We start from the raw sequence: 59,393 nt of genomic DNA on the forward strand, positions 1-59,393 counted from the left end.
ATGTGCAGTGAAGAGGCCATTATGCCTAGTGGGCTGGGTGGGACGCGGTGGTGCTACGAGCAAAGCCTCAAATGCTCTTAAAGGGGTTATCCAGCGCTACAAAACATGGCCACTTCTTCCCCCCCCCCCCCCCCCCCCCCTACTGTTGTCTCAGTTTGGGTGGGGTTTTAAAACTTAGTTCCATTGAAGTAAATGGAGCTTAATTGCAAACCACACCTGAACTGGAGACAACAGTAGGGGGAAGTGGCCATATTTTTGTAGCACTTGATAACCCCTTTAAGCCATATATTTGCATAGGGGCAATTAAGAAATCAGGAATGCGGGGGGAGAAGAAAAACCATTAACAGCAATCTGCTCATAAGGTAAATAGCTTCTGTAGCATATCTGCAGGTTCTCTGGGCAGGACCTGCTGATAGTGCCAAGTGGCATTGTCATAAATTATGACATCTAGAACATTGATGAGGTCATGTTTGCAATTTACATTATAGTTCTGCTTTAAAAAAAACAAAAAACCCTATACTAAAGTAAAATCCAGTTCCAATCCTCCTCCTTGGTTGCAGGGAAAAGCCTGATTTAGTCCTGGAAAATTGGGAGAAGCTTCCCAGGATTGGATCCAGCTTTTCCCAGCACCCAGGGAGGAGCAGCAGTCAGTTATAAAGCAGCAGGCTGATGAGCCGATTGCAGAAATAAAGTGCTTCTTTTACTGTAAATTTGCTCATCTGCTCATCTCTACTTAAGACTTCCCCACATAGGGTTTTTTAATATTTGACATCCCTAAGTACCAGAAAGTGGATTTGTAAAATCTAAGTTAGCGCTGCCAATTACCTGGCATATCAAGTTTTGCTTGGTTAGGCTCTGTGTGTTCAGACTACAACTGATCACTAGCATGAGCTTGGAGAAGTGACCACCAAGCACGTTCTTTCTTGGCCCCCCCCCCCCCCCCCAGCTCTGTGCCACCCCAACCTGCAGTAAGTCTACAGGGGCTGCAGATTTTTCTGTAGAGCTGCAGGCAAACAGTACCCAGTGGCAAGTCCAGTTGGTGCAGATTTGTCACTGCAGAAATGCTGCAGAAGTACAGAACCTAAGGGTTTTGTCCTGCATATTTTGAAATTAACCCCATAACATTTAGTCTTTGAGTCTTCTTGGTGTAATAAGCCATTTTAATATACGAGAAGCATAGAAGGCCACATTTTAACATAAAACAGCTATGTAAAAAGTTACATTTTATTAAATTTAAAAACAGCAAGTACAGGTCTTCCTTCTGATACTAGTCATCATCACTCTCTTCTTCCTTTTTGCCACTTCTATCCTGCATCCTAAAGAAAAAAAAAAAAAAAAAAAAAAAAAAGTTTACACTGCATGTATGTCATATATTATATTTAGGGTGCAGGGTGCATTCTACAGGCAAGGTAATTTTATGGGTCTTAAAGTGTTGTCTGACGCACTCGAGTCCCATTACATTCAGGTCCTCAAAATGAAGTGGTGCCTGCTGCAGTATGGAGTGTAACACCCCCCCCCCCCCCCCCCCCAATTACCCTTTAAGATAGGTGTGAACATCATTGTAGCCGTGGTAGTGAGCCACATGAACGAGGATGCCAGTAGCGCAGCGACCATCCCGTTGGCGACAAAAACTACAGTTACAGATTCCTCTACATGGTGGGCAAGTCCAGTCCTAGAAAGATGAAAAATGTTATGGTACATACATTTTAAATGCTGAAGTGATAGAATTACACATCCAAATCCAAGTACTGAACATATTTAAAACCTGCTTTAGCAAGATACAGTCCCTCACTTAGTCTAATAGCCCTATAGCACGGAACGATTATCATTCCTAGACTAGCTCCAACGACTGCTCGTTTAACGAGCACTTTACGATTTTTTAAGCGAACAATAAACAAATACGTGAATAATATCTGTAGTGTAATTTTTTTGCGGTTGTTACATGGTCGTTTAAAACGTGGGGAAATGTAGGTAGACATTAAGGACTGAAAGATTTTTTTATTCAACGAAAAGATTAGCGAATTGTTGAAAAACCAACGATTTTTCTTCGACATGTTAAAAAAACTAGTGAACTCGACAATTTTGCTGTTGTCGTTTGCCCGTTAACAGCTATTCCACAGAACGAATATCGTTGACGAGCAGTCGTTTGAACGATTTTATGAACGATAATTGTTAAAAAGTTAGTGGAATAGGGCCTTTAATTATGGCTGAGATTTTACAATGTGTACCTAGCATACCTGTGGGTTAGGTTTTATCCTTGTGGAAAAACAGTCTGGGGCTGAAAACATACAAAGCACCTGTGAACAGCTGAGGTTCTCCCTTTGAAGTTTTGTTGCAGAGAAGACAATGGGATTTTCCTTTCGAGTGTTATTTGATGATTGCACCCCTCTGATGAGCATTTTTAATTCTGGCTTTGTTCTTATGGTAAACTATAACCCTCTGTAGGTCTTTTAAAAGTAGATTAGACTCCTACAGCCCCTACTGGTTGCACTGTATTCTGGGAATGATAGTGTGTCCATAGCCTGTAAGGCCATTATATGAAAACAAGGCACCCTTGATCTAACTTACAGTGTTGCTCTATATAATGCTATCAGAACTGGCTAATCCATGTTGGACTTGATTCTGCCTATATTTGGGAATTTTACACATTTGTCCATCTACTTACAGGATTTAGAAGAGCCTCCCGCACGTCTTCTCCATATCTGTTCCTGAGACACGGCCCACAGAACTGGCCTTGGATTCCACGACACTCTTTGTTGCGGCAGTTTGTCTTTGTATCTAGAGTTTTCTGTCGGCACTGATGACAAGTGGAACCCTATAAAGGGTAAAATGGCATGTACACATCAGAATAGGCAAGGGTAAAGGTTATATTTATACCCACACAATTACTTGAAATCCATTTAACTGGTTATTATAATACAGTAAGGTTTTAGGATACTATAACACTTCTATGTAAAAAACGCAAGCCATCTCTTCAGAAGCACTCAAGTGCTGTGCCCCTTAGAGCTGGGTTGGCTTTGCTCAGTCTATGGGAAAATTGTGTACAGTTATGCTATGTCACTGGAATGGCTCTCACCTGCACAGCGTTGTACACCTTATCGCTCACATTATCAGCAACATTATTCAGTTCATCTCCTGTAATATCCTCCACTGGTCGCACAACATGTGGAATGGCATGGATGCTGGGCCGAGCAGGTCGCCTTCTCCTCATCATTTGTTCTCTATTTTGCTCAAGATTTTTCTCCCTCTGCCATAATAAAAGCAAATCTAAGTGTGTTTTTGCCATAAGTTCTCACCTTTCCATAATTCATTGCGTGTGTTATTTCACCACAATGTGCATTTTGTCAGGTTGATGTTGCTGGTGCTGCCTGTGCATCCATAAGATCAGTGGCAAGAATTACACAACCCTGCACCTTCAGTTGTAGCATTTCTACCCTATAGACCACAGCATTGATGACACCATTTTGCACCACCATCTTACCCTACAGTTTTTTTTTTTTATTACTATACATACCCACCCTGCCAGGCCAACTTCAAACACCAGAAAATAGGCCAAAGTCATACTTTCCGGGATTCAATTTTCTTCTATACATGCAATTTACAATCTGCATAGCTTTCTGGCACCAGTTGATTTATAAACAAGAACCTCAACCTAATGTTGATAGCCCATTAAGACTATGCCATCAGTTTTAAAAATCTTGACAATCCCTGATTTATACTGTGTGGTATACATATTTCAAGGTAGACATGCATTTAGATTGATGCATCAGTTTCTTACTTCTTCCACAAATCGATCATTGACTCCAGGTTCACGTACTGGTGACCCCCCCACTGCATTAGCACGCATCAAGCGTCGAGGTCTAGAGGCTCTCTCTGGATTCCTCCTAGGTTGAACATTTGCAAGAGATTCACGCGGACGTCTTTTGTATCTCTAAATGAAGAGTCACCGTACAAGAGTTAGTACACAGAACAGTATTTAAGCTAAGGACTGAAGTTTATACAGAAGCATAGCTACTATGGGATACTCCTTTTCCAACAAGCCTCTTATACGCTGCTAAGGTGGGAAGTCCAAAGTAGAAACCCAGTGGCCTAAGGCCTGTTGCATGCAAGTGCGTTGTGAACGTGTGTAATACAAACAGTGGTACCTGTGTTCTCGAACTTATTGGCTAAGAAACCAATCCTCCAACCACAAACACACGGGTGTGAGGGCGCAGGTCCAACAAAATATTAAAAGCTGAAAAAAGTTAAAATTTAATACCCAATGAGTTTTGAACCGCTCGGTTCCTTTCTCAAGAGTCATGAAAGTAACTGGAGCGGTTCCGAAATGCATTGGGTCTAATAAATTTTTTCAGTTTTATTTTTATGTTCTTTTGTTGGACCTGTGCCCTCACACCTGTGTGTTTTGTGGTTGGAGGATTTGTTGCTTTATTGATCCCTGGAGGATATCGGCAGTGGCTGCGGTCTGTCTCATATGTGCGTCTGAGTGTTGTGCCTCCTAGCTAGCACAACTAAACCAGGTGAGTGTTACCTTTGTTTTTCCCCTTCCTTGGTTTTCTCTGGTTGATCCTCACCATGGAGCGCTGTCTCCTTTTTGTCTTAAATTGGTTAAGGAAGGCAGTTTGAGAACCAAGCAGTGTCTTCCCATAGGAAGTGTAAATGTTTAATTGGTTACTGTTTAGAATCCCCAGTACTGTAAAATATGGGAGGTGGTGGACTGATTGTACTACTGTATATGCACTCCTGCAGTCTTATACAGTATTGTATGAAGCCTCAGTGGTAAACTCAACAGGTACAATCCACATTTGCAAAAGTGTCCAGATACCGAGCAAAGTTTGAATTCTGAACCTTAAGTTTTCATTCAAATACAGCGGTAGTACTGTACTTCAAGACGGGGTTCCCGAGAAGTTTGAGAACCAACGCAAACTTTCCTTGAAAATACAGTTTGAGAACCAAGGTACCATTGTACACAGTTCAGGGATTATAGAAACCTTCGGGGCATTCTATGACCAAGATTTTTTCCACAGAGTCATATGACATTTCTTGTGAGGGGTGAATTTACACAGAGTTACAAGATCTGGAGGGGGTGGAGCATGACACAGGGTTCTTTAGTCTTCTTTGAATCACTTTACCAACCATGCTCAGCTGTGGCTGCACCATAGATGGGTTAGTAGTCTTACCTGAGCACTGGCACCCTGATCAGGCTCTGCCTTCAGTTGACCTGGGAGCTTCTCCAAGTCTGCCATAAGTCTTGCAAGCTGGAAAAAGCCAAGAATAGGAGATTAGACATTACGGTTGTCACTTCTAGGGAGCCCATCACCAGCATGATTAAACCACAGTGCTGTACAGCAATGCACCCCGAGCCCAGAAAAGGTGCTGGATTGTGGCACTAACTGCACAGTCTACCTCCACTCACTGAGAGGGGCCTGCAGCATCCTTGACTGTCACCCATTCCAGCAGTGGCTACAGGCCCACCCAGTAACTAGAGGTAGGCCATCTGGAAAGGGGCATGTATACAAGTTATAACTCAATAAGCAAAGACTAACCATAGCCTTGTTGTCCCTGATATTCTTGGCTCTCTTTTGTAAGAATTCATTCGGTGCCTCTTCCTCAGAATCACTTGGGGTTGCCATTGGCATAGGCTCCACTTCAGAGTCTGAAGAGGTGGAGCAGCTTTTACATTTTTCTTCTTCAGACTCACTTGTTTCAGACAGGTAGTCTGGCTTCTTCAGTGCCACCCTGAGGGAGTACCTTTGGCTTTTTTGAGGAACAGAGTCTTTAGATGACTTAGACATTTTGGCCTATAAAAAAAAAAAAAAAAAAAAAAAACACAATATATATATATCCACTGACAAGAGTCTTTACTCATGAAACCTGTGTTGGTAATGCATTATACCTGAGTACATGATCACTCACTCTCCCAGGTGATGCATGCCAACTCACATGTATAGTGCAGAGAAAATCAGAGTTAAACCCCCCCAGTTTACACATGGCACAGCCTTAGTACACCAACATGTGGTTATACAACACTGTTTCTAAGTTGATTGTTAACAGTATAGTGTTCTGGAATTAAAGGAGCTTTAAACATAAAACAGTCATAAAGTTTCATTGTAAAAACCATTGTTGCACATCAGTGTGGAGACCGTCCCATGTTTGGTGATGCCAATGCCTGTAGTTTCCTGCAAGTTCACCCTCAGACCAACACACACTACGGAATTAGCGCAGGATTTCAAGCAAGGTCGGCTTTGAGTTCCACCTGTCACATTGATTTAGTAGTACGTCTCATGCACACGCCACCATCTGCTATAATTCCATAGTGTGAATGGACCCTTACAGGATCAGACCAAAAAAAAAGAAAAAAATCTTAGGGGCCAGAACTGTACTCACTAACATTCTAAATCCATTTAATGACAGGTATACCTTCCTTCTGTAGGCTACACCCAAATCCAAAAATCATACAATCAAGCCTTGCAAAGTTACCATGAAACAAGGTTAGTGTGTAAATAAGCACAGTCTGTTCACACTGCATTTTTGTTGTCTAACAGAAAAACAGATACATCCTTTAGTAATTTTTCTATATATATGTAACAAACATTTAGCATAATCGGAAACAAAAATAAATAGTCAACCTCATGTGTATGCCAAGGAAAAATAAAATTAGTTTATGAAAAAATGTAGTGTGAACCCAGCCCTATAATTATATATTATAAGCAGTAGCCATTTGATAATGGCTAATAATCCCCTTAAAGGGGTTATCCAGTGCTACAAAAACAGGGCCACTTTCTTTCAGAGACAACACAACTCTGCTCCAGTTCAGCTGCGGTTTGCAATTAAGCTCCATTCAGTTCAATGGAACTGAGCAGCAAAACCCCGCCCAAGCTGGAGACAAGAGAGGGGCTGTCTCTGGAAGAAAGTGGCCATGTTTTTTGTAGCGCTGGATAACCCCTTTAACTCTAGACCACCAGGGATATCACTGTCTGCTAGATGACAAGACTGCATTTACATGATTAGATTTTACAGACCTTCGGACAGTTAAGACATGCAATGGTTTGTTTCCCCGCCAGGCATGATGTATCAATATCATGCCGGCAGTAGGTAAACTCTGAATCTCTGCAGTTCCATCATTAGGGTATGTTTACACTAAGTAAAACAGGCGCCTGTCTCAGTGTGGCATAGCCCATCTATGGGAGAGCACACACTCCTCCACAGCTTTCACTCTGCTCAAATTAGTGACGTGTCACTTCTGAGCAGAGGAGCGCGCTCCCTCTCATTCACATCGGGACACTGAGCACAGTGGGATTCCGTGGCGGAGAGGTCCGCTGTATTTGCTCAGTGTGAACATACCCTTACAGTGCCGCACAGATTCAAAGAGTTTCCCTGCTGCCAGGATGATATTGATACATCATGCCAGGCAGGGAAACAAACCATTGCATGTCTTCACTTAGGTCTGCAAAATCTACAGACATGTAAAGGCAGCCATAGGGTCATCAGTCTTTACCTTCATACATGAAAGATAACTATTCAGTGCAAATGCAGGACTGTGCTCATGATAGAGAGGTCCAAATTTTTTATTTAGATGGCATAAAAATCCAAGGGCTCTATTACACTAGACAATTATCAGACATACGTGGCCAATTATTTGGTGTAATAGGTTATGTTAACATGCACAGTGTCTGTTGCCAGATGTCTATCTGATTCATTACTATTGCAACATTTCTGCTCACATACCAATCCCCTACAAATGTGCAGGCGATCACTGTGTAACAAGGCATGGAACACCAACCCCACACTCCAGAATACCCCTTTCATACAATTCCTTACATCCAGGGCCATATTAACAGCTGCTGCCCTAGGCACTACACCTGCAGACACCCCATCTTCACCCAATTAGCATCATGATTTTCTAGTTTCTGATTAGTCATAGGCCACATGCCCACATTAACTGTACATCACCACATGCAGCCGAAACCAGACCCTCATGTGGTAACCAATAGCCGTATGGCCAATAATCCAGGCACATGACTACTGGGGAAGAGATGGGGAGTGTGGTCTCTAAACACTGAAATATTGTTTGAATCACATTTTTTATGTTTAGCTGCTTAAAATGTCCACATTAAGTGATTAGAGCCATCTGCATATTGTGACAGTTCTCACCACAGGATTGGTAGGTAATAGCTCCACCATATCAGACCTGAACAATACTGCCTAGTGCTAAATACAGCCATGCTTACATTTACTCCCTAAACTGCATAAGTTAGTAAAAGAATTTAAATGAGGTTTGCAATAGGAATTCTGCATTATTTACCTCAGAGCTCAAAAGAGGTTTCCTTACTCAGTTCAACAGAGCATATAAGGCACAGACTTTCAAAAAGCAACACTCCACATTCATTCTAGCTTTACCATAACTCATCTTTTACTAGATTATTATTATTATTATTACACACACACACACACACACACACACACACACCAGAGAATCCACATAGAAATAAGAAAAACATACAGTTATTATGACCCACTTGCTTCTGCTTGGCACAACTCCAGGCAAACTCCAGACATCATACTAGGGGCAGCCTGATCTTCTTATACACAAGGGCTGTCTCCTCTGGATTGCCTGCAGCTGGCTCACTAATCACCTTCTAACCAGGTGTGTGCATTTCCCACATAATACACTAGGTGGCACCATTCCCCACTTGGGAGAGAAAAATATTACTACATGCTATAGTACTCTTTTAATTATCTAAGCCTGAGTTCACACATTATTTTGGTCAGCATTTTTAACCAAAAACAGGAATAGATCTAAGACACAGAAAAGGTACAAGTCTGCTTTTATTATAGCTTTTATTTATAGTTCTATAGTTAGGAGTTGGTTCACTCCTGATTTTAGCTGGAAATACTGACCAAAAGAGTGCCCAAAGTACTACATGACCCAGTATACGTTATACCTGGTATACAACTACATTTGCAAATGATATAAAATGAAATAACAAAAAGAGTCAGCATCTCCAAGCACAATGTACAGGTGTGGGCTGCTGTCATTTGTGTGTCACTTGTTTGCATTGCATGTGGCTGGGTTCGCACTGTCCCTTCAATGTGTGTGTTAAAGGAATAAAATGGATGCAAAAACAGATAGTAAAAGCAGATGCCATACTGCACTGTATGCCATACTGCAGAATCCATTTTCCATTGACATACATTATAGAAAAAAAACGACAGATCGTTTGTTGTTTTTTTTTACATACACAAAAATGTACATTAAACGGAAACAGTTAAACAGATGGGAAAACGCAGTGTGTAGCCAGCCTTTTATAGGCATACAGTTGCATAGATCTTCGGAGATACAGGGTGGGGCACATGTTCTGTTCTGCTATTAGGGGTGTGCGCCTAGCATTAGGGTAGCTTAAAGTGTCACTGTCGTGAATTTTTTTTTGCAGAAATCAATAGTCCAGGCGATTTTAAGAAACTTTGTAATTGGGTTTATTATCCGAAAAATGCATTTTTATCATGAAAAAGCAGTTTGAAGCTCTCCCCCCTGTCTTCATTGTTCTCCTATGGAGAGAGCTAAAGAAAAGACCAAAACAGGACAACAAAGAGTTAATCTACAAATCCCTCACGGGATATCTCCTGTGACAGTCACTAGTGACCTGTCTGAGCTCAGATTACAGCTGTCACCCAGCTCCGTGCCTGTAATCCTCTGTTATCTGCTTTCTGCTGCCGGCTAACTCCCTCCTTCCTCCTCCCCCCTCCCCTCTCCCTAGAACAGACAGGGGACGTCTCCTGCAACAAGTCACAATTTTCAGATTTTTCAGAGTGGATGAAAAAGAGGAAGGAGGGGGGGACCTGGGAAAAGGCTTTTTACATGCAGATAATGGCACATTTGGCTAATAAACCCAATTACAAAGTTTCTTAAAATCGCCTGGACTATTGATTTCTGCAAAAAAAAAAAAATACGACAGTGACTCTTTAACACGTACCGGATCCACACTATGATTTCACACTGTGATTTTCAGCGAAATCCCGGATTTGCAGCGGATCCCCTTTAACCCGCCCATCCGCAGCCCCGGCCCTGAGCATACATTACCTGCTCATCCTGTATGGGACCCGACCCCTTTAACCCGCCGCCGCCTGCCCGCCCGCAGCTTCAAGCATACATTACCTGCTCGGCGCCGCAGCTGTGTAAAGCTGCCAGCTCCCCTCCTCTTCAGCCAATCAGTGCTGCCGTGCACTGATTGGCTGAAGAGGAGCGGGGGGAGTCGGGAGCCTCAAACAGCGGGCGGCGGTGGGGGGTTAAAGGGGATCCGCTGTGTGTATGGGACCCATTCAGCTTCACAGTACAGGATCCACAGTGGATTTTGCTGCAAATCGCAGCATTAAATCTGCTACGGATCCGATATGTGTGAAGCTACCCTTAAAAGGAATCTTCTCTGACATTTTTTTTATTGATGGTCTCACCTCAGGTGTTCGTTAGCACCACAGCGTCCACATACACAGAGAGCAGAGCCAGAAGCAGACAGTGCCATACATTGTGTATTGGCCATGGTGGGTAACTGAGTGCTCTTCTTTCTCAACCGGTCACGTACTAGGTTGTCCCTGGTGACGCCACTTCTGTGGTGGTTGGTCAGTGATATAGTACAACTCAGCTGGTGATGGTAGTGTTGGCTGGCTATACTGTTCCCCTGAAATGGTTGGCGACCTGCTGACTTGTGATGGGTCCCTTTGGCTCTTGTCACAGTGTACCGGAGTGGGAAGATGACCCACCTGGACTGTCGGTACCGCCACCCACAGAAAGGGGAGAATAACCCAAGGAATGTAGCCGCTATGTGTAGGTGCTGGGGCAATGATCACTAAGTCCCAGTGTAATAAATAAAATGGCTTTACTGTCTCTTGCAATACAGGATAGCTTCTCAATAGGTGATTTCTGTGATACAGACTTGAGCTCACTGAATCTGTACTAGGAGATGCTTTAAGTGCTGAGGTAGAATAGCAGTGCTGGTTTAATTTAGTGTTGAGGAGTGTAGAGGAGTTTGTCGGGAGAGCCCCAACCCAGTGTAGTAGTGTGCTTTGCCGGAACTTGAGGAGAGAGTACTGAAGAGAAGAAGACTTGAGAGAAGAATAATTATGCCCGTGTTTGACTAAACCCGTCCTAGGAGGGTGACACAAGCCCCAGACTATGTTACCTGGGCGAAGCTAAGTGTCTGAGCATGTCCCGGTTTCACCTGTGCTGTGAGATAGAGTACGTAGACCTTGGTTACAGTAGCTTTGCTCGAGCCGGGTCAGTTCTTATGCCTTAGGATACCACCCTGCACTTTTAAGAGAGGTTTACAGCGTGGGCTGGGGTGATCTCTGACTTGTCCTCCTTTAGGGGTTTAACACTGCATAGTGTCTGTGGTTATAGCTTGTAAGTGAAAAGGCTCTGGGTTCTCCATACACGTGTGTCTCTGTCCACTGTCCACAGCTGGTTTGTCCCAGACAGGGAACCTGGCAGAGCCAGGCCCTGGCTTAGTACAGCAGAGATGCCTGGTCTGTGTGTGTCCTACTCTTTGGAGAATCAGAAGGAAACTGACTGGCTGGCTGATGCTACACTAAGAGTCCCTATGAGTGGTGGAGAAGAGTGTGTGCAGAAAAGGAGAATAGGAATAGGTAGAGAAGAAGAAAGAAGCATCTCCACTGGTCCACAGAATAACATAACAAAAACTGTAACCCTATAATAACTACAGCTATCAGTAAGGGTATGAACAAAAAGTTTCTGCAACATGTCAAAAGTATTTTTTAATGACAGGGACACTGCAATGTTGGCTATGATAAAAGCAGACAGGCAGCATCATAGCTTGTGACATATGGGGTACTGTGTTATCACAATACAGAGTATACTACTGTATATCTTTTAGTATTTTCTTTATTCACACATGGAAGATAATATTAGCACAATATGTGTCTTATAATCATGGCTTGTCTCTATTCTTGTGCCCACTGACTGTAGGGTCCTTACCTCCTTCACAATGTTCCCAGAACAACACTCCTCCAGCATATCTCAATGGCCAAGATACGCCCCTTGTTTGGTATCCTTGAGAATTCTTTCCTCCCATCCAAGACCTGCTGGTTTTGAAAGGAGTGAAGTGAGGTTTATGTATGAATTTAATAAGAGAACAAGGATTAAGAGAATAGACACAATAGGGACAACTACCAATGATCTGGAATACAGAGGAACAGACATAGAACCTACATTACCTCTGCTGGTGATAGGAATGAATCACATGGAACTGAACTTTATTATACACTTGATCCTCTTCTTAGCTTTGCTCCAAGGTAAGGTCTGTGTATATGGTCAGGATCTGATGAGGATACAGGCTCAGATTCGGAGTTGAATTTTGGCAGCGCCACAAAAAATATGATTTGTGGAAGTTGTGTGCAGCCTTTTTCCACATATTGCAAAAGCAGAAGACCCAATGAATGGACATGGGGCTAATCATTCAGATCAATGGCACATCTGCAGCAGAAATCTGAGTATCAGAAGAATTTCTGCTACGAATCGTCTTATAAAATACAAGTCAGATTTGCCATAGGATCATTATAGGTTATAAAAAAATTATATATGTTAACTCTTTCATTTTTTCGTCTTCTCTATTTCTCTAGATGTCAATCTTAAAGGGATATCCTGTGCCATATTTGATAATTCGTCCTATTCTGTCGGGTTAAGGATAGCTCTATTTGGGGACATAACAGAACCAGGAAAGATACACTGCAATAAAAGCAACTGTTGTATGGGAATGTGGGAAATCAACAATGGAGAGATTCAGCTTGCTGTATTAGGTAAGAAGATGTAACAAGGTATGGGCTGGCAAGGGGAAATGAACCGTACATTACAAATGTAGTATCAGCTATTTATGTGTGAGAGAATACTTGTAAATATATAACATTATGTTAATATATGTATTGATCAGATTGATTTTTGAGTCATCTTTAACCCTATCAGTTGTATATCTACACAGTGGCCTGCTACTGGCCACCCATTGTAATGTACTCTACCAGTTTTTAAAGACTATGGGTATGTTCACACTGAGTAAATCAGAAGGAATTCTGAATCCCGCCTGTTTTAATGTGCCATAGCCTGTCTATGGGAGAGCACACGCTTCTGGGAGCGTGCGGTCTCCCAAAGAGAAGCTATGGCACACTGAGACAGGCCGGATTCCATGGCGGAAGGTTCCACCGCCTGTTTTGTTCAAAGTGAACATACCCTAAGGGGGAGATTTATCAAACTGGTGTAAAGTAGAATTGGTCCAGTTGCCCCTAGCAACCAATGAGATTCCACCTTTCATTTTCCAAAGAATCTGTAAGAAATGAAAAGTGGAATCTGCTTGGTTGCTAGGGGCAACTAAGACAATTCTACTTTACACCAGTTTGATAAATCCCCCCCTTAGTGATATAGTCAGTGTTTTGAGGAAAATAGCAACGATATAGCACTGGGCTGTATGAACGTTACTAACAGAATGCCACTAATTTCAGGGAACATGAATGAAGTAGAGGACAGACTGGTACAGAGGGAAGAGGACTCTGCTTACAATCTACATGGGGAGGGGAGGGAGGCAGTAGGGGAGGGGAGCAGCCATCCACAGTATGGTGCAGAGGTACCGTAGCAGAGTTATTGCAGGTAGCAGGCTTCAGAAGTGATGGGTTTTCAAGTTGCTTTTGATGGTTATAATGGTGGGTAAAGATGGCGATATACATTAGATATGTATTCAGTTGGGGACAGTCTCAAATGTCACAATTAACAGTTTAAATCCAACAATCTAAAAGGAAAACGGAACACAGATCTCCCCCCCCCCCCCCAAAAAAAAACGAAAAAAAATTACCCTGTTTTCTTTCATACGTGTCTACTAGAGACAAGCGAACCTGGAGCATGCTCGAGTCGTTCCGAACCCGAACTTTCGGCATTTGATTAGCGGTGGCTGCTGAACAGGGCCGGCGTCAGCACGTGGCGTACTCGGGCAAGTGCCGGGGCCCACAGCCTCTCAAGGGGCCCCCCGGCACTTGCCCGAGCAATGAGCCACTGGATATAGCCAGCAATGGGGCCCGCCGCATCCCCCGTACTCACTGTCGTGCCGACAGTGAGTACGGGGGATGCGGCGGGCCGCGTTGCTGGCGACATCCGGGGGGTGTGGCGTTGCTGGGCGGATGCGACGTCCTCAATGACGTCCTGGGCTGGGCCTTCCTCCGCAGCGCTTCAGGACGTGATCCCCTCAGCAGGCGCAGAGCGATGACGTCATCGCGCCTGCTAGCGGATCCGTCCCTGCTAGCAGAAGGGAGAAGCCAGGAAGAAGAGGACCGTCCCTTGGATTAGGTGAGTATGATTTTTTGTTTTGTGTTAAGGCAGAGCAGGGGGCATCTACTATGGGGCAGGGGCCATCTACTATGGGACAGGGTAGGGGTCATCTACTATGGGACAGGGTAGGGGTCATCTACTATGGGACAGGGCAGGGGTCATCTACTATGGGACAGGGCAGGGGTCATTTACTATGGGACAGGGCAGGGGAAATCTACTATGGGACAGGGTAGGGGTCATCTACTATGGGACAGGGCAGGGGTCATTTACTATGGGACAGGGCAGGGGTCATCTACTATGGGACAGGGTAGGGGTCATCTACTATGGGACAGGGCAGGGGTCATCTACTATGGGACAGGGCAGGGGTCATTTACTATGGGACAGGGCAGGGGAAATCTACTATGGGACAGGGCAGGGGACATCTACTATGGGACAGGGCAGGGGACATCTACTATGGGACAGGGTAGGGGTCATTTACTATGGGGCAGAGCAGGGGGCATTACTATGGGGACAGAGGGCATTATTACTATATGGGGGCACAGCATGGGGACACAAACCTTCTTACTTTACTGCACATGACACCAAGCAGCGGAGTTACTAATGTATAGGAGCCTATGGGCGGGGAAAAGGGAAGGAAGTTGCTGGAAATGTGCGGAGCCTAAGATGTTTGTCTCACAGGTTCTGAAGAGAAGAATTGTAGCTGGAAGAAATCATCATGGTGGTCTGGGCCGGATGGCGAGGAAACAGAGAGCGATCGCATCAGATCAAAGAAGACGTCACCTGTGAGTTACCGAATTATGTTTGTTGTTTTTTTTGTTATTTTGTCAAACTTTATTTGGTAGGTGTGCCCCGAGGTGAAAAAGGTAATCAGCAGTGTAGTATATACTTTTTATCCTTCTGTATGAGTGTGTATATATCTCTCCATTCTGTGTAGGTATACAGCAGTGTATTATATACTTATTATCCTCCTACTGTATGAGTGTGTGTATATATGTGCTCGAGAGATAGATATATACACACTCAAACAGGAGGGGGGGTAATAAGTATATAACACAGCTGATCCACTACACAGAATCAAGAGCTAGAGACCCTCTAACAATGATGCCATATAATTTGCTATTCAAAGGGGCCCGCCGAGGCTCTCTCGACCAAGGGCCCACAAAAACCTGGAGCCGGCCCTGCTGCTGAAGTTGGATAAAGCCCTAAGGCTATGTGGAAAACATGGATATAGTCATTGGTTGTATCCATGTTTTCCAGACAACCTTAGAGCTTTATCCAAGTTCAGCAGCCCCGGCTAATCAAATGCCGATCCTTCGGGTTCGGATTGACTCGAACTCGAACGCGGTTCGCTCATCTCTAGTGTCTACATATCTCAGCTCCCCATAATGTCTTTCTCAGACTACAGCTGAAACATCCTTAGTAGAGGGGGCTTTGGACATGAGATATTAAGACAAATCCCCCGCCAGCGCCTTTGCACACCTCTACATAAATCCTCATTTGCAGGAACCTCTTGCCACTCTATGCTGCCTGAGCCACCCTCACAGCATGATAAATCCCCCCCATGTATAATTGAGACATTTTAGCAACTTGCATAACAAAGGGGCCTAGCATAAACTAGACTAGACAGTTTAAAGATGCACTAAATTTTCAAATAGCCTGAGGCTATGTTCACACAGCGTAAAAGTACGGCCGTTGTTGCCATCGGCAACAAAGGCCGTACTTTGTACGGTGTGAAACACTGCCTAGTCTTCTATGGCATCCCGGCCGGAGCGTATACACATTGTATACGCTCCGGACAGGATCCCATGCAGCGCTGCAAAGAACTGACATGTCAGTCTTCTACGGCCGCAATTCAGTGAATTGCAGCAGAAAGACCTGTCAGTTCACACAATGAAGCGAGAGGTTCCAGCCGCTTGCTTAATTGTGTGCTATGGGGAGTGCTGATGCGGGCGCGCACTGATGTGCCCGCATCAAAACCCTGCAGCCAGAAAGATCATTCTGCCGGTACTGCAGTACCGGCCGGGATGATCTTTTCAGAGACCGGCCATTTCGTGATCCGGCCGAGTCACAGAGCGGCTGGTCTCATACGCCATGTGAACATAGCCTGAGTCACCGTTACAAATTTGGTGTATTCTTCAACTTTTTCATTTACATTTTTACAGATTTACACGTGTTTTTTTATTGTTACTTAGTATAGGTCTTTTTGACTGCCTAATACAGGGCAGTGTATGGACACAAACGAGCGCTGATCAGCGAAATTGGTGCAGGCTTGCACTGCCTTTACAAGGCATGATAAATCAAGTGACTAAGCCGCTAAAACAATTGCTGTATCATTTGGTTGCCTTGTGGATGGTCTGGCAGTGGTCTGAGCTATTCTTCTTACTTGTGTTGTATGTTTCATCACTGTTACTTTGCAGGCTGCTTTCCATCAAATGCTGTATGCAAATCTGACATCTGCGTTCCTGTCTACAAGCAAGGCAACTACCATTGTTTATGTTCCTCAGACATGTGTAATGCCAACATCAGCTTTTCTCGTCAACAGATTTCTTGTGAGTATATCACTGAATATTTACCAATGGCGGGGGATTTATTAGTCCCTTTGCCAGTACAGAGTGGCAACATTTACAAAGATGAGCTGTTTTTGTGCAAAAATCTTGCACAATTTGTCCACTCTGCACTGGGGTAGAGAATGATAAATGCCCCCCCAAAGTCATAGTAATATGCCAACTGGATTTATTTACTTTCACATTTATGTGTTGTTGTTGTTTTTTTTTTTTGCACAAAACCTAAAAAATCGGGTTTGACCCCTGAATCCCATCTACCATACACTCACTGTGCTCAATAAGGCTGTTATATAGGGGTGCTATTTGCATGGCCTTTGCACCAAAATCCTGGTTTAGGGATAACCATTGAATTTATTTCAGTAATTTGACACTGAAAACTGGTATCAGAAGTTTTATATAGTCAATGGTCCTGACTGTGGGGATGTTCACAGGCTGGCAAGACAGTATTCTTTTCCTCCTCAGGTGCCGTTCCACTAGGCCCTATCACTGACCGCCATCATATGCTCTTTTGTCATAACGTCATACCGTGTTTCATTTAGTCATAACATCATACCCTTTGTGTATACCACCGGGAGGGGAAGAAGAAACGGAAGCAAGGAGCAGTAAGTAAGCAGATCTTTCTGGTCTGCAGATTAGGTTTGGTCTGAGTCTGTTGTAAGACCAGAGTTTTGGGGGTCAGTTCTGAAGTTTGATGCCTCCCCTGCATTTATTTTTACTTTTGTGGGTTTGTTACTGTTGGTTGTATTTTTCCCACCCCTGTTCTAGATTTAAATACTGAATCTGCCCCTGGAAGCGGTACTTCACAAGAGATCCTGCAGGGGACGCCAGTGCGAACTGTGATACAGAGGGAGCCCAACAAGAGTGAGTACAGCTGACCCACATCTCTCCTTCCCTAACTCAATATCTTATTAGGGTGGGTTCATACTACGGAATTCTTGCGGATAAACTCTGTGGAATTCCGCCGGCTGTCCGTCAATTCTTTCGACGGGTAGCGGAATACGCCGGCCCATAGAATGGTGTCTATGGAGCCGGCCGAAAGGCGCGCGGATAGACAGCGGAATTCCGCGGACATTATCTGCGAGAATTCCTCAGTATGAACCCACCCTTAGACAAGAGGAGGAGGAGGATGGACTGTGACTGTCCAGTTGGACAGAGAGAGACTGGTAAACAGCTAGAGACTGGAGGAGTATATATATATATATATATATATATATATATATATATATATATGTATTTATCTTTGGTTTGCTCTTTGCCAGTGTAGTATATTTTTATGTGTTTATTCACTGCTCGTACAATACATATTTTTGTGTATGGTTTGTTGACTATTAGTATATATTTATCTATGGTTTGTTTACTGCTGGTCCAATATATGTTTTGTGGATACATGTGTATGGTTCATGCACTGGTGGCATACAGTATAATATATTAAAGGAGAGGTCAGGGGTCTGACTCTTTTTTTTTCAAAAGAGCCAAGGAGGAAGTGGCGGGGTCCGCTGGGTCATGGCGTTCTGGGCCTGCTCAGCCAGTCAGCATCCAAGGTGGGACCCCCGCTCAGACCAGAAAAGCGGTTTGGGGGCAGGGAACCCGAGCGAAGGACATCGAACCTGGGCTTGTCAGATCCTGGACTTTTCCTTTGAGCTTATCCCTTGTTACTGTATATTTATGAATTTAGCTAAATGTTTTTTTATGGTGTGCCAGGAGACTTCTATGAGTATATTTTCTGGGTATGGGCTGTGACCTATACAGAGATCATTGTGCAGAGTGGGGGGAGGAGGAAAGGGAGAGTGACCATCACCTATTGTGTATAGTGGAACCTGTGTTATCTATATCAAGCTATGTTCCCAAATAATGGCCCTTATTTTAAAATGACGGCCTTCATTTGTACAAGAAGTGCCCTTATTATGAAATAACAGTCGTTATTTGGCTTCAAGCGGACTTAAAGAGACTTGTGGGAACATAGCCTACAGGTGTCACACTTCATTGTAATCCTGGGTGTGATGATAGAGAAGACAATACTGAAAAGGTATAGAAAATACTGAATTCTGAACTACAGAAAAATTTAGCTTATAATTAGATTGAGGCTACACGTCAGTATTTACTTGTCAGTATGTTTTCCTGGATAAAAATCGGGATTTGCAAAAAAACATCCAATTTGCATCCGTATTGTGTTCCGTATTTTTAAAGTTTTTTGCGGATCTGCATAAAAAGGAAGAGTGAAGATAAAAGAGGGAATGGCAAAAATTATGTCATTTGCTGTCCCAACCCCCTCAAAAAAGGTCACCTGGTTGTCTGGGGGCCATTTTACAGTCATTTCTATCAGGCAGGATATTTATGGCAGGAGGAGCTTGGTGATGTCACAAAAAAACAGGTCCGTGATACGGATGGTTTTGCAGATGGTTTTGCGGATTGCAATGTACTCTCTGCAAATTTTGTGCTCTCCATAGACTTCTATTGGGGTATCCGTTCCGTAATTACGGACCGTATTACAGTGTCCTTTTTTTTTTTTTCACGGATTGCGGATTCACGAATTAACTGGATGTATTAATAGCACCATTGAAAATAATAGGTTTCTGTATTTCCTGGTCCGTAAAAACGGATGAAAAATACTGACATGTCAATGTAGCCTTAGTAGCCAGAATAAAATCTCTAAGATGAGTAATTAGGAAAAAAAAATCAACAAAAATCTAAAATTTAAACAATGGGTTATTTTGTGATGAGAAATTCTCTTTGAGGTTCACACACAAGGCTATGGGAGGCATTTATTAAGTCCGGCGTTTTTTACGCCGGACGTAAAAATGCCCCCGCAGCTCCGGCGCTACGGAGATTTATGTAGAGGCGGACTGCCTCTACATAAATCCCGTGCGCGCCGTTGCGCACCGCCGAAAACCTACGCCAGCTGAGGACTGGAGTAGGTTTTCGGCTTACATTTTGGCGGAACGGATGGTAAATCGCGCGGACTCTGAGTCCGCGCCCTCCGTTCCGCCCACTTTCCGCCCCTTCTCCGCCCCCTTTCCGCCCCCTGGCGTACTCGGCGGAAAGTGCCGATTTGCAAATATTTTATTCGCAAATCCGCCATTTTTGAATAAAAAAAGACGCAAATCGGCACTTTCCGCCGAAAATCATCCATTCGCCGGATGATACATGTGGCCCTATGTTTCCACTTCGGATCTTAGCGGGGGAAGGCAGCTGGCTCTTTATATAGACGGACGCTAATAAATGATCATTATCATGTAATCAATTACAACCGTTTTTTTTTACAGTGTGTGTACTGCCAGACAATTTCCCATTCGCTTTAGTGGAGTGCATTATTATATGGAAAATACTGTTGTATTTTTACCTGAAAATTATGGTCATATTTTACTGAGTTTCTTTTGGACAGGTATCATTTTCAGGCCAAATATTGACCAGTATTTCAAAACAGTGGATATTATTTGTCCAATAACAGCCGATATTTTGAAATAACAGCCGTTATATGACCTCAAAATGACAGCTGTAATGCCTTATTCACACGTCAGTATATTTTTCCAATCGGCAAATTTCAGTCAGTAACAATCGGCAAATTCAGCCCGTATTGCATCCGTAAAAAAATACGGACCCCATAGAGTTGTATTGGGTGTGTCAGTTACTGTCCGTACTAGGGCCTGTCCTTTTTTTTTTGCGGAACAGATTGCAGCCCAGTACACAACACGGATGTGTGTATGGGTCCATTGAAATACATTGGTCCTATTTTTCTGCGGGTCCGCAATTGCGGACAGGAACAGGTTGTGTGAATAGGGCGTAAAAGAAATAGCCAGTTAAATGGCTAAAGAAAAGATGTTGTGTGGTCACGGCTCCAAGGTGCAGCAACATTGTTCTGCTTTAGTATTTTACTATGTTTCCAGAAAAAAATAAGTGAATGTTTGATCAAAGCGATCAATAAGCAGTTTAGACTTTGACCTTTTCTAGCAAACTGTAAAGGAAGTAAAGAATAGCAGGCTTACAAATATGTGAAAATAAATAAACTAGAACAGAAATCACTAACTTCAGGAAGGGACATGTCACACAATAGAATCCTTCAGGGAGTCCAGATGAGCCTCCTGGAAAAATGATGGTGGCACCGGACATTACCATATACCCGCACTACACTGCACATTACCATATACCCGCACTACACTGCACATTACCATATACCCGCACTACACTGAACATTACCATATACCTGCACTACACTGCACATTACCATATACCCGCACTACACTGCACATTACCATATACCCGCACTACACTGCACATTACCATATACCTGCACTACACTGCACATTACCATATACCTGCACTACACTTTACATTACCATATACCCGCACTACACTGCACATTACCATGTACCCGCACTACACTGCACATGACCATATACCTGCACTACACTTTACATTACCATATACCCGCACTACACTGCACATTACCATATACCCGCACTACACTGCACATTACCATATACCCGCACTACACTGAACATTACCATATACCTGCACTACACTGCACATTACCATATACCCGCACTACACTGCACATTACCATATACCCGCACTACACTGCACATTACCATGTACCTGCACTACACTGCACATTACCATATACCTGCACTACACTGCACATGACCATATACCCGCACTACACTGCACATTACCATATACCTGCACTACACTGCACATTACCATATACCCGCACTACACTGCACATTACCATATACCCACACTACACTGCAGATTACCATATACCCGCACTACACTGCACATTGCCATATACCGGCATTACACTGCACATTACCATATACCGGCACTACACTGCACATTACCATATACCGGCACTACACTGCACATTACCATATACCTGCACTACACTGCACATTACCATATACCCGCACTACACTGCACATTACCATATACCTGCAATACACTGCACATGACCATATACCTGCACTACACTGCACATTACCATATACCTGAACTACACTGCACATTACCATATACCTGCACTACACTGCACATTACCATATACCCGCACTACACTGCACATTACCATATACCCGCACTACACTGAACATTACCATATACCTGCACTACACTGCACATTACCATATACCCGCACTACACTGCACATTACCATATACCCGCACTACACTGCACATTACCATGTACCTGCACTACACTGCACATTACCATATACCTGCACTACACTGCACATGACCATATACCCGCACTACACTGCACATGACCATATACCCGCACTACACTGCACATTACCATATACCTGCACTACACTGCACATTACCATATACCCGCACTACACTGCACATTACCATATACCCGCACTACACTGCACATTACCATATACCCACACTACACTGCAGATTACCATATACCCGCACTACACTGCACATTGCCATATACCGGCATTACACTGCACATTACCATATACCGGCACTACACTGCACATTACCATATACCGGCACTACACTGCACATTACCATATACCTGCACTACACTGCACATTACCATATACCCGCACTACACTGCACATTACCATATACCTGCAATACACTGCACATGACCATATACCTGCACTACACTGCACATTACCATATACCTGAACTACACTGCACATTACCATATACCCGCACTACACTGCACATTACCATATACCCGCACTACACTGCACATTACCATATACCTGCACTACACTGCACACTACCATATACCCGCACTACACTGCACATTACCATATACCTGCACTACACTGCACATTACCATATACCTGCACTACACTGCACATTACCATATACCCGCACTACACTGCACATTACCATATACCCGCACTACACTGCACATTACCATATACCTGCACTACACTGCACATTACCATATACCCGCACTACACTGCACATTACCATATACCCACACTACACTGCACATTACCATATACCGGCACTACACTGCACATGACCATATACCTGCACTACACTGCACATTACCATATACCCGCACTACACTGCACATTACCATATACCAGCACTACACTGCACATTACCATATACCCACCTGCACTGCACATTACCATATACCCGCACTACACTGCACATTACCATTTACCTGCACTACACTGCACATTACCATATACCTGCACTACACTGAACATTACCATATACCTGCACTACACTGCACATTACCATATACCCGCACTACACTGCACATTACCATATACCCGCACTACACTGCACATTACCATATACCCACACTACACTGCAGATTACCATATACCTGCACTACAATGCACATTACCATATACCTGCACTACACTGAACATTACCATATACCTGCACTACACTGCAAACTACCATATACCCGCACTACACTGCACATTACCATATACCTGCACTACACTGCACATTACCATATACCAGCACTACACTGCACATTACAGTATACCCGCACTACACTGCACATTACCATATACCCGCACTACACTGCACATTACTATATACCCGCACTACACTGCACATTACCATATACCAGCACTACACTGCACATTACCATATACCTGCACTATACTGCACATTACCATATACCTGCACTACACTGCACATTACCATATACCCGCACTACACTGCACATTACCATATACCTGCACTACACTGCACATTACCATATACCTGCACTACACTGCACATTACCATATACCCGCCTACACTGCACATTACCATATACTCGCACTACACTGGAAACTGCCATATACCTGCACTACACTGCTACTATATACCTGCACTACACTGCACAATACCATAATTTTTGAGTAAAGAACGGACGCTGATTGCAATGTAATCAGCGTCCATTCTTTACTCCAGGGGCGTCATTGCATTAAAATCAATGCAATACCGCCCGCTGTATTCACACATCATTATGTTAATGCCTGTTCTTTAGAACGGGCGTTAAAATAATGTACCTGCCTGTTATAATAGCTGTTCACACAATGTAAAGTGTGGCGGTGGCTGTACATTACATTGAAGTGAATGGCTGATTTGTGGGCACAACCAACGGTGCCCGCAAATTAATGGTAAAAAAAGGACGTTCCTGCAACCCATACAGAGTTATCGGCTGCAGGAACGTGCTGAATGCAGAGCGGCGGCCAACACTTTAACAGAGTCTGTTGCTATGCAATTGATGCTGTTAAACCAAGTGTGAACATAGCAACAAACAGATCCCTAAAGCAATCCTCTAGGGAACCATGAGTAATGATTTGTTGTCTTCAACGATAGACAATCATATGAAAAGATACATTTCTTCAAAACATCATAAATTTGATCATTCTGATATAGTTTCATGAAGTAGTATTGTCCTAAAGTGTACTCCCACTGATTCATGCAAACGACTGACCTCTGTTTACTCTGAACCATGGCTGAACAAACAAATGCTGCGTCCCTGCAAACAGTAATTGTTTGTCCGGCAGAATAATTGGACACCAGACTGTAACCGGGCATTGAAGTCAATGGGATCTCTAAGGTATCTGCCTGCATCAGTACGTGCAGGGGCACTTAAAGGGGTACTCCAGCGGGGGGGGGGGGCACTTTTTCACTGGTTCCAGCGGCGGGTCCCGCATCGTGTCGCTCCAGTGCCCGGTTCCCGGACGCCTCTGGGTGTCTGACGCGGGCCCGAGACGTGACGTCTCAGGTCCGCTCAGCCACTCAGTGACAGAGGCGGGATCTGAGCGGACTTGAAACGGATCCCGCCTCCTCCCGCGTCAGACACCAGGAAGCGGAACCGCGATGCGGGACCTGCCACTGGAACCAGGGAGGTGAGTGGACATCTTTTCCCTCAGCCACCTCCTCCTTGGTCCCAGCGAAAAAAGTGCCCCCCCCCTGCTGGAGTACCCCTTTAAGGGACAGGAATGGGTTTCATACAGGATTGGTAAATTATATCCACAAAGATCCTCTACTCTCTGCCACTTTATTGTATCATGACGCTGTTCATGTCTGTATATACATAATGTTGTATTACTCTAGTCTAGAGAGTTGTTTTCTCTGGCCCTGGTTATGATCACACAGCATGGGAAGCTTATCATTTGGGAAGCACAGGTGCTGATGGGGGAGGACATATGTTTCTCTGACTGGATCTCTTATCAGCTGAACCAGAGAGATGTGCACCCTAGAACGCCTCCTAGGACTGGACGAACCCTGCAAGGGAGAGACCGTGGAATGTAAACAGTCGGAATTAGGGAATGACCAGACTTTGATGTCCATCAAAGAAACATGTGACAAAAGGAGGGTTCATATACAGTCCATAACTTAGTGACTTATAACGGCAACATAATGTGCTAATAAGCATTCAGATGTCTGTCTAGTACCTTTATGGTATATGCTTGCTTTATATCATTGCTAAAGATATATAAGAACTGACAAAGATATAATGGAATAGCCATGACGTGAAGGTCCTGGGCCTCACTGAAAATGCATTCATTCTAAGGGTATAAACACACACACCGTATACGCAGTGTATTTACTGCTGCGATACGCAGCAAATACGCAGCAGATACGCAGCAGATTAGATCTAAATAACTGAACACAGCATCAAATCTGCTGCATATCTGCTGCGTATCTGCTGCATATACGGTGTGTGTGTTTGTACCCGGGTTAGGGTATAAACCCACATACCGTATACGCAGCGTGTTTACTGCAGCGATACGCAGCAAATACGCAACAAATGCGCAGCAGATTAGATCTAAATAACAACACAGCATCAAACTGCACCATCAAATCTGCTGCAGATCTGCTGAGTATTTGCTGCGTATCTGCTGCGTATACGGTGTGTGTGTGTTTGTACCCTTATGCTGCATTTACACGGAGCGATAATTTGCCCAATCGATCGTTTAACAATTTTGAAGCAACAATTAGTTTTTTTTAACGATCAGCGTTTAGACGAATAAATCTCTAGAAAAATCGTAAGAAAATTTGTAAGAAAAATCGTTAATGCGATTGTTTTTACGATCGCTTAAGCCCATCTTTCACATAGGTTGAATCTTTGAAAGACTGTTTAGACGAAGCGAGCAGCGAATTTTTAGCGAACGATGAACGACGATTTGAGAACATGTTGAAAGATCAAAATGAACGATTTTTCGTTGATCGTTTGCTGTGTTTACACGGAACGATTATCGCTCAAATGCGATCGTTATTGCGAAAATTCGAACGATAATCGTTCCGTGTAAACGCAGCATTAATGGTTTCCCTGCTGTGTTTTCTGTAAGGGCCGTACTACATGGCCCGATGTGCAGGGGAAGCGATTGACAACCTGGCACATCAGCACTTGGTTCCCCCTCTTTCCCGCTAGCTGCACTGTGTTATTACACACACAGATAGTGAGCGGGTAGCAGCGTGAGGGACGGCCCGTTGAAGTCAACGGCAGTTTGCTACCAGCACACTGGGCGATGTGTTGCAGACTGTTGCTGATGTTTCAACATGTTGAAAGATCACAATCAGTTGAAATGGTGCATGTTGGCTGATTGTTGCCTTTTTGGGTGTGTTTACACAGAGATTTATCTAACAGATTTTTGGCTTTGGCTTCAAAAATCTGTCAGATAAATCTCTGTGTAAACTCACCGTTAGGGCCCTTTTACACAGAAAGATTATCTGACAGATTATCTGTCAAAGATTTGAAGCCAAGGCCAGGACTGGATTTGAAAAGAGGAGAAATCTCAGGCTTTCCTGTATGAATTGATCTCTGTTTATAGTCTGTTCCTGGTTTTGGCTTCAAATCTTTGTCAGATAATCTTTCTGTGTAAAAGGGCCCTTAACATGGGCAATTAAGGCCAATAATCGCTTTGTGTAATGGGGCCTTTAAAGAGAAGTCCCATGAAATTCAAAACAGGCAGGCAGGCGCGGGTCTGTGCAGGAATTAAATAAACAAAGTATACTCACTCCATGACTCACTGACGGTTGCCGGATGTCGTTTTTGGCTGGAAATGTCCTGCCCCAGTCACTGACTGACTGAGCAAACAATCACTGGAAGAGCTGCAGAGAGCCAGCAGCTGTCAGCTGGATCCAGGAGCAGCTCAAAAGGGCATGAGGACTGGTAAGTATAGTTAGTTTATTATTTTCCCACACACCCCTGCCTTTCATTCTTTTTTCATTTCACGGGACTTAAAGGGATATGGTTCCCTGCAGCACAAGGAAGAAGTTTTATTATGCCGTGTAGTGTGGAGATGTTTGAAAGGCAGAGAGGCCTGTCTGCCTGTAAATCATCCCCACCCTGCGCTCAGACAGGCAGAGAGCTGTGACTAGTCACAGGCAGCTCCATGCCCATATGACTAGTTGCCGTCCCTCTCCCGGGACGGAATAATAGAACTTATTTTTCACCTTTAAAAGGCTACGGCTGCGGCCACGGCTGGTCTGCTCCACAAGCTGCAGGGAACCATATCAGCACAATCGTTCTGATTGGTTCCCTTTAAGCTCTCATATAAGTGGGGTTGCTCTCTATGAAACATATGTCCTTCCCCAACAGCATCTGTTTCCCAATGAATAGCCCCCTGTGCTATGTGATCAGATCCAAATCAAGACAAAATGACATTGACCATGAAACTGAAATGTGGCCTTGGAGCAGTATAACATTATGTATATGCAAATATTCAGCTACATTGTATACACTGTACTGCAGAACTACTGACACTCACTGCACATATGACTAAGAAAGATTATCTGATAGATTATCTGCCAAAGATTTGAAGCCAAAGCCAGGAATGGATTCGAAAAGAGGAGAAATCTGAGGCTTTCCTTTATGACCTGATCTCTGTTTATAGTCTGTTTCTGACTTTGGCTTCAAATCTTTGGCAGATAATCTGTCAAATAATCTTTCTGTGTAAATGGACCCTAATGCTGGGTTTACACAGAGCGATTATCGGGCGAATTTTCGTGATAATGATCGAATTCAAATGATAATCTTACATGTAAACGCGGCGAACGATTGAAAAATCGTTCATTTTGATCTTTTAACGGGTTCTTAAATCGTCGTTCATCGTTCGCAAAAAATTCGCCGATCGTTCACTGATTTTCCCTATGTGTGAGATAGGCTTAAGCGATCGCAAAACGAATTTTCTGTATGATATATCGTACCGTCTAAACGCTGATCATTATAAAAAAAAAATCGTTACTTCAAAATCGTTAATCGTACGATCGGGCGAATTATCGCTCCGTGTAAACCCAGCCTTAGATGCAGTTATAAAAGCATAATTAATTCTTGACATTCTTTCTTATGGTGCCTTTACACAGACAGATTATCTGACAGATTTTGGAAGCCAAAGCCAGGAACAGACTATGTACAGAGAACAGGTTATAAAGGAAAGACTGGGATCTCACCTCTTTCTAAATCCATTCCTGGCTTTGGCTTCAAAAATCTGTCAGATATATATCTCTGCCTTTTTGGGCGACCATCATTTTGAGGGCAAAAGATAACTGATGATTATAGTCACAAATAATATTCATGATCAGTATTTGTGCCTGTCTTCGACGGTGTGTGAACATGGCCTAAGGCTCTGTAAAATAAAATAAAAGCAAAGTAATAAAAGCAAAGTACAACAGTAAAAAGGATATAAAACGCGGCAGTATTTTGAATATAGTACTGTGCTACATTTAAGTCTATGGAAAATGTCAGTATATTCACACATTTGGGCTATGTTCACACTACGGATGAGACCGGCCGTTCCATGACTCAGCGCGCGCCCGCATCTAAGCTTCCCATAGCACACAGTGAAGAAAGCGACCGGAGCCACTCGCTTCACTGTGTGAACTGACAGGTCAGTTCTTTGCGGCGCCGTAAGTAAGGTTATGTTCCACCCCGCAAAACTACGGCCGTAGTTCTGCGGCGAGAACTAGGGCCGTAGTTTTACGTAGTGTGAACATAGCCTTAAAAAAATATTCATTTTTTTACAATGTATGCAGAGACAGCTGTTTTTCCATAGACTTTAATGTAGCACATCATTAGATTTAATATATGGCTGCATTTTATATCTATTTTCCTGTTATATCTTGCTTTTATTTTACTGTGTGTGAACATTTTTTTGAAAAGACTGAGGGCCACATGTATCATCCGGCGAATGGATGATTTTCGGCGGAAAGTGCCGATTTGCGTCTTTTTTTTAAGCAAAAATGGCGGATTTGCGAATAAAATATTAGCAAATCGGCACTTTCCGCCGAGTACGCCAGGGGGCGGAAAAGGGGCGGAGAGTGGGCGGAACGGAGGGCGCGGACTCAGAGTCCGCGCGATTTATCATCCGTTGCGCCAAAATGTACGCCGAAAACCTACTCCAGTCCTCAGCTGGCGTAGGTTTTCGGCGGTGCGCAACGGCGCACACAGGATTTATGTAGAGGCAGTCCGCCTCTACATAAATCTCCGTAGCGCCGGAGCTGCGGGGGCATTTTTACGTCCGGCGTAAAAAACGCCGGACTTAATAAATGCCTCCCTGAGTGCTTTTTTTTTTCTTTCTCTTCATATTGTACATTAGCTTATGGTATCATTCTCCAAATGGATTGTTATATATGTGTATATTGTTAACTCATCCTTACCTGTTTCAGATGTAAAAGTGGAATAAATATTAATGAACCAAATGTGATTTTCAGGGAACCGTGTGGCTGTATTTGTGGCTTCCATTACCATATTTTTATTACTCAGCATTCTGGGGTTCATTATAGGTAAGGTGAATGAGTAATTTGGTGTTATAAAATGCTTGTGTTCCCATCCATCCATTGTAATTCTACTGTTCCCATTAGTGTGGAAAGCAAAGAACTGTCTGCTGTTCAGAGGGGAGAGCTTGCTGGAAAACCAGGAGGTGCCTATACAGAGGAATAGCAGCCCTCCAACCCAGCCAGTGGAAGGACTCATCCTACTGCAGGTTTGTTCTGTCAGCATGCGCTAGGTTCACTCTGTGTAAAAACGCTGGACGTCTTTTTTAAGAACAGGCATCATATTTAAAAAATAACAGGTGTTATTTGCGCAATCACGGACATTCTTTTGCAAGACGGACAGCATTTTTACAGTGTGAACCTAGCCATAGAGTGACATTATGCTGCGTTGACACAGAGCAGTAATTCGCCCAATCGAACGATTAACGATTTCAATGTTTTTTTTTATTTTTATAACGATCAGCGTTTAGACGGAACGATAGCATTTGAAAAAATCGTTATTGCGATCGTTTTAAGATCGCTTAAGGGCCCTATTCCACAGGAATGATAATCGGCCAAATCGGCCCCATTCGGCTGATTATCGCTCGGTGGAATAGAGAGAACGATTAGCCGATGATCGTGTCATCGGCTGATCGTTCATTTAGGGCCAGACCTAAAATCATCGTTCCCCCACCGCGCATCGCTACGGTGTAATAGCGGTGCGCGGCGGGCCACTGACGATTTGAGAAGCACAATACATTACCTGGCAGGGCTTCTCCTCCGCTCTGTCTTGCTCCCCGGGTCCCGCGCGCTCTAGCTTCAGAATGGCCTGTCAGCTGACAGAGCCCTCAGCCCATCACAGGCCGGGACCGCCGCGGCCTGTGATGGGCTGAGTGGCCTGTCAGCTGACAGGCCATTCTGAAGCCAGAGTGCGCGGGACCCCGGGAAGGAAGATAGAGCGGAGGAGAAGCCCTGGTAGAGGTAATGTATGCTGCAAGGGCTGCAAGGACATCAGTAACGATGTCCCTGCAGCCCTCGCTCAACGATCATTGGGCCGTGGAATAGGCCCAGTAAACGAGCGGCGATCTAGCAGATCGGCGCTCGTTTACATCGTTGATCGGGCCCTAAGCCTATCTCACACATAGGGTAAATCAGTGAAAGACTGTTTACACGAAGCGATCTGAGAATTTTAAGTGAACGACCAACGACGATTTGAGAACAAGATCAAACTGAACGATTTCTCGCTCGTCACTTGATCGTTGGCTGTGTTTACACCAGCCGATTATCGCTCAAATGCGATCGTTATCTCAAAAATTCGAATGATAATCATTCCGTGTAAATGCACCCTGAGCTAGGTCAATCAAGGCTTGCTATTAATTGTCACACAGACAATTCAACCAGCGATTTTATACCCATGATTAACTCTCAATCAGATCTAATTGGACTGATAGGATTTCCCCAGACACAGAAAAAAACGCCAATTCTGAATTGTTTTCTAATAATTTGGCAATAGAGATCCTGGTGCATATTAGAACTTCTGCAGTTATACTACTATTCACTATTATTGGCACATCTCTGTGTTCCAGGCAATTCGAGAAGAGAGCCTGGCTGCAAACCAGTGGCTTGGAGCCCTCTATGGTAGGGGAGTGATCATAAAATGCTTCCCACCCCCACTGAAGAAGCTGTATAGCCAAGAATGGCGAATACTGAGCCTTCTGACCCCTCTACAGCATGAAAACATTGTCTGCCTCCTAGCGGCTGGATCTGGTACAAAGGGGGTCCTGGAGCATCACCAGCTTTTAGTCTTTCAACATTATCCCGAAGTGAGTGTTTAAAAGTCTGTTTTATAACATATTTCACATACACATTGTGTGACCTGCTTAATGCCAGTACCCCACCGGTCTACTAGACGGGACTTAGTTCACCATGAATATTAAGGTTGTACGTTTGAAACTGATCTTAAAGGGGTTGTCCAGCAAAAATCTTTTTCTTTCAAATCAACTGGTGTTAGAAAGTTATATAGATTTGTAGTTTACTTTTATTTTAAAATCTTCCTGTACTTCCAGTACTTATTAGCTACTGTATGTCCTGCAGGAAATGTTGTTTTATTTTCAGTCAGAGACAGTGCTCTCTGCTGCCATCTCTGGCCGAGACAGGAACTGTCCAGAGTAGTAGAGGTTTTTTATGGGAATTCCCATAGAAAACATGTCCTACGCTGGAGAGTTCCTGTCTCAGAGAATGTTACTGTCTCAAGTCAATGTTCTACTAAAAAAAAAAATGATTGGAACATGACTAGAGTAACCCATTTAGTTTGAAATATAATCCCCAGTCATGTTTCAAAGCTCTTTGTAAGTCGAACATTTGAAGGAAAAAGGTTGTACCTGAAATAGGCGGCCATGATGAACAAACTTTTTCCTTTTGGAGGAGACTTACTTAGCATTCTTTCTTTCCCATGAAGTATTGCTTGGTGCCACCCACAAGAAGACACACTACCCTTTCAGTTCCAGTTGTAATTATTTTCATAAGACTAAGATTGTTTGTGGTGTGAAACACTATTTATTAGATTGCAGTACACTAATTTTCACATAGATTTTGTCTGGGAACAACTTTTAACGTTAAAATGTCATTTAGTCAGAGTGTTCAGACCCCAAACAATCACTTTCTGGGTGACAGCGATCCCAATCCAGCTGCATTGGATGGGCTTTATAGACTTATACAATACAATACAGTTTTGTCTGACAAACACTAATGCAAAATACTGGCTAAAGTCTTGTTGTGTGAATGTGGCCATAATATATATTTATATATTTTTTTTTCATCAGGGCTCTTTAAGGAGCTACTTGACTGGTCGTACAGCTAGCTGGGACACAGCTTGTCAAATGGCTATTTCCTTAACCAGGGGTTTGGCTTTCCTCCATAGTGAAAAATGGAATGGCAGTGAGTAAAATTGCCTTTTTGTTAGGTTTATATTCTACTCTTTGGCAGTAAAGCATTGCAAGAGATGTAAAGTAAGGGTATGTTCACGCTTAGCATATAGGCTGTGGATTTTATGCAGTGTAAATACCATCCAAGGTAAGGCCAATATATAATATAAGGGGGGATTAAACCCTGAAGAAAAACATATTTTATTTATTGAAGATAGTTTAGAACCAGCATTAGGCAGAGCACATGCCTATAGATTATTTGATATGCAAAAGAACACTGCAGAGACACCATCACATGTCTTAACGTCAGTGAACTAGCCAGATCTTTCTCCGGGAAGAAACAACCAAGCCAAGAAATGTCTCCAATCAAGGAAACCACCCAAGCGAGGTATTTATACACAGACAGCTGTTTCGGGGTATTTGCCCCTCATCAGTGTGGAGTAGGATTTTGGCTTGTGGGAGCAAGCCTAGTAAGTGCATGCAAAAGGACGCTGATTGACCTCCGGGAGATCAACCAAAACCCCGCAGAGACATGACCACGTGTCTCGATGTCAGTGTATTCTAGAACATTGCCCCCTGGGAAATAACCTGTAGGTTATTTGAAGCTGAAATAAATGGCGGCTTTTTTATAATGTTACATAATTGCACTTTTACCGTACCGCCTGCCATCACTGATTAAAATCATGCAGGGCACGCTGGGGAGAAGGGGGGCATGTTACCGTTCTTTGGCACCGCCTTTTTGACTCTTAAATCCTACAGAAAAAGTGCAGTTTTATAACTTAATGAAGTGCCATCAGCAGAAACAAAAGTATAAATAACTTTAGCTTACTGTAATCTAACTGCGTTTGTATGCCGCTTTGTACAAAGCTTCTAAGATTCCCTTAAAATTTTGGTTCACTTATTAGAATTACAGAATGTTATATTGTTTATAGAAAACAGGTGGTACATGCAGCCATTTATCTTAGTTATACTATTTACTAGTACTCTTTCCATTGCCTCATTTTACCTTGCGAGGATAGAGACAGAGAGGATCAACTAAAGATACTTTATTTTTACCCAAGGCCAGGCTATATGACATGGCCCAGCTGTGAGGAAGTGTAGAGGAAACTTTAGATCTACATTTCATAGCAAATGTATGACAAGTGCTGACAGTGAAATCCTTCACCCACACTCTGTTTACTGTTAGATAAGTTGGATTTTTTTTTATAACTATGTACTTTCAATTAAAGGGGAATGTTTTTAAACACCCCTGGGTGAACAACAGCAAGCAAGAGCCCCTGTTAGAATGGCATATGGGCTTCTTGTGATGTCATAGCTTCTTGTGATCTCGCAATAACATTGCACAATGGCTTTCATAACTGGACTGAGACAGTTGTGATACCACAGATGTTACCTAATGCAATCCCATTTGTGGTGTCACAAGGCCAATGTTTCAGAGGAACTTGCCAGTTTAAAGTTGAATAAGGCGATGGGTCCAGATAGTGTCCATGCCAGGGATCTTAAAGAACTCAGATCTGTGATTGTTGTCCTCCTGATGAATCTGTATAACCAATCTCTCAGATGGCCGATGTTATACTTATCCACAAGAAGGGTAGTAGAGAAGAGCCCAGTAACTACAGGCCAGTTAGCGTAACATCCATAGTAGTAAAAACGATGGAAACTCTTCTAAAAAAAAGATAATGGATCTCCTAAAAATTTACAACTTGATGGATCACAATCAGCATGGCTTTACTGAGGGCCGATCATGTCAGACTAATCTAATTGATTTCTTTGATTATGCCACAAAAATTAGTTCCCCATAAAGAGCTGAAAGAGAAGTTAGAGAAAATTGGGCTTAATCCCTGGATAGTTCTGTGGATTTGTGGTTGGCTGAAGGATAGATATTAGAGGGTTGTTGTTAATGGTGTGTATTCCAAGTAGAGAGTTGTTACAAGTGGTGTGCCGCAAGAGTCTGTTCTGGTGATGATACAGATGATACAAAAGTGTGCAATAGGGTTGATATTCCTGGAGGTGTCAGTAATATGGAAAATGATTTAACTTTGCTAGATAAGTGGTCCAAACAGTGGAAACTGCAGTTCAATGTTTCCAAATGTAAAATAATGCACTTGGGGAGGAGGAATCCTCTATCCGAGTATCATATAGTTGGTTGTGTGTTGGCAAAGACTTCAGAACAAAAGGATTTAGGGGTAGTGATTTCTGACAGCCTTAAAATGAGTCACCAGTGCAACCAGGTGATGGGGAAAGCAAATTGTATGCTGGGGTGTATAGCTAGAGGTATAACCAGTAGGAAGAGAGAGATTGTGATCCCGCTGTATAGAGCTCTGGTGAAGGCCACATCTGGAATACTACACACAGGTTTGTGCCCTGGTTTTCTCTCTAGGCCATACATAGGCGTGCTTCCTTTTCTATCAAAGCTTAACAGCATTATTACCAGAGAATGTGCCACGCAAAGCAAAGGTGGTCTTGAGAGTTTTGTCTTATATGTCTTATATTGCAATTAAAAGTTAGAAAATAAATTTGTCCATATTTTATACCATAACTAGAGATGAGCAAACCTGGAGCATGATTGAGTCCATCCGAACCCGAACTTTCAGCATTTGATTAGCGGTGGCTGCTGAAGTTGGATAAAGCCCTAAGGCTATGTGGAAATCATGGATATAGTCATTGGCTGTATCCATGTTTTCCAGACAACCTTAGAGCTTTATCCAACTTCAGCAGCCCCAGCTAATCAAATGCCGATCGTTCTGGTTCGGATCGACTCGAACTTGAACCCGGTTCGCTCATCTCTAACCATAACCCTTTAATGTTATTAATTTGGAATCCATGTGGGTGTTTTGGTAGACCTAACCACTTTGTATAGTATTAATATAATATATTCTTAGTATTGTTAGATGAGGTAGCCTAGATGAAGATGTCTTAAAAATGCCTAAAAAGGATTTTGTTCTGTTGAAGACATATGCAAGCCAGCAATCGCTCACCGGGACTTGAGCAGTGACAACATCTTGGTGACAGCAGATTCTTCTTGTGTGATAACAGACTTTGGTTTATCTGTGGTGCTGGAGGAATGCCAAAAAAAGAAGCCCAAGGATCCAGCGATATTAAACATGGTATGTATGTATTACACAAGCAGCAGTAGCACAAAGAAAACCTTACTGATATTTATATCTAATATTTTTAATATCATTGTTTATATTATTTTATAACATATTGTCTAATAATGACTTGGAAATTCAATTCCCAGAATAGTTTCAGCCTACTGGACTGGGTAATACTACAGGATTATAGACATTGGTAGATATGGGTAGCTGGCTGATGGCACATTTAGAGAAATTGAGATGTTTGATAGACGGCATCAGAGATGGTAGGGCTGATGGAGTGTATAACCTGACCCTCTTATAAGAGCCCTGAATAATTTTAATACATGTTTGTTTGTCTCCCTCCCACCTAGTAAAATAATAACTTTATTTTAAATCTCAGTTAACACATAAATGGTGAGAAAATAGAATTAAAGCTGTGTGAATGGAAGTGTTATATGTGTTATAAGTGATACTTATCTGGAAGAAAAATATGTGCTGCATCTCTCCTGCAGAAGAGGCCGCTGAGGCCAGTAAATACCTGTGGAGTAATGTAACATCGGAGTAGGAGCAGCACTGGGGCAGCAGGGCATTTGGGAATGAGCAATGGGTTTTTTAGATAATGTTTTAGTCAGTTGCAACCTGCTGTAAATAAGGGTTGAGCACTGACTTAGGGTGGTATTACACGGGCCGACGGAGGCCCGATAATACCTCTAAATGAGCAGCGATCTGCTAGATTGTTGCTCGTTTACTGGACCCATTACATGGCCCGATAATCGTTAAACAAGGGCTGCAGGGACATCGTTACCGATGTCCTTGCAGCCTTGGCTTAAATATATACAATACCTATCTATGTTCCAGGGTTGCTCCTGCGGTCTTCTTCTCCACGGGTCCCGCACGCTCTAACTTCAGAGTGGCCTGTCAGCTGACAGGCCACTCAGCCAATCACAGGCCGGGACCGCCACGGCCTGTGATTGTGATTTACAGATCCGTAAAAATTGCGTAGGTTTTAATAGACTTCTATGGGACAATATGTGCCGTAATCACGGTCTGTAATAGAGCTTGTCAGTAATTTTTGTGGATCCATAAACCTACAGAAAGTTTGAACAGCCCTATTGAAATCAATGGGATCCTAAATTTGACTTTACTTACGAATCTGCGGTAGTGCTCTATGTATATGTATATGTAGCGCTCAATGTAGATGTAGCACTCTGTAAGATATATGTAGTGATACACAGATTGATCTTAGATTGCTAAGGGATTGTTCGCATGTTGCATAACCTTTCAAAGGTAAATTTGCTGAGCATAAAAAGACATTTCAACAGGGAGTTTAAAAAATGTCATGTGAACAGGCTCTTTGTTAATATATTTAAAGATTCAGTGCAATGTTACTGTCTATTCTTCCACTGACAGACAGGAACCTTACGCTATATGTCCCCAGAGATGTTGGATGGCTCCTTGAATCTTATGTCCTGGGAACAGGCCTTGACTCAGGCGGACGTATATTCACTTGGCCTCCTGCTGTGGGAAATATTTAGTCGTTGTAATGATTTATATGCAGGTAAGAGGCAGTAATTTATTTAACTAAAACTCTATGGGGGGTCCATATGGCACACCTATAGACCTATGGCCAAATATGCAAGAAAAGTATGCATAGTTGTCACTTGGAATTTTTCAGTTTTACCCTTGGATCACCTAGAATCTCCCCAAAATGCCTAACCTGCACTTCAATAGTCAGGCCTACCCCATTTTCCCAGCACTGTTGGCAATTTTGGGTATAATAATTCTTTAGGGTGCCTTCACACATACCGACTCGCAGCAAAAAACTTGCTGCGAGTTTCTGCTACAAGCCGAGGTCCTGGAAGGCCCCTATTACTACATACAAGCAGTGGTCTGAAAGACCACTGCGTGTATGTAATGCAGCCGCCCCCTTAACCCCTTCGGCTCCCGCACCGGTCCCACACCGCTGTCTCCATACATTACCTGGCTCTGGCTGCAAGGGGTCCCGGGGTCCTGCTCTGCCGCCCAGCCAATCAGTGTGTTGCCCAGCCGCAGCCACTGATTGGCTAGGCGGCAGAGCGGGACCCCGTGCAACCAATCAGTGGCTGCGGCTGGGCAACACACTGATTGGCTGGGCGGCAGAGCAGGACCCCGGGACCCCTTGCAGCCAGAGCCAGGTAATGTATGGAGACAGCGGTGCGGGACCGGTGCGGGAGCCGAAAGGGTTAAGGGGGCGGCTGCATTACATACACGCAGCGGTCTTTCAGACCACTGCTTGTATGTAGTGATAGGGGCCTTCCAGGACCTCGGCTCGTAGCAGAAACTCACAGCTAGATTTTTGCTGCGAGTCGGTATGTGTGAAGGCACCCTTAGAGGAAAAATCGAGGAACAGTATAACACAGGTTATAATATATACTCAGAGTATGAGATTATACAAAATCTTTAGTATTATACACAAATGCCTGTTCCTACTGGAGCCTAGAACATACTTATACTTTGAATTTGTATTGTGCACAAAGACTTTTATATTCAACAATTTTTGCATGTTACTGTGGTTGCTAACTGTCTCTGTGCATCAGATCAGCAGTGTCCTGAATTCGGTGTGGCCTTTTCGGATGAATTAGGACCAAACCCTACCTTAGATGAGTTACGGTCGTTTGTGGTAGAGAACAAGCGCCGTCCACAAGTACCCAGAAACTGGTGTAAGAATCTACAGGTAAAATGTCTCCTGAAAAATTGCAGCCTAAAAGAAAACATCTATCTGGTTATTCTATAGCTCTTAGGACTAACTAATACTTAACTTTTAATAATTCATTAAAAATTGTAGCAAAAAGGTCCACACTAACAACAAAAAGACATACACTAATGTGCTCTATATACAGTGAGGTAACCTACAGGGCAAATGTAGACATAGGGGAGATATCCCACGTTCCCAAAGGGATGCTAATACTTAGGGACGAATGGCCCGGTGTCAAAACACCTAGGATACAATTAAAGAGTCAGGGAGAAAAGGAGAGGAGAGTAGTGGTGCGCCCTGCTCTCTGCCCTAATAACCTCTTGCCCTGCCTTTTGGGGAACCCACCTCCTTAACAGGGTGGCCCCAACCACGGTGACAGTCCCTTCCTTATTGCACGTGCCCAGTAGGAAACAAGAAGCACAGAAGACAGAAAAGAGTGAAAAAACGGTGTATACTCAAAACCACCTTAAAAACAACCAGCAAGAAATATCATATTATATACACAGTACCTATTATATATAAGCTGTGCTTGTTCCTACACAGCGCCTATATCAAAAGCTGTGTTCGTTCCGACGCGTTTCAGCCATCCCAATTGTGGATGGATTCATCAGGGAACACATATAGCACTCCAAAAGGATGTGCTTAAACCAATTCCTGCTGTGAGGGATATCCTTTCATCATAACATGTTATGTTATGATGAAAGGATATCCCTCACAGCAGGAATTGGTTTAAGCACATCCTTTTGGAGTGCTATATGTGTTCCCTGATGAATCCATCCACAATTGGGATGGCTGAAACGCGTCGGAACGAACACAGCTTTTGATATAGGCGCTGTGTAGGAACAAGCACAGCTTATATATAATAGGTACTGTGTATATAATATGATATTTCTTGCTGGTTGTTTTTAAGGTGGTTTTGAGTATACACCGTTTTTTCACTCTTTTCTGTCTTCTGTGCTTCTTGTTTCCTACTGGGCACGTGCAATAAGGAAGGGACTGTCACCGTGGTTGGGGCCACCCTGTTAAGGAGGTGGGTTCCCCAAAAGGCAGGGCAAGAGGTTATTAGGGCAGAGAGCAGGGCGCACCACTACTCTCCTCTCCTTTTCTCCCTGACTCTTTAATTGTATCCTAGGTGTTTTGACACCGGGCCATTCGTCCCTAAGTATTAGCATCCCTTTGGGAACGTGGGATATCTCCCCTATGTCTACATTTGCCCTGTAGGTTACCTCACTGTATATAGAGCACATTAGTGTATGTCTTTTTGTTGTTAGTGTGGACCTTTTTGCTACAATTTTTAATGAATTATTAAAAGTTAAGTATTAGTTAGTCCTAAGTGGTCCCCATACGCCGGTGATTTTTCTAGTTTGTCTTGACCACTGGACCTTACGCTACTATGGTGTAACGGCACCTGTATTTCCGTTATTTGGATTTTCATATTCTATAGCTCTGTCTATAAATATTTGCCACAGATATAGTTAATAAATGTCACGGCCGCGGCGGCGTCCCGTGCTCCGGGCCGCCGCCGCGACCTCCCTCCATCTCATGCAGCTGCCGGGGTCCCTGTGCAGGGACCCGGCGCTGCTACACGTTCGGCCCCGGGGGGCGCCTCACCTCTCCACGCTCCTGTCTCTCGCTGTGCCGGCCGGCGCGCGCGTCCCCGCCTCCTAGGGCGCGCGCGCGCCGGCTGTCTCAGATTTAAAGGGGCAGTGCGCTCCTAATTGGTAGTTGCACCCAATCACTCCCCTATAAATCCCAGCATGCCCTGTCCCCTGTGTTGGAGCCTCTACATGCTTCCCATAGCGTTTGGCCCAGCTCCCTGTTGTTCCTGTGTCCTGTCCGTTACCTGGTCCCAAGTCCCTGTTCCTGAGTCCTGTCCGTTACCTGGTCCCAAGTCCCCGTTCCTGGTTCCTGTTCCCCTGTCACTCCACCTGTTCCCGTGTCCAGCCTGTCACGTGCGCTCTCATCTGCAGACTATTGCCTGTGCCATCTCCTGCCACGCCTCGCCTGCCGACACCAGCAACCAAGCCAGGGGTAGCGACCTGGGGGTCGCCTGCCGCAGCAAGTCCATCCCGCCTTGCGGCGGGCTCTGGTGAAAACCAGCGGCCCCTTAGACTCCGCTCCCTGGTGAGGTTTGTGCCATCGCTGGTGCCGGTCCAGTGGATCCACTACTCCGGGCGTTACAGTAGGCTCCAACCATGGATCCCGGCGAGGTGCCTGATATCCGCGAGGTAGCCCGAGTGGTCGCCCTACAGGCTCAACAGATTCAGCAACAGTCACAGCTGATTCAACAACTGACTGCAGCCGTTCAACAGCATACCACAGCTCAGCAGTCATCACCTCCGGCAGCCTCTTCAAAACTACGACTGGCTCTCCCAAGTAAATATGGAGGTGACCCCAAGTTGTGCAGAGGGTTCCTGACCCAATGCACTATGTACATCGAACTTTTAAGCAGTCAGTTTGCCACCGAGCGCTCTAAAGTGGCTTTCATTATCAGCCTATTGGAGGGAAGAGCTCTGGCCTGGGCCACGCCACTATGGGACCGTAATGATCCGGTTGCTGCCAATTTTCTAATCTTCCTGGACGAGTTCCGCTCTGTCTTTGAGGAACCTGCCCGTGCGTCTTCAGCTGAGACTGCTCTCCTCAATTTATCCCAAGGGACTTCCTCCGTTGGTGATTACGCCATCCAGTTCCGCACCCTGGCTGCGGAACTAGACTGGAATGAGGCCGCTCTGATTGCCACCTTTAAAAAGGGCCTGTCCAGCCAAGTGAAGGATGTGCTCGCTGCCCGGGATCTGCCTACCTCCTTGAACGATCTTTTTCTACTGGCTACCAGAGTCTACACCAGATTTTCCGAGAGAGAGGAGGAGGTCCGGCAAGGACGGCGTCTGAGTCTGCCCCGTCGCCATCCTCGGCTGGCACCGGTGTTCCAGAATCCTGTTGCTCCTATGTCCCAGTCGCTTCCAGAGGTTCCTATGCAGGTGGAACGTGTTCGCCTGACGACTGATGAGAGGAACCGTCGACTGGACCAGAATCTCTGCCTCTATTGCGGTGGCGCGGATCACTATCGACAGAGATGTCCCCAACGCCCTCAGCGTCCGGGAAACGCCCGCACCTAGGTCCGGTGGGAGAGGCCTCCCTAGGTGTGAATGCCACCTCTCCAAGGTTGACTATGCCCGTCTCCATCCAGACACCCTCTGGGCAAGTTTTCCAGACTACTGCCCTCATCGACTCTGGCTCTGCTGGCAGTTTCATCTCTACTTCGTTGGTCCAAAGATGGCGGCTACCCGTGATCCAGCTAGCCCAACCCCGGTCTATCTCTTCGGTTACGGGGGAGGTTCTTACCGAAGCGGTGTACAGCCAGACGGCACCCCTAGTCCTCCAGGTGGGAGCCTTACATCAGGAGAAGATCTCCTTCTATGTCTTGCGCCATTCCTCTTCCAACCTCCTGCTGGGTCTTCCTTGGCTGCAATTCCATACCCCTAGGCTGGACTGGAGAACTGGGGAGGTTCTCAGCTGGGGCCAGGACTGTCATAACCGGTGTCTGAGATCCCCTCAATCCAAGTGCTCTACAAGGTCACCTGCTAATGTCAAGCCTCTATCCGGGCTACCAGAGGACTACCAAGACTTTGTCGATGTTTTCTCGGCCAAGGAGGCGGACTCACTACCACCTCATCGAGCCTATGATTGCCCTATAGACCTTCTTCCAGGGGCTTCTCCTCCACGTGGTCGAGTATACCCTCTCTCTGTGCCCGAGACTGAAGCCATGTCCTCCTACATCCAGGAGAACTTACAAAAGGGCTTCATCCGTAAATCCACGTCTCCAGCTGGCGCCGGATTTTTCTTTGTCCAGAAGAAGGACGGTTCCCTCCGCCCATGCATAGACTATCGGGGCTTAAATAAGGTGACTGTTAAGAACCGCTATCCTCTTCCGCTTATTCCGGAACTATTCGACCGTCTTCGTGGAGCTAAGATCTTCTCCAAGCTGGATCTCAGGGGAGCGTATAACTTGGTCCGAATTCGTAAAGGAGACGAATGGAAGACCGCTTTCAACACCAGGGATGGGCACTACGAATATCTGGTCATGCCATTCGGCCTATGCAATGCCCCAGCGGTCTTCCAGGAATTCGTGAACGATATCTTCCGAGACCTCCTCTATGTCTGCGTCATTGTCTATTTGGATGACATTTTGGTCTTCTCCCCGGACCAGCAGACTCATGTGGCACAAGTGCGTCAGGTTCTACGAAGACTACGGGCCAATCATCTATACGCCAAGCTTGAGAAGTGTGTTTTCCATCAGCGCAGTCTTCCATTTCTTGGCTATATCGTCTCCGATCAGGGCCTACAAATGGATCCAGCCAAGCTCGCAGCTGTCCTTCAATGGCCACGCCCTGTGGGACTTAGAGCTATCCAACGTTTCCTGGGCTTAGCCAACTACTACCGGCAATTCATCCCTCACTTCTCTACCCTGGTCGCACCCATTGTGGCTCTCACTAAAAAGAAGGCGGACCCCAGACGTTGGCCTCCAGAGGCCGAACAAGCCTTCAATAGCCTCAAGTCTGCCTTTGCCTCTGCTCCTGCTCTAGTCCGCCCGGATGTCTCCAGGCCGTTTTCTCTCGAGGTCGATGCTTCTTCTGTGGGCGCAGGAGCCATTCTCTCGCAAAGGGACACATCAGGCAAGACCAGAACCTGCGGGTTCTTTTCCAAGACTTTCTCCCCTGCCGAGAGGAACTATACCATTGGGGACCGCGAACTCCTGGCCATTAAGTTGGCACTGGAGGAGTGGCGTCATCTACTAGAGGGGGCTAAACACCCTGTTAACATTTACACGGACCACAAGAACCTCCTCTACCTCCAATCGGCTCAACGCCTCAATCCCAGGCAGGCTCGGTGGTCCCTCTTCTTTTCTCGGTTCAACTATACCATCCACTTCCGTCCAGCCGAGAAGAACCTAAAGGCCGATGCATTATCCCGAGCATCCGATGTCATGGGGCAAGAGGAATCTCCTCGTCACATAATACCTCCCGACCGCCTAGTACCAGTTGCCACTTCTGCTCTGCAGAGACTGCCTCCCGGGAAGACTTATGTGCGCCCCGCACTCCGTAAACGCATCTTGAGGTGGGGGCATTCCTCCTTGGTAGCCGGGCATCCAGGAACCCAAAAGACCGGGCAATTGATCTCCCGTCACTACTGGTGGCCCAATCTCCTCCAGGATGTCAAGGATTTTGTGGCTTCCTGTGCAGTTTGTGCCAGGAATAAGTCTCCCCGTCAAAGACCTGCCGGCCTACTTTTGCCCTTGCCAGTCCCGGACCATCCCTGGCACCACATTGGGATGGATTTTATCACAGACCTACCTCCATCTGCGGGCAATACAGTCATTTGGGTGGTGACGGACCGCTTCTCCAAAATGGCTCACTTCGTGGCCCTTCCTGGTCTGCCCTCTGCTCCTCGTCTGGCTCAGTTGTTCTTCCGACACATCTTCCGCCTGCATGGACTTCCTCTTCACATTGTGTCCGACCGAGGCTCTCAATTTGTCTCTAAGTTTTGGCGTGCCCTCTGCTCGCAACTCCAAGTGAAGCTGGACTTCTCTTCGGCCTATCATCCTCAGACTAACGGGCAAGTGGAGAGAGTCAATCAGATTCTGGGTAACTACCTACGCCATTTTGTTTCCAGCCGCCAAGACAACTGGGCCGATCTACTCCCATGGGCAGAATTCTCATATAACCATCTGGACTCGACTTCCACAGGCAAGTCTCCTTTCTATGTGGTCTACGGGCATCATCCTCGTCCTCCTCTGCCTCTCTCTCCATCCTCCGAGGTCCCAGCCGTGGAGGAGTTGTTATCTGACCTGCAATCGATCTGGGAACAAACTCGACAGTCATTACTCAAAGCCTCTAAACGCATGAAGGATCAGGCTGATAAGAGGAGGAGACCTGCCACAAATTTTCTCCCAGGTGACAAAGTCTGGCTCTCGGCCAAATATGTCCGACTCAAGATTCCCAGCTACAAGTTGGGTCCTCGATTCCTCGGTCCTTTCTCGGTGCTAAGACGCATCAACCCTGTCACCTACAAACTCCGCCTACCCCCCACTATGCGGATTCCGAACTCCTTCCATGTTTCCCTCTTAAAACCTGTGGTTCTGAACCGGTTCTCTGATAAGTCTTCGTTCTCTGCTCCTCAAGCCGTCTCTGATGACGTCTACGCTGTTAAAGACATTCTGGCCATGAAGACTGTCAGAGGGAGAAGGTTCTTCCTGGTGGATTGGAAAGGATTTGGTCCTGAGGAGAGGTCCTGGGAACCCGAGGCTAACATCCTGGACCAGGATCTCATCAAGAGGTTCCTGCAGGTTAGAAAGAGGGGGAGGCCAAAGGGGGGGGGTACTGTCACGGCCGCGGCGGCGTCCCGTGCTCCGGGCCGCCGCCGCGACCTCCCTCCATCTCATGCAGCTGCCGGGGTCCCTGTGCAGGGACCCGGCGCTGCTACACGTTCGGCCCCGGGGGGCGCCTCACCTCTCCACGCTCCTGTCTCTCGCTGTGCCGGCCGGCGCGCGCGTCCCCTTCCCCTAGGGCGCGCGCGCGCCGGCTGTCTCAGATTTAAAGGGGCAGTGCGCTCCTAATTGGTAGTTGCACCCAATCACTCCCCTATAAATCCCAGCATGCCCTGTCCCCTGTGTTGGAGCCTCTACATGCTTCCCATAGCGTTTGGCCCAGCTCCCTGTTGTTCCTGTGTCCTGTCCGTTACCTGGTCCCAAGTCCCTGTTCCTGAGTCCTGTCCGTTACCTGGTCCCAAGTCCCCGTTCCTGGTTCCTGTTCCCCTGTCACTCCACCTGTTCCCGTGTCCAGCCTGTCACGTGCGCTCTCATCTGCAGACTATTGCCTGTGCCATCTCCTGCCACGCCTCGCCTGCCGACACCAGCAACCAAGCCAGGGGTAGCGACCTGGGGGTCGCCTGCCGCAGCAAGTCCATCCCGCCTTGCGGCGGGCTCTGGTGAAAACCAGCGGCCCCTTAGACTCCGCTCCCTGGTGAGGTTTGTGCCATCGCTGGTGCCGGTCCAGTGGATCCACTACTCCGGGCGTTACAATAAATTATTCTTAAAGGAGTTGCCCAGGAAAACCTTATAGTTTACTATGTGCCTCCCCATGCCATAAAAGTAAAACAATAAAAGCAATAAAAGTTTAAATACTTACCTCCCCTGCTCCCCCGGCTCTGGCATTCTCAGTTTCTTAGGTCATCACTCCTGTGCTGTTCCTGCTTCTTCCAATGATATTATGCTTAACCAATTGCAGACCAGAGCAGGGGAGCGGGATGACATTGGAAGAAGCAAGAATAACACAATAGCTGACAGATCTGAGAGCAGGGGAGGTAAGTATACAGGCTTTTATTGGTTTATGAAGGCACATATAAGGTTTTCCTAAGAAAAAAAATTTTAATATGTGAAAATACATGTTAAATACATGATAAGCGAATCCTTATACAACAACACTAATTATTATGCATTTTTAAGCTCTTCAAGACGTTATGGGAGACGTTAGAAGATTGCTGGGACCCTGACTCTGAGGCTCGTCTAACAGCCCAATGTGCAGAGCAAAGACTTCTTAACCTTCTCCTTGCACCCTTCAGCTTGCTGCCAGAGGACAGTATTGGCAGCAGTTGGAATGTCTAGATCTTTGTATGTCTGTATAAAGTAAAATAAACTGTACTGTTCCTTGCTCCTTTGTTGGGTCATCATTGGTGTGCAACTATTATATTCTAATTTTATGTCAATCAAAAGTCCAGTGGAATAAAAGTCCAGTGAGGGGACTTTTTTCGAAAAAAGGCAGGGGCAGGGGGGGACATAAAAAACAAGCTTAACTCACCTGTCTCCATGCCTCTTCAGAGTTGGATCGCTGCTCCAGGACCCTCGCCGGACTCCGGGCTCTTCTCCCAGCTGACGTCATGACCCGGTTAACATAATAAAGTAAGCTTACTTCCTGGCTCTAGCACTGCTGCAATCTTGCCACTGTTCAGCCATTTCTGGGTACGTTATGGAACATTTCAGCCCACCCAGCCAATCAGCAGCTGCAGCGGAGTCCTGCCTCCTTGGCTGGGTGGGCCTGCAACGTCACAGCCCCAGCACCCGGAAACGGCTGAACAGGGAACTGAGTGGCAGGATTGTGGTGGCGACTGTGGCAGCGGCACTGGAACCAGGGAGGTAAGTTTACTTTATTATGTTAAAACAGCCCATGCCCAGCCATAAAGTAAAATAACACTCCTTGCTCGGAGTACCTCTTTAATGATTTTGGAGGGCTTTATGGTAATCAGTCTCCATGTATGTGCAGTGTCCTCGTAGAGTTCCATAGCATTCCCTCTTCTCTATTTTGTGGACAACATCTGTACATTAGAAGTGCCGGCATTGAATTTTTGGAACATGGAAGATTTAGGGCATTGATAAATACACGGTATTCATGTCTAGTTCACACAGGTAATGACCCATATTACACCTGTATGAACCGGCCTAAGTCTGTGGCATTCTGTATTTGTTTGCTAACAGACTGAAATGTGGTTTGTGCGTCTATTTTCCATTTTTCTTTTCTCATGTTTCATTTCTTATCATTTTAGCTATTCAGAGGACATGACTTTCAATTTTAAAATACAATTGAGGTCAATAAAGTACATAGAGAAATCTCAGACCATTAACAGCTATAACAATAGCAACCCTCTGCCCACAGCTTCCCTTTGCCCAATTGAAGTATATGGAAAAATGACATCATAAACCAGGAACTGACCTTTTTGTGCTTTAAAGGGGTATTCCACATGATTCATATGTTGCTGCCCATGGTGAGACTTACAATTCCTTCCATACTTGTTATTATCTATTCAATCTCACACTAGGATAATCACACTGACTTCATTAGCAACTTGACTTCATAATAACCCTTCCGGCATTACAGGGAAGCTACAATGTTGCAGATAAAGCCTGCCAGGGACTTGGTTACATCAGCTGTCTCAGAAGGTAGATGGAAGGAGGGGAAGACAGAACAGAGCTCATGCGCAGATTTTGTGTTTTCAGCAGAAAGCAGCAGCTCAGAACTAGAGGAAAGAGACTGAAAAGATAATAACATATGGAAGTAATTGTTAGTCTCACTATGGGCAGCAACATATGAAAAGTTATGTTTGCGTTGTAATACCTAAGGAAACACTATACAGCCCTGTTTACTTTTCTATAACATCTAGGAAGTGTTCTTAAAGCCTTCAGTAAACAGAATGCTCAAAAACACCACATTTTCACCACACCACACCAACTTGATATGTTTCACATAGTTATGCCTTCAATATTGAAGGGGTTCCAGTAAATAATGGTTATTAACCCCTTAACGACATCGGGCGTAAGTATACGCCCCCGCAGGGTGGGCTTTAAAGCAAACTGGCGTATACTTACGCTCGATGTTTCCCCGATCGCTGTGTGTTCACACACAGCGGTCGGGGAAGATGGCCTGCTATAATGTATAGCAGGCCATCTCTGCTCGTCGGCACGGGGGGTGATTAACCCCTCCCGTGCCGACGATCGCTGCTATATGCTGATCACTACAGATCAGCATATAGCAGCTAAAAACAGCTTTCCGTGTCATCGGTGACCCGGTGACCCGGAAAGCAATGCCGATTGGTGCTGTCCGAGATAGCACCAATCGCCATTAGTGTACTGGGGAAAGATGGCGCCGATGCCACCCCCACGATCGCCGTGATAGGCCGGCCAGTACCGGCCGGCCCATCATGGCGATCAAACTGTAAAAAAACAGTTTTGTCGGATTCTGCACCCAGAACCCTGCAGAACAAGTGTGTGTGGTGCAGGTGTACTACTCACCTGATCTGGGCGTCCGAAGCGAAGATCTGCGGTCCGCGCCGTCCTTGCGTCTTCTTCGGGTCACTTCCGGGTTCGGTCGTCCAGCGTCGGAAATCTTCGGAAACGCTCGGGTCCTCGGCTTCGGCGGGTCTCAGCAATCTACGGCAGCGTCGCTCTACAGCCCCCTAGTGGCTGATCAGTGAATATCATTCACTGATCAGTTGCTTTGGGTTAAAAAGATATATATATTTTTTTTCTTCCCAATTTTTTTTCTTCTTTATTTGCGCCCTAACGCCGCTGAGTGCTGATCAGCATCGCATGTAAGTGCGCCGCTGATCAGCAACTCCTCCTTTTTGGCGTAGGGGCGTTTTTTCCCCCCTATATCCTACCGCCACTGTCTGCTGATAAGTGCCGCACATAAGTGCGGCATTTATCAGCAGCTCCTTTCTTGGCGTAGGGATATTTTTTCTTACTGTCAAAAAAACACGTAAAAAACACTACACTACACCACACTACATGGAATAAAGTTTTACACTACACTACACCACTACACATTTACATACCCCATATACTAATCCCCGTATAAAGATGGCCCCCAGGGTGTTTTCGGCGTCGGACGCATACGTTATTATTGCCTCCGACACCGAAACAGCCAGTGAGGATGAATGGGGGGATCCTTCTTTCCTCCATTCATCCTCATCCTCCTCATCATCCAGTGATGTGTCTGGGGGTAGCGTAGCGTACGCTGCCCCCCAGACACGTCTTTTCCGCAGTACCGTCCCAATAAGAGATCACGGTATGGCGTGAAATTCTACAAACTCTTTGAGCGTACCTCAGGGTACACTTACAGATTTAGGGTACAAGCACACTGCGGAAGGGCGAAGGATAACCCTTTGTGCATTCCGCAGCTGGCACCCGCCGGTGGACTGATGGAGGCGCGCGTCTCCACCCGTGTTAAAGACTCCATTCTATGCACGGGCAGATTCCGTCGTCCGTCCAAAGAATGAACACGTTCATTCTTTGGACAGAGGGCAGAATCCTCCCGTGCATATAATGGAGTGTGACACGAGCGGAGACGCGCGCCTCCATCAGTCCACCGGCGGGTGCCAGCTGCGGAATGCACAAAGGGTTATCCTTCGCCATTCCGCAGTGTGCACGTACCCTTAGAGTGTATGAAGGAAGGGACACCCGAATCCAGCCCCCAGATGCCCCCCCCCCATCCTCCGAGTTAGTGAAGAGATCGTTCGGGAACTGATCTTCCCACTGCTGGATAAAGGTCACCACCCGTACGGGGATAACTTTTATACCAGCACCCCCTCTTCCGGTCCCTTGCTGCCCGAGCTACTGTAGCTCGCGGCACGATCCGAAAATGTCAGAAGCAGTAAGAGAGCCCTAATATTTAGCAGCCATAGAGCGGACCCAGCACTTCTGGATATGAAGGACCCCATATCGCACCAGGGCAACATTTTCCAGGTGACGTCCCCCACACTGGAGAAAGGGAGACCCCAGAAGAAGTGCAGAGTGTGGCGTAACAGGGGGATCAGGAAGGACACCATTTTCCAGTGTGACACCTGTCCTGATCCCCCCGGCCTCTGCATACAGGATCGCTTTAAGGCGTACCACACCTCATTGGGGTTCCACATTATCTAAATTCTGTCCCTTATTCCTATTTCAGGGGTCACGTTGATCCGGGGATTATTCTGATCGCCATTATGGAGTCAGGAAGGAATTTTTCCCCTGTGATGAGGCTACTGTCGTCTGCCTCACGAGGGTTTTTTGCCTTCCTCTGGATCAACACAGGTTGAATTTGATGGACACCTGTCATTTCCAACCTTATAAACTAATAATTGGCCTAATACCCCCAAATAAATTAATAATTGTCCCTTTTCCCCAACTAAATAGGTATGGCCGCCATTCCCATTAGAGGATACCATGATGCAATTCCAAAGCCTCTGTGCGGCCAGGACAGTATAAACCCCCCACAAGTGACCCCATTCTTGAAACTACACCCCATAAGGAATCTAACGAGGGGGCAGTGGGGATATGGCCCCCTGGTGACGGCCACATTTGGGCCGTGAAAATGAAAAAAATGTATTTTTTATTTTCATGGCACATGTTCCACTTATGTGCCCGTCACCAGTGGGGTCCATATGCTCACTGTACCCCCTTGTTGGATTCCTTATGGGGTGTAGTTTCCATAACTTGTGGGGGGTTTCTACTGTCCTGGCAGCACAGGAGCTTTTTAATTGCGACATGGCCTCCATCCTCCATTCCAGCCTCTAAATGTCGCTCTGTCACTTTGGTGGCTTGCCCTGTGCCCATATGGCACATTATATCCACATGTGGGGTATTTTCGTACTCAGGGGAAATTACTCTACACGTTTTGTGTTCACTTTCTATTTTAACCCCTTGTGGAAAAGGAAAAAATCAAGGCTAGACCAACATTTAGTGTAAAAAATGTTTAATTTTTACACTAAATCATTGATCTTGTCTTGATTTTTTCATTTTCACAAGGGGTTAAAAGATAAAAAAAAACACTAAATGTGTAGAGCAATTTCCCCTGAGTACGAAAATACCCCACATGTGGACATAAAGCGCCATGCGGGTGCAGGGTAAGCCTCCGAAGGGAAGGAGCGCCATTTGGATTTTTGAGGCTGGATTTGGCTGGAATGGATTTCGAGGGGCCATGTTGCATTTAAAAGGCCCCTGTGTTGCCAGGACAGTTGAACCCCCCCACAAGTGACCCCATTATGGAAACTACACCCCTCAGGGAATGTAACAAGGGGTGTAGTGAGCATATGGACCCCACTGGTGACGGGCACAAATGTGGAACAATATGGCGTGAAACTGAAATATTACATTTTTTACACTATAATGTTGGTTTAGCCTTAACTTTTTCATTTTCACAAGGGGTTAAAAGAGAAAAAAACATACAAAATGTGTAGAGCAATTCCCCCTGAGCCCGTAAATACCCCACATGTGGACATAAAGCGCCATGTGGGCGCAGGGCAAGCCTCCGAAGGGAAGGAGCGCCATTTGGATTTTGCAGGCTGGATGTGGCCAGAATGGATGATGAACGCCATGTCGCATTTACAGAGCCCTTGTGCTGCCAAAACACTGGAAACCCCCCACAAGTGACCCCATTCTGGAAACTACACCCCTCAAGGAATCTAACAAGGGGTGCAGTGAGGATATGGACGTTTGTGCCGTGAAAGTGAAAAAATTAAATTTTTCCCTTTCACGTCACATTGTTCCACATTTGTGCCCGTCACCAGAGGGGTCCATATGCTTACTGAACTCCTTGTTAGATTCCTTGAGGGGTGTAGTTTGCAGAATGGGGTCACTTGGGAGGGGTTTAGAGTGTTTTGGCAGCACGAGGGCTGTAAATGCGACATGACCCTTGAAATCCATTCCAGTAAAATCCAGCTTGCAAAGGCCAATTGGCGCTCCTTCCCTTTGGAGGCTCGTCAGGGGCGTAGCTAGGGGTTCAGTCTAGGGGGGGCGAGCAAGTCTGAGTGGGCCCCCAACCGACTAAGTTACCCATAGGGAACCTCAGCAGAAGACACTGCTTTCCAAATAATAAAGGAAATATTTAACTACATTACTCAGAGAACAGGGACTGAGAGCAGTGTAAAAGGCTTTCTACTTTTCACATATATGGCCATGTAAAATTTAAAGGGGTTATGCAAGATAAAAGAACCATAGCTGCTTTGTTGGGTGACCTCCATCATACTGAGTATTAGATGCTGGGAAAGCAGGGTGACCCCATTATACTGAGTACAAGATGCTGGAAATGACCAACATCATAAGGGGTGTAGTAGTGAGGTATAGTGGATAAGGGGTGTAGTAGTGAGGTATAGTGGATAAGGGGTGTAGTAGTGAGGTATAGTGGATAAGGGGTGTAGTAGTGAGGTATAGTGGATAAGGGGTGTAGTAGTGAGGTATAGTGGATAAGGGGTGTAGTAGTGAGGTATAGTGGATAAGGGGTGTAGTAGTGAGGTATAGTGGATAAGGGGTGTAGTAGTGAGGTATAGTGGATGAGGGGTGTAGTAGTGAGGTATAGTGGATGAGGGGTGTAGTAGTGAGGTATAGTGGATGAGGGGTGTAGTAGTGAGGTATAGTGGATGAGGGGTGTAGTAGTGAGGTATAGTGGATAAGGGGTGTAGTAGTGAGGTATAGTGGATAAGGGGTGTAGTAGTGAGGTATAGTGGATGAGGGGTGTAGTAGTGAGGTATAGTGGATAAGGGGTGTAGTAGTGAGGTATAGTGGATAAGGGGTGTAGTAGTGAGGTATAGTGGATGAGGGGTGTAGTAGTGAGGTATAGTGGATGAGGGGTGTAGTAGTGAGGTATAGTGGATAAGGGGTGTAGTAGTGAGGTATAGTGGATGAGGGGTGTAGTAGTGAGGTATAGTGGATGAGGGGTGTAGTAGTGAGGTATAGTGGATGAGGGGTGTAGTAGTGAAGTATAGTGGATAAGGGGTGTAGTAGTGAGGTATAGTGGATGAGGGGTGTAGTAGTGAGGTATAGTGGATGAGGGGTGTAGTAGTGAGGTATAGTGGATGAGGGGTGTAGTAGTGAGGTATAGTGGATGAGGGGTGTAGTAGTGGAGGTGTAGTGGATGAGGGGTGTAGTAGTGGAGGTGTAGTGGATGAGGGGTGTAGTAGTGAGGTATAGCGGATAAGGGGTGTAGTAGTGAGGTATAGCGGATGAGGGGTGTAGTAGTGGAGGTGTAGTGGATGAGGGGTGTAGTAGTGGAGGTGTAGTGGATGAGGGGTGTAGTAGTGGAGGTGTAGTGGATAAGGGGTGTAGTAGTGAGGTATAGTGGATAAGGGGTGTAGTAGTATAGGTAGATATGGGGGGTGTAGTAGTGGAGGGGACAGGGCACACACCTTCCAGTCAGCTCTACTGTGTGTCGGCTCTCTGCATAAGTGAAAGTGAAAGTAAGGGATTGTGCTGTGCAGCCGTCCCCTAGTGAGGCAAAGAGTCTGCTGCCTGAGGCAGAAAGCTCATTCTATCTCATGGCAGAAGCTGCAGTTACCAAGTGGACACATGGCAGACCCTCTTCTTACCACCCGCCCGCCATTTTTTCCACTAATACAGCAGGTATACACACCCCAAGCTGCATCCCCCCAGTAGCCTGTAACTCCAAATTAGGTCCCCGTCATTTGGCCAGACCAGCACATCACACCCCACACCTCCTCTCCCCCCAGAAAAAGAAAGGACGCCATAATTACCTGCAACGCAGTACTGTCACAGTCAGCCTCAGGAGTCAGCTCACTCCCTGAGTCTCTGCTCTGTGTGTGTGACTCAAGTGCAGGGGGAAGGTAGCGGCCTCTTGTGGCTGGAGGCGGAATTGCTCTGCCTCCGGCCACAGGAGTGATTACATGGCATAATCTCTGGAGATCACAGTGGGCCCCTGCCAGAGTGGGCCCGGGGGCGGCCGCCCACCCTGCCCCCTATCAAATATCGCTACTGAGGCTCGTCCTGCGCCCGCTTGGCACTTTATGTCCACATGTGGGGTATTTCTGTACTCGGGAGAAACTGCGCTACATGTTTGGTGTTTTTTTTTTTTCTTTTATCCCCTTGTAAAAATTAAAAATGAATGCTAGAACAACATTTTAGTGTAAAAAATAGAATTTTTCCTTTTTTACACCACATTGTTCTGAAAATCTGCGAAGCACCTGTGGGGTCCAAATGCTCACTGCACCCCTTGTTACATTCCTTGAGGGGTGCAGTTTTCTAAATGGTGTCACTTTAGGGGTGTTTTTTAGGTTTTGGCACCCCAGAGCCTCTGCCAACCTGAAGTGGTACGGTCAAAAATGACCAAATATAATGGAGGCGTTGAAATTCACTAGGCGCTCCCTTATATCTGAGGCTTGTGGTTGCGTCAAATAGCGCAATAGGGCCACATATGGGGTATTTCTATAAACTGCAGAAATGGGGCAATCAATATTGGGGTGCATTTCTCTGGTAATAGGTTTATCATTATGAAAGATATTGGATTACAATAAAATCTCTGCACAGAAAATAAAAAATTTCAAATTTCTTACACACTTCGCTTTTATTTCTGTGACTCCCCTAAAGGGTTAAAAAACTTTCTGGATGTGCTTTTGCAGAGCTTGGGGGTTGCAGTTTCTGAAATGGGGTGCTTTGTGAGGCTTTCTAACATACAGTCCCGTCAAATACACTTTGAACCTGAACAGGTCCCTAAAAATATCTGATTTTGAAATTTGACTGAAAATTTGGAAAATTGCTGCTAATGTTTTAAGCTTCCTATTGTCTAAAAAAAATTAAATATAGTTTAATAAATGCCGCCACCATAAAGTAGACATGTTGCTAAGGCTATTTAATATATAATTTATGTGGCATAACCATTTTCTGTATAAGCAGAAAGGTTTAAAAGTTGGAAAAATGCATTTTTTCACAATTTTTCACGTTATTTTGGTGTTTTTCATAAAGATTCGTTATGAGTATCGACTCCATTTTACCAGAAATGTAAAGTACAATATGTCACGAGAAAACAGTCTCAGAATCAGCCGGATAGGTAAAAGCATCCCGAAGTTATTAATGAATAAAGTGACACAGGTCATATTCATAAAATTTGTCTCTGTCCTTAAGGCCATTTCAGGCTCTGTCCTTAAAGCGTAACTGTCATTTCAGGGTAATTTTTCTGAAAACATTAAATATCAACAGTACAAGCGATTTTAAGAAACTCTGTAATAGGTTTTATGTACTAAAAGGATTTCCTTCTGTAGTGAAAAAGCAATCTCCCAGCCTCCCCCCTCACATCAAATGAAGCAGGATTTCTGTCTCCATTATGTGGCTATGGAGAGGGGAGGGGCTGTTAGGAGTGACTGAGCACGGAGCAGTCCTGCAAAGCACAACACCCTGCAATCTTCTCTCAGTAGGTTCATAGATAAGCACTGACCTTTCTGACACCTGAATTTAGCGGTTTAGGTGCCCAGACAGTCTACAAACAGCTGACCTTCATGTCACCTCTTCCTGCTCCCTTATCTCCCTCAGCCCCTCCCCCCTTCATAGGCTTACAATGGAGAGAGCAGAGCCCGTCTTCACTGGCTTCTCTGTAATGAAGACGTGTTTGCCTGATAATGCACAGATAAGAAGTCAGGGGGGGAGGCTGGGAGATTGCTTCTTGAGTACAGAAAGAGGCTTTTTTGGCTGATGAAACCTATTACAGAGTTTCTTAAAATCGCTTATACCACTGATTTCTGCAATAAAAAAAAAAACATGACAGTTACGCTTTAAGGGATTAAATAGAAAACATATAAATAACAATATTACTAATGTACAATCAGGCAAATGCATACAGATGTGTCATCTGATTAATTATGTAAGTACATAGGTACTGGGAAAGGGTTCACACCTGGTATGTATGTCACATTATGCTGAGGATTCGTTTTGACTTCAATGAAATCAGAATATGCAAGAAATTAACATTTTTGTGTCTATATTACATCCTTGGATCCTTACATGACCGAAGGTCTAATGACCCCCGACTTACAGCAAAAATGCGTCTGTTTAGTACAAAGGTGAAACCAACCTTAGTCACAGTGGGTGGTTTCCAGTTTTATGGGGGGAACATAAAAAAAACCATAGCTGTCTCTTAGCCTTCTCTTAAAGGGACCCTGCCACATGTATTCACACCAGGGGTGGACACCGACTGCAGAGGGCCCCTGTGATGGATGTTATTTTGCATAAAAAGACATTATGTAAAGATAACCCATCTTGACTGCATCTCTGAGGCGTCTTCTCTTCCTCCTGCATTTGATTCACATTAGAAGAGAACCTGTCATGATTTTCATGCTACCTACACCACATGTCATGGGGGCGGTCCCCACTGGCCTTGGTTGATAGATCTGTCCCCATACCAAACAGGTTCTATCAGTTATGGCTGATGGGGAAGGGAGAAGCTTTTTCTTTCAAATCAACTGGTTTTAGAAAGTTATATAGATCTGCAATTTACTTCTATTTTAAAATCTCAAGTCTTCCAGTACTTATCAGCTGCTGTATGTCCTGCATGAAGTGGTGTATTCTTTTCAGTCTGGTTTTCTATGGGCATTTACTGCTGCTGTGGACAGTTGCTGTCTTGGCCAGAGATGTCAGCAGAGAGCACTGTGTCAGACTGCAAAGAAAACAACATCTTCTGCAGGACATACAGCAGCTGATAAGTATGGAAAGACTAGAGATTTTTAAATAGAAGTAAATTACAAATATATATATAACTTTCTGAAACCAGTTGATTTGAAAGAAAAAGATTTTTGCTGGCGTACCCCTTTAATGACTGGTGGTTCAGGCAGCATGAAAGTTTTTTCCCTTTGAGCGCTATAACACAGAGGCTGTCGATTTTAAGAACAAAGTACACTTTTCGGCTATGTTCACACAATGATTGTCAATGGCCATTATTTGATACTCGAATCCACGGCAGTTATTTTGAGTATCAAATAATGGCCGTTGTGTAACATACTTTCCAATGACAGCCTTTGGTACATTATTCTAGTTCAGGTTGATGATGGCCCTTTTGGGTGGGTCCATTGAATTAAACTGAAAAAACCATACACCTATAAACATATTTGGCACCAGAAATGAAACCAATCTCATGAAATCTCCAATATAATTATCAAAAACTTTATTTAGAATTATCACAATTATCACAATATTTTTGTGATAATTCTAAATAAAGTTTTTGATAATTATATTGGAGATTTGGTTTCATTTCTGGTGCCGAATACATTTGTAGGTGTATGGCTATGAGTAGTAGGTATTCAGGGACCCTTTGACTTTGGTTTTAATAGGGGATTCTAGAGTTTATAGGTGTATCTCATAAACTGAAAAGACGGTGGGGAAAAAAATGTATGAGCAACGTAAAGTAACGGCCGCTATTAATGACATGAACATTAAATTGAGGTCGGCAGGCGTTTTTTTCTATAGACTTTAATGGAAACCCAGCCTTATAAATACTTCCAGGTGAAACTCTAAATCCATGGAAAACCAAATGCTAACATCTGTCTTCTTCCCTTTCTGGGGTCAATGGATCGGAAATTAAAGTCAGAAAGCTTTAAAGGGGTTATCCAAAAACACAAAATAGAAAAACATAGACACTTTTGACCCGCTCTTGTCTCCAGGTCAGGTGTGGTTTGCAATTAAAGGGGTTATCCAGCGCTACAAAAACATGTCCATTTTCGTCCAGAGACAGCCCCACTCTTGTCTCCAGCTTGGGCGGGGTTTTGCTGCTCAGTTCCATTAACCCTTTGAGGACCAGGCCCAAAATGACCCAGTGGGCCGCGCAAATTTTGATCTTTGCGCCTTCGTTTTTCCCTCTTCCCCTTCTAAGAGCTCTAGCACTTTCAGTTTTCTATCTACAGGCCATGTAATGGGTTATTTGTTACAGGAATAGTTGTACTGTGTAATGGCGTCATTCATTTTACCATAACATGTATGACGGAATCCCAAATATATTATTTATGAAGATATAAATTGGTGAAATCGTAAAAAAACAATGCAATATGGTAACGTTTGGGGGGTTCCTGTGTCTACGTAATGCACTATATGGTAAAAGCGACATGATACTAATATTCTATAGGTCAGCCCGAACACAACCATATGCAGGTTACACAGATTCTCTAATGTTATATATTTTTTTTAATGAAATCCTTTTTTTTGGCAACTAATTATTAACAAAATGAGCCTATTGTGACGCTTATAACAGTTTTATTTTTTCACCTACGGGGCTGTATGGGGTGTCATTTTTCTATGATCTCTAGTTTTTATTAATACCATATTTGTGAAGATCGGACGTTTTGATCATGAATTTTTATTTATATATAATGTAACATCAAATCGGTAATCTGCGCACTTTTTTCCCTCTTTTCGTCTACGCCGTTCGCAATGACGCTTGTTATATTTTAATAGATCGGACAATTACGCACGCTACGGTATATGTTTATTTATTTATTTATTCATTTTTAGATGTTTTATTTATATAATGGGAAATGGGGGTGATTTTGACTTTTATTGGGGGAGGGGTAGTGTGTTAGTGTTTTAACTTTTTTTTTTAATGCATTTTAAGTCCCTTTGGGGGACTTGTACATACAATACTTTCATTTTATACACTGATCATTGCTATGCCATAGGTATAGCATTGATCAGTGTTATTGGCGCTCTTCTCATTGAGCTTGCCTGTTCAGGCTCAGTGACCAGAGCGCCGTTTGGAGTGCACGGAGGCAGGTGAGAGACCTCCGGTGGTCCGTTTTAACGATCCGGACCCCCGCAGTCACACTGCGGGGGTCCCTATCGGTAAGTGACAGGGGACTCCCCCTGTCACTTACACTTAAATGCCGCGGCCGTGATCGCTGCAGCATGTCATTAACGGTGAGGAGCAAGCTGCTGATTGCATCCGGCCCCCATTTGCTATGAAGCGCGCTCCGCTCTGGAGTGCGCTTCATAGCTCAGGACGTACCAGTACGTCCTAGGTCGTCTAGGGGTTAAAGTGAATGGAGCTTAATTGTAAACCACACCTGAACTGGAGACAAGAGTCTCTGAAAAAAAGTGGCCATGTTTTTCTGGCACTGGATAACCCCTTTAAAAGGGAACTCCAGGTAGAGGTTAAAAAAATTAAACTTCTGCAGAAGCGTAAAGCATTACTTACCTGTCTATCCCAGTTTTGAAACTACCAAAAATCTATTTGTTTTGGGGGTTTTGTTCTGTTTTTTGTTTCTGCACTTCCTGGTTGAGCAGTTGTACACAGTACTACAGGTTCCAGAATGCAATGCTTTCCCTCAGCTGTTCATCACAGTCCTCCTCCCTGCCCATTTCCCGCCCAAATCTGTTGCAGAACATCCAGGCTGTGTTTACACATTGTAGTTTCATTGTATTACTGAATTATTTGCAGTAATTTATGATTTCATTGTGGCCCACCCACACAGCACGCTGTATTTTCTACCTGTAACACCACACAGCACACTGTATTCTCTACCTGTAACACCACACAGCACACTGTATTCTCTACCTGTAACACCACACAGCACGCTGTATTCTCTACCTGTAACACCACACAGCACGCTGTATTCTCTACCTGTAACACCACACAGCCCTGTATTCTCTACCTGTAACACCACACAGCACACTGTATTCTCTACCTGTAACACCACATAGCACACTGTATTCTCTACCTGTAACACCACACAGCACGCTGTATTCTCTACCTGTAACACCACACAGCACACTGTATTCTCTACCTGTAACACCACACAGCACACT

The 59,393-nt window shown here is 44.9% G+C and overlaps 2 protein-coding genes across 3 annotated transcripts; one reads left to right on the top strand and one right to left on the bottom strand.

Annotated features, from left to right (window-relative positions):
- Positions 1 to 1,163: 1,163 nt before the first annotated feature.
- Positions 1,164 to 12,089, bottom strand: LOC138792596 (cell division cycle-associated protein 7-like). Its single transcript, XM_069970207.1, has 8 exons — positions 11,987 to 12,089; positions 5,544 to 5,798; positions 5,178 to 5,255; positions 3,779 to 3,931; positions 3,077 to 3,247; positions 2,666 to 2,815; positions 1,536 to 1,672; positions 1,164 to 1,316 (listed from the first exon to the last, which is right to left on the bottom strand). Exons 1-8 carry the CDS (start codon positions 12,023 to 12,025, stop codon positions 1,268 to 1,270), a joined length of 1,032 nt encoding a protein of 343 aa, XP_069826308.1. The 5' UTR covers positions 12,026 to 12,089; the 3' UTR covers positions 1,164 to 1,267.
- Positions 12,043 to 46,001, top strand: AMHR2 (anti-Mullerian hormone receptor type 2). Of its 2 annotated transcripts, XM_069970205.1 has the most exons (12): positions 12,043 to 12,303; positions 12,631 to 12,807; positions 16,735 to 16,866; positions 17,647 to 17,742; positions 29,523 to 29,594; positions 29,673 to 29,794; positions 31,151 to 31,387; positions 32,387 to 32,501; positions 35,441 to 35,595; positions 36,976 to 37,123; positions 38,142 to 38,278; positions 45,801 to 46,001. In XM_069970205.1, the coding sequence occupies exons 1-12, from the start codon at positions 12,123 to 12,125 to the stop codon at positions 45,957 to 45,959; spliced, it is 1,731 nt and encodes a 576-aa protein (XP_069826306.1). In that variant the 5' UTR covers positions 12,043 to 12,122; the 3' UTR covers positions 45,960 to 46,001. The 2 variants fall into 2 exon arrangements, with proteins under 2 accessions (XP_069826306.1, XP_069826307.1); XM_069970206.1 differs by lacking the exon at positions 29,523 to 29,594.
- The last annotated feature ends 13,392 nt before the right edge of the window (positions 46,002 to 59,393 follow it).

The sequence above is a fragment of the Dendropsophus ebraccatus genome, chromosome 5 (assembly GCF_027789765.1).
Source record: "Dendropsophus ebraccatus isolate aDenEbr1 chromosome 5, aDenEbr1.pat, whole genome shotgun sequence".
Classification (NCBI taxonomy): domain Eukaryota; kingdom Metazoa; phylum Chordata; class Amphibia; order Anura; family Hylidae; genus Dendropsophus; species Dendropsophus ebraccatus.

Excerpts from the sequence above, each read along its gene's own strand:
- LOC138792596 (XM_069970207.1), bottom strand. The coding sequence starts at position 12,025 with ATGCTGGAGGAGTGTTGTTCTGGGAACATTGTGAAGGAG. Across the intron at positions 3,248-3,778 it reads ATGATCGATTTGTGGAAGAA|AGGGAGAAAAATCTTGAGCA; the intron begins GTAAGAAACTGA and ends TTATTATGGCAG. Across the intron at positions 1,317-1,535 it reads GTTCACACCTATCTTAAAGG|GATGCAGGATAGAAGTGGCA; the intron begins GTAATTGGGGGG and ends TTTTTTCTTTAG.
- AMHR2 (XM_069970205.1), top strand. The coding sequence starts at position 12,123 with ATGTATGAATTTAATAAGAGAACAAGGATTAAGAGAATAGACACAATA. Across the intron at positions 16,867-17,646 it reads TTCTCGTCAACAGATTTCTT|ATTTAAATACTGAATCTGCC; the intron begins GTGAGTATATCA and ends CCCCTGTTCTAG. Across the intron at positions 35,596-36,975 it reads ATCCAGCGATATTAAACATG|ACAGGAACCTTACGCTATAT; the intron begins GTATGTATGTAT and ends TTCCACTGACAG.